The 72089-nt window shown below is 35.5% G+C and overlaps 2 protein-coding genes across 3 annotated transcripts in view; one reads left to right on the top strand and one right to left on the bottom strand.

Annotated features, from left to right (window-relative positions):
* The window catches only part of GALK2 (galactokinase 2), a 77788-nt gene extending 49919 nt beyond the window's left edge, over window positions 1-27869 (bottom strand). Inside the window, exons 1-5 of the mRNA XM_080809723.1 lie at window positions 27736-27869; window positions 18079-18167; window positions 15910-16033; window positions 7125-7215; window positions 3835-4023 (exon numbers count right to left, since the gene is read on the bottom strand). Coding sequence (XP_080665849.1) covers window positions 3835-4023; window positions 7125-7215; window positions 15910-16033; window positions 18079-18167; window positions 27736-27788 — 546 coding nt within the window. The 5' untranslated portion in view covers window positions 27789-27869. The remainder of the gene's footprint in view (window positions 1-3834; window positions 4024-7124; window positions 7216-15909; window positions 16034-18078; window positions 18168-27735) is intronic.
* A 7214-nt stretch (window positions 27870-35083) lies between these two features.
* Window positions 35084-66226, top strand: COPS2 (COP9 signalosome subunit 2). Of its 2 annotated transcripts, none has more exons than XM_080808523.1 (13): window positions 35084-35188; window positions 46922-47035; window positions 47724-47801; window positions 51650-51775; window positions 54292-54381; window positions 54509-54586; window positions 56043-56217; window positions 56954-57132; window positions 57243-57295; window positions 60077-60174; window positions 61505-61587; window positions 62093-62151; window positions 63020-66226. In XM_080808523.1, the coding sequence occupies exons 1-13, from the start codon at window positions 35135-35137 to the stop codon at window positions 63162-63164; spliced, it is 1332 nt and encodes a 443-aa protein (XP_080664649.1). In that variant the 5' UTR covers window positions 35084-35134; the 3' UTR covers window positions 63165-66226. The 2 variants fall into 2 exon arrangements, with proteins under 2 accessions (XP_080664649.1, XP_080664648.1); XM_080808522.1 differs by having other exon boundaries at window positions 35119-35188; window positions 54271-54381.
* The last annotated feature ends 5863 nt before the right edge of the window (window positions 66227-72089 follow it).

The following is a 72089-nucleotide window of genomic DNA, read 5'->3' as shown; positions in this document are numbered from 1 at the left end:
TATACAACATAATGATTTGATATATGTATATATTGTGAAATGACCATCACAATAAGTCTAATTAGCATCCATCACCATACATAGTTAAAGAATTTTATTTTCATGTGATGAGAACCTTTAAGATTTACTCTCTTAGCAACTTTTAAATATGCAATGCAGTATTGTTAACTATAGTTACCATTCTGTACATTACATCCCATGATTTATTTTATAACTGGGAGTTTGTACCTTTTGACTCCCTCTACCCATTTTGCCCATCCCCCAACAACCACCTCTGGCAACAACTAATTCGCTCTCTGTATCTATTAGCTCCAGTTTAAAAAAAAAAAAAAAAAAATTTGAGGAGTGCCTGTGTGGCTCAGCTGGTTAAGCATCCAACTCTTGATTTCAGTTCAGGTCATGATCTCAGGGTTATGAGATCTAACCTCACATTGGGCTCCACATTAGGTGTGGAGTCTGCTTGAGATTTGCTCTCTCCCTCTGCCCCTCCCCCCACCTCTCTCTCCCTATCTAAGAGAAAACAATAAAATAAAACATTAAAAAAAATTTTTAGATTGCACAAGTGAAATCATACATATTTGTCTTTTTCTGTATGACTTATTTCACTTAGCACAATGCTCTTAAGTTCCCTCCATGTTGTTGCAATTGGCAAGATTTCATTCTTTTTTATGGTTAACTAAAATGTCATTGTACATATATATATACCATATTTTCTTTATCCATTCATCCATCAACAGATACTTAGGTTGTGTCTGTACCTTTACTATTGCAATTTTAATGCTTCAGTGTACATAGGGGTGCATACATATTGTTTCAAGTTAATGTTTTCAATTTCTTCAAATAAATACCCAAAAATGCAATTGCTGGAGCATATGGTCTATTTTTAATTTTTTGAGGAATATCCATACTGTTTTCCATAATGGCTGCACCAATTTACATTCCCACCAACAGTGTACAAGCATTCCCTTTCTCCGCATCTTCACCAACAACTTGTTATTTTTTTATATTTTTGATACTAGCCATTTTGACAGGTGTGAGGTGATATCTCATTGTGGTTTAGATTTGCATTTCCCTGATAGTAAGTGATGCTGAACATCTTTTCATGTGTCTGTTGGCCATCTATATGTCTTCTCTGGAAAAATGTTGATTCAGATACTCTGCCCATTTTTAATCATATTGTTTGTTTTTATGCTATTGAGTTGTATGAGTTTGTTATATATTTTGTCATTAGTTAATTGACCATATATGCATGGGTTTATTTCTGGGCTCTTAATTCTGTTCCATTGATCCATGTGTCTCTTTTTATGTCAATACATTTGTTATTTTTTTACTTTGAAAACACAGAGGCAGCCAAAATTAATTCCTAAGTTTCAAGTGTTTTTTCTTCATCATTTTTTCTTCTTTTCCCTTAGATATTTATACCATTAAAAGCCAAAAAAAAAGTGAAAAAAAAAGTTTCACCAATCCTCTTATTAATAAATTAATTTCTTGACCTTACCCCCATGACAGACATCATTTTATCTCTTTCACCAGGCATAGCCAGATTTTTTGTATCCACTGAACTTTTCCACTTTCTCACTTCTCATAGACACTTTAACATATTCCTATTTTAAATTGTTCTTGCCAAGGTTTTCTTCAACTTCTCTGATGCCAAATCTAATGAAGGTTAGTCCTTGTCTCACTTGACATCCCAGTAGCATTTGACACCACTGTTTTCATGAAATAGTCTCTCTTTTGTCTTTGCTGTTGCCTTACCTTTTTTATTTTCCTTCTATCTATCTGATTATTTCTCAGTCTCTTCAGTGGACATCTCTTCTTAAGCCCATCCTTCGAATGTTCATGCTTGTCAGAACCTTGTCCTAGTCTTCCTTGTCCTTCTACCTACATTCTTCCACTGGTTGTTCTCCCCCACTCCTATAGCTTCAAAACCCAGTTATATACAAATAACTCTCAAATGGGCCATCTCGAGTTCAGATCCTCCTCATCTTCAAGGATATTGTTTGTGACTAAATACTATATAACTCTATCAGCATGCCCACAGAGATCCCTCCCTAACAATATTTCAGTTTCATCTATATTCCTTATTCCAACAAATCACACCAAGCCAGAGACCGGGGTAAAATCCTTGACTCTTCTCTGTGCCTCATCCCCATACCCAATCAATGAGCAAGTCTTATTGATTCTGTCTGAGATGTACTTTAAGTCTATGATCCAGGTCTCTCCATTCTCACTGCCATTTCCCTAGACCAAATCATTTCCCTACTACCAATATTGTTACTACCCTCATATCTAGATTTTATAATAGAGCCAGAGTGATCTTTCTAAAATATAGGCATGATAATGTTACCCTCTTTCTAAAAGCCTGAAATGGTTTTACACTGCTATCAAGATAAAGCCCAAATTCCTCAACATGGCTCACAAGACCCAACATCTGGTCTCCTACTCTGTTATCCAAATTACTCCAGCCAAATTAAGCCCTTTTTAGTTCTTCCAACAATCTATGATCACTCTTACTCTAGATATTCCCACGTAAGTTTCCCTCCACCTGATACATGCCTATTGATGTTACCAGTGTTTTCATGCTATCAGTATTTCTTGACAAACATCTAAAAATCCTTGTGTCTCAGTTTAGATATTCCATACTCTCTAAATCTGCATGTATCCACTCATCACAACCTATTATAGTTGTCTGTCACTTGTCTCTGTTCCCATTTCAGATCATAAGCACTATGAGGGTTAAAACTGGACCTATCATAGCTCCAATGCTTTGAACATTACCTGGTACAAAGTAGCCACTAAATAAACAATGGTTGAATGATGACCAAATGAATAAATAAATAAATAAATAAATCATCAGATTAAACATAGTACCACTGGAAACGCATTTCACATATGGATTTCTTTCCCTTGCTTTCTTTCCTCTCAATAAACAAAAAACAAGTGATTTGCTCTTCCCACCAAATAAGCCATGGCTCACAAAGGGCTAACTAATGTATACTTATACAAGACAGCCAAGAGACAGACAAGAGAACTCTATCTGAGCCTTTGCTTTCTCCTTTATTTTCTCTTTCCTCTTGTATATAAAATTTTCAAAATGAAAATTTAAACAGGCTGAAGACAGACCAAGCATGTGGCGGACTTTCTCTTGATCTGCCTGATGCCCTTCCCAAACCACCTATAAATGTGGTAGTATATGTGTATGGGATAAAAAAGAACCTATGATAACATTTTGTTTGAACCAGAACTCCAAAGCATTAATTAAAGCTGAGCACACCTGCTCTGAACTGCAAAGTCAGAGATTTATGTGAACTTGTAAAGTTGAGGCTTTCTGACCTTTCGTAGGATTTATGTTTCCTTTAAATAAGCATTTCCTCTTTGTAATGCAATATTTTTTTTAAAGTTTATTTCAGTGACTAACCTGCTGGTATAAACAGATATGCTGTTCAGTTCCTTTATTGCCTGGTCTTTACCCTTTTTACCCAGTGCCTGTCAAATATTTAATTTAAGGTTTTGGTTGAAAATAAGCAGGTCCAACAATGAGGCCTACAATTTCTTGGTCTAAACTGAACTTGTTAGTGAGGTGATCCAAAAAGATATCCATGCACTCAAACTCCACAATTAATGTAAGAGCACAAGAGCATTTTAATTCAGATATTCACAGATCTGCTCCCTATTTGCAAAGTATCAGATACTTTATAGTGGTTTATCACAAGCAGGACTTATGAATTTTTAGGTTATAGTACATTCCCATGTGTAGAGTCCTTTCAGGTAAGATAAAGTTTGTAATCAAAGAAAGATCTTATAATTTGGAGATTCAGATATTAATGGCTTTACAAAGAGAGAGTTCTGTGAGGCTAACATATTTAAGTTGGTTACCTTAGATAGGTTCATTCCCAGCACTGTGAGTGTCACCAAGCCAGCACAACAGACTAAAGCACTGGAGCTGGAAAGTCCAGAACTTGGTGGGATGTTTCCATCCACTAAGCAATTCATTCCAGTCAGGTTGCTAAGACCAAAGTGTTCCTAAGAATAGAAGGAAAAAACAGTGCTATAACTTTGGTGTTAGATTCAAGGAGTAGCAAACATTCTTTCATTCTCCAGAGAGCAAACATTTATCAATGGACTTATTATGCTATTTATAGAAACTACTTGTGCAATTCAATTTTGAGTCTATACATGATATTACATTTAATGGTTCTTGGCTATAGGGTTTGGTAATCTGTAGATTATTTTTTACTTTGTTCAACAAAAAGCTATTGATCCATTTCCTAAAATTGCCTTGAGTCATCTTTTTCTTGAACATTAACTGACTTAAACAAATGTAAAAATTAATTAAACAATTATAATTCCATTTCTCAAGTAGCAAGATAAATACACAATGTTAGTGAGGCAGATTAAAGCTCCATGTAACACAGCCCAACACAATATGACTGTGAAAGTCTAATATGAAGCAGCAGCTTGTTTCTATTGAGTATTTCTTCAGAAGTTTCTCTGAAGAAAAAGTGTTCTCAAGTTCAGTTCCATTTTACTAATGGAAAAACCTACATACCAAAAGATTAAAAATTTTTTCCAACATTGCATATAGGGAGCTGGGGGTAGGACCCAGGTCTCTGATTTCTGGTTGAGAACTTCTCCACTGCAGTCAGTAACACGGGCCAGCATACTGTCACTATGATTTAATGTAAGTGAGCTATATGAGGAAATCCAGATTTTTACTAGAGTTTATAGATACAGTTAAGCCATATGGTAGCTTTCAAGACAGCCAAATTAGAATTCAGAGAATACAGACTCTAAATGAAGTAGAGAAACTCTTATTTCTACAATTAGGAAAGAAAGAAATAATGAGAAATAATGAGACTCTGATCTAAAGATGGAAATCTCTAGGATACTTAGATGAATATCTAGGATGACACTTAAGATGATATTATATCATAACCTTTGTGGTTTAGGATTAAAAATAAATTCAAGGCCACCCCATTTTCAAGAAAAAATACCACATGTTTGCAAATTACTCAAAAAGCTCAAGACCAAAGTACAAAATACTATTATATTACATAATTATGCATTTCATCATACATATTATTCTAGGGAGAAATTTCAATAAACTAGTTAGAATAACCAAAGTAACAACAAAACTCTGCAAATTAAAGGCTGGTTTTTTTCCCTTAATTTCTTGTCCTTTTTTCCTATGTTGGCAAAACTCACACACCACAAAAAAAGAGATTCTGTTGGATGTACTTCTCTTCTTGATTTCAAGTCATCTAAAAATTTCCTTTCCAGAAATACAAACAAATTATAAACTGAAACACTGCTGCTGCCAATGCCCTTTCATACAGAACATCAGACAGCTTGTTTTAAGAAAAAAAAAAAAATCCTTGGAGAATGCTATATATTTAACCATAAACTGATCCTCCGTGTATCTTGAATGTGAATCATACTTACAAACTTATCACGCAATGTTTAAATTAAAATGTACAACAGATTCAAAAACGTAAATGGATTTTGCCAAATTCTGTAATAGCTCTATCCCAAAGGATAACATGTTCAATTTAATATAAACAAATTATCCTCTGAAATTTTCTAGTATTTGAATTTGAAGTTTTCTAAACAGGCTAACTTTTAAATTAATTCTCTGCCAAAAATTTGCTGTACAAACCTACTTTAGCACATTAAGTTGTCAAACCAAAAAAGAAGGCTTTAAGGCCTCAAATTTTCAAAAACAACAGAAAGCAACAAGCAGTATTTAGGTCACTTACCCACATGCTATAAAAAGCATGTTGCTATAAGGAAGATCAAATTGCATTTGTCAGGCAAATCCTTCCAAATACTGTAATTCCCACTAATGCATTTGATAAGCCAGATAACTTTGAAGATTTAAAAGCTGCCAATACCTGTTCCCATAAGTTATTACCATGTGTCTCAATAAAGAAGAAAGACAAATAAAAAAAGAGGAAGGAAGGAAGGAAAGAAAAGAAAGATAAAGAAAGAAAGAAGAATGAAGGAAAGGAAGAGAGGGAGGAGGGAGGGAGGGAGGAAGAAGGAAGGGAGAGAAGAAATGAATGCAGGAACTCTAAGACCAGAACCACCAAAATCTGAGTATAGGACTACACATCAGAAATAAATCTGATGCCTTCCTGGAATGAAATATGCCACTGAGTCCTAGGCTACTTGTGACAAAGCTTCAGATTAGGACCACCAGACAGCAAGGAACACAAGCTCTCTAAAACATGGATTTTAACAAATCTAATTGACTTACACTTTTTTATTTTGGAGAAAAAGTAGAAATATTTCATTTTCTTATTCTTGCCCATGACATTAGAGATGTTCCTGATAATTATTCAATGTTTCTAAGGAAAATACTTATTCTAATAAACTTTACTACCTCTTTTTTTTACCCTATCTGAAGTGGTAGTAACAATACTAGTTGTTTATTTATTGAATGCCTACTGTGTGTCAAGCACTGTGTAATCCTTGTAACAACTCTTTGCTGGATAGCAAGGACATCATTATACAGATAACAAACCTGACACTTAAAGAGGCTGAATTAATACAGCTGAGCAGAGCTCAGATTCAAACCTAGGGCTGTATGACTAAATCCTACTACAGTATATACCTACATATTTTTTTTTTAAGATCTTATTTTTTATTTGACAGAGAGAGAGATCACAAGTAGGCAGAGTGGCAGGCAGAGAGAGAGAGAGAGAGGAGGAAGCAGGCTCCCTGCTGAGCAGAGAGCCCGATGCAGGGCTCGATTCCAGGACCCTGGGATCATGACCTGAGCCGAAGGCAGAGGCTTTAACCCACTGAGCCACCCAGGCGCCTATACCTACATATTTTTAGAACAAATATATTACTAGATTGCATCCTTCAAAAGAAAATTTGAACAAAGATTTTTTTAAAAAGAGGATTTTCATCAAATGTAACTAATTTATGAACAGACATTACTGCTCCCTGTGAACCCCAGTGAACAATCATACCTACCTCATCCTCTAAAATAAAATAATAGAAACATACATTAGCTTTGAAAGATGACAAAAAATACATAGTAAATTTTTAAAAATCTTGATATATAATATACACACTTTAAGTTCAACAGCTAGTAGTTGCCTGATAAACCAATTTACCTGAATTCCTTTAAATCCACATAGGAAATAGTTGTGCCACAGAGGCTTGGTTTTGTCAATCTGAATATTATTAGAACTAGTACTGAAGTCCCTGCAAAAACAAAAGACACCATTAAGGCTAGAGGCTGCAAAATCCATGGCTGACTGCTGCCATCTTGTGCCACAAGAGTGATACTGAAATTTCATTCTCCATTTACTTTCATCTATGTACTTCACAGTCTACCCCAAAACAACAAACATCCCCACATGCTAAAAGGTAAGGGAAGCTGCAGTGACCTTAACAATTAAACTACTTCTTACTGACCCTTTTTATTTCCTGAAACATAGAGGAACCAATATATTTCAACATAATCTACACCACCTTTTATTTCATGATGGTCCTTGTTAAGCTGATAGAAACCACATAAATGCTTATCCATGGGGTTTGCTGTTTGGCATATCTCTAACTTTAACAGAACTCAAACACTTCTCTCTCCACACTCTTTGCCACCTATCCAATTTTACCATCTTCACAGTTTAAGAAGAAGATGGGGGAAAAAAACAAATAATGATTCTAATGGATCATAACTTGTTAAATAAGATTCCATGAATCTATACTGATATAAATTAACAAACGAAAAACTATCTAAATGAAGGAGAAGGAAAACCTCTTCCTTAGAGTAAAATGTCAAAGAATAGATGAAGTAGAAATGGTGGAAATCAAAAAATCACTATGTGGCAAACTCCATGATAATTGTTTCAGGAAAGAATCATCAATGCATGCTAAAGTTAGGGAGAAAAAGTTTGATAAGAAACAAAACATTTACATAGACTCAAAGTATTTGCCCCATCAGATACTTACTGTAAAGGGAAAAAAATAGTAATTTTATGGCAAAGAAATCTGGCAGACACTACCTCAACAAAATGATCAAAATTAACACCATCAATAAAGGGATGTCATATGTCTCCTTGATATCATGAACTGAGAACATATCAGTTGATGTGTGGGAATTCTTTGTATTATTTTTGAGTTCTTTGTAAGTCAAAAATTATCTCAAAATGAAAAATGGATAAAAAGATTTCTAAATCAGCCAAAGGACAAAAAAACATGAAATGGAGGAAGACGGGGTCAAATAAAAATTAAGGAAATAAGCAACATTCCCCATATTGACTGAATACTCTTCACATAGTTTACCAAATACCTACTATATGCCAGTCACTGTAGTAGGCGCCCTCCACGCATTATCTTAACTCAGTAACATAGACACACCCTGTCCTAAGAAAAATATTTAAGTATGCAAGGCATTCACAGGAATATAAAGGAAAACGGCACAGGGCTTATCTTTTCATAAACTAGCTGAGACAACATGAACACAAATTATGATCACACACTACTGTCACATGATGGTGTATAATATGGAATGGGATGTGAGACCAAAAGGGCATCATGTCTATGATCAGCATATTAGAGTGAAGAGGGGAGGCCTTCCTGGCGGCTTACAGAGGTTTAGTGACTCTCCAAGGAAACACACAGTATGACTCCAGCTCACAAGCATTTTAGTGTCACCTACAGAAGTTAAAATATATTGCTCACAGTCAACAAGAGGCCACAGAATTTGGAAAGTGGATAAAACTATGTTAGCAACACTGATCAGGTTCTATTCCTAGTTAAGCAAAGATCTTGAAAGTCACCACAAAGAAAAGAAAACCAGGAAGCAGTCAGGGGTAGAAGAAGAAATTTGTACAGATGCACAAAGCTACATGAGAAATACAAACGACAAAGCTGAAAAGTGTCAGTTCTACAGAATTAGAAATATAGCCTAAATACATCATTTTAAAAAAAACCTTGTGTTTTTTTTTTTTTAAAGGATTTTATTTCTTTATTTGACAGACAGAGATCACAAGTAGGCAGAGAGGCAGGCAGAGAGAGAGAAGGGGAGGCAGGCTCCCCGCTGAGCAGAGAGCTGGTTGCAGGGCTGGATCCAGGGACCCTAGGATCATGACCTGGGCCGAAGGCAGACGCTTTAACCCACTGAGCCACCCAGGTGCCCCAGAAATCTTTCTTTTGATTAGTTAGTTCATGCCTGTTTTTTTCTAGCATCCCTGTCTTGCCTCTCTGCCCTACCATTTTCTAAGATTTACACATTTTCCAATAAACCCAACAACCCCAATAAAAATCCCAGTGTACTCTTTCATGTTAGTTGAATAGCTGATTCTAAAATGAATAAGGAAATGCAAAAGATCTAGAACAGTGAAAATAAATTTGAAAAAGACAAACAATGTTAGAGGGTTTACACAACCTAATTCCAGGACTTCTTATAAAGCTACGGTTTTTAATTAGAAAATCACATTCACCAATGCATTAAAAGGATGTCCACGGGGCGCCTGGGTGGCTCAGTGGGTTAAAGCCTCTGCCTTCAGCTCAGGTCATGATCCCAGGGTCCTGGGATCGAGCCCCGCATCGGGCTCTCTGCTCAGCAGCGAGCCTGCTTCCCTTCCTCTCTCTCTCTCTGCCTGCCTCTCTGCCTACTTGTGATCTCTGTCTCTCAAATAAATAGTAAATAAAAAATCTTTAAAAAAAAAAAATAAATAAAAATAAAAGGATGTCCACAATAGCCAAACTAAGGAAAGAGCCGAGATGTCCATCAACAGATGGATGGATAAAGATGTGTTCTTTATACACATATATACAGACATACACACGCACACACACACACACACAATGGAATACTACTCAGCCATCAGAAAGGATGAATACTTACCATTTACATCAGTGTGGATGGAACTGGAGAGTATTATACTGAGCAGAGTAAGTCAGTCAGAGAAAGACAATTATCATATGGTTTCACTCATATGTGGAATATAAAAAACACTGCAGAGGATCATAGGGGAAGGGAGGGAAATCAGAATGGAAAGAAATCAGAGAGGGAAACAAACCACAAGAGACTCTTAACTATAGGAAACAAACTGAGGATTGCTGGAGGGGAGGTAGGGGGATATATGGTAATTGGATGATGGGCATTAAGGAGGGCATGTGATGTGATGAGCACTGGGTGTTATATGCAACTGATGAATAACTGAATTCTACATCTGAAACTAATGATGTACTATAGGTTGGCTAACTGAATTTAAATTTTAAAAAAAGGATCAATCGCTTCTCAGCCTTTTGGCTAAGATCAAGTGTAAAAAAGGATCATTCACCACAATCAAATAGGATTTATCCTGGGGATGCAGGATGTTCAGTATTTGCATGTCAATGTCATATACCACATCAACAAGTTGAAGGATAAAAATCATATGATCAACTCAATAGACACAGAAAAAGTATTTGACAAAATTCAACATCTGTTCCTGATAACAACTCTCAATCAAGTGGGTTTGAGAGAATATACCTCAACATCATAAAGGCTATAAATGAAAAACCCACAGCTAACACCATACTCAATGGTGAAAAACTGAGAGCTGTTTAAGATCAGGAACAAGACAAGGATGTCCACTGTCCCAACTTTTGTTCAACATACTGTTGGAAGTCCTAGACAAAGCAATCAGACAAGAAAGAGAAGTAAGAGGTATCCATGTTGGTAAGAAAGAAGTTAAACTGTCTCTATTTGCAGATGACTACATATATATATATATAGTATATATGATGCTATATAGTATATATAGATGCTATATAGTATATATAGATGCATATATAGTATATATGATGCTATATACAGAAAACCCTAAAGACTCCATCAAAAAACTATTAGAAGTAATAGATGAATTCAGTACAGTTGCAGGATACAAAGTTAATACCCAGAAATTGTTAACACTTCTATACACTAATAACAAAGTAGCAGAAAGAAAATAATTCCATTTATAATTGCACTGAAAAGAATAAAATCCCTAGGAATAAACTTAACCAGGGAGGTGAAAGACCTGTACTCTGAACTATAAACCATTGATGAAAGAAACTGAAGACAATACAAACATATGGAAAAATATCCTATGCTCATGCATTGGAGGAATTAATACTGATAAATGTCCACACTATCCAAAGGAATCTACAAACTCAATGCAAACCCTATCAAAACACCAAAAGCATTTTTCACAGAACTAGAACAAATAATCCTAAAATTTTTATGGAACCAAAAAAGACCCCAAATACCCAAAGCAATCTTGAGAAAGAAAAACAAAGCTGAAGGTATCACAATTCCAGATTTCAAGATATATTACAAATCTGCAATAATCAAAACAGTATGGTACTAGCCACAAAAACAGACACACAGATCAATGGAATGGAGTAGAGATCCCAGAATTAAACCCTCACATATTTTGTCATTTAATCTATGACAAGGGAGGCAATAATATACCATGGGGAAAACACAGTGTCTCAATGAATGGTGCTGGGAAAATTGGATAACTAAATGCAAAAGAATGAAACTGGACCACTTCTAACACCATGCACAAAAATAAACTGAAAATGGATTAAAAACCTAAATGTGGATCTGAAACCATAAAATCCATAAGAGAAGAGAGGCAGTAATTTTTCTGACATCAGCAGTAGCAACATTTTTCTAGATAGGTCTCCTTAGGCAAGGGAAATGAAAACAAAAATAAACTATTGGGACTACATAAAAATAAAAAGCTTTTGGATAGCAAAGGAAACCACCAACAAAACAAAAAGGCAACCCACTGAATGGGGGAAGATATTTGCAAATGATATATCTGATAAAGGGTTAATATTCAAAATATATAAAGAAAATATATGACTCAATACCAAAAAAACCCAAACAATGCAATTAAAAAATGGGGAGATGGTCCAAATAGACATACAGATGGCCAAAAGACACATGAAAAGATGATTGACATCACTAATCATCAGGGAAATGCAAATCAAAACCACAATGATATATCACCTCATACCTGTAAGAATGGCTAGAATCAAAAGGTGGGGATGTGGGAAAAAAGGAAACTTCATGCATTGCTGGTGGGAAAATAAATTGGTACAGCCACTGGGGAAAACAGTATGGAAGTTCCTCAAAAAATTAAACACAGAAACTTCATACAATGCAGTAATTCCACTAATAGGTGTTTACTCAAAGAAAATGAAAACACTAATTAAAAAGATATATGTACTCCTATACTTATTGCAGCACTGTTTACAATAGTCAAGATATGGAAGTGACCTAAGTGTCCAAAGATAGATTAATAGATAAGGAAAGTATAGTAAATATACAATAGAATATGACTCAGCCATAAAACGGACGAGATCTTGCCATTTGTCACAACATGGATGGACATAGAAAGTATTATGATAAGTGAAATAAGTCAGATGGAGAAAGACAAATACCATATGATTTCACTTATATGTGGGATCTAAAAAACAGAACAAATGAATAAACAAACAAACAAAAAGCAGAATCAGATATAAATACAGAGAATAAACTGATGGTTGCCAAAAGGAAGGGAGTGGGGGGATGGGCAAAATGGGTGAAGGAGAGTGGGAGATACAAGTTTCCAGTTATGGAATGAATAAGTCACTGGAATAAAAGGCACAGCATAGGGTATATAGTCAATGATATTGTAACAGCCTTGTATGGTGACAGATGGTAGCCACACTTGTGAGCATAACATAAGGTATAGGGAAGCTGAATCACTATGTTGTACACCTAAAACTAATGTGACATTGTATATCAACTATACTCAAATAAAAAGAGTACAAATTTTTTAAAAAGCTATGGTTTCCAGATAGTGTGATATTGCCATAAAGATAAATACATGGGGTGCCTGGGTGGTTCAGTTGATCAAGTGTCTCACTCTTGATTTCAGTTCAGGTCATGATCTCAAAGTCATGACATGGAGCCCTGAGTGGAGCTCCATGCTCAGTGTTAAGTCTGCTTGAGAGATTCTCCCTTTCCCACTCCCGCTGCCCCTCCCGCTGCTCATGCATGTGCTCTCACTCTCTAATAAAGAAATAAATCTTATTTTAAAAGATAGACAAATAGGGACGCCTGGGTGGCTCAGTTGGTTAAGCAGCTGCCTTCGGCTCAGGTCATGATCCCAGCGTCCTGGGATCGAGTCCCACATCGGGCTCCTTGCTCCGCGGGGAGCCTGCTTCTCCCTCTGCCTCTGCCTACCACTCTGTCTGCCTGTGCTCGCTCGCTCTCTAACAAAAAAAAAAAAAAAAAAAAAAAAGATAGACAAATAAAACACTCAATAAACAGAATAGAGTCCAGAAATAGACCCATATATTTATTGTTACCTGCTTTTCAACAAAGTTTGTCAAGATAATTCAATGGGAAAAGATCTTTCCAACAAATGGTAGGACACAATTGGATGGCTATGAGCAAAAAAATAAACCTCAACCTTCATCTCATGCCACATATAAAAATTAAATCAAACTGGATCATAGACCTAAATTTAAGTGTTAAAATTATAAAATTTCTAGAAGAAAACACTACAAAAACTTTCAGTGCCTTGGGTTTGGCAAAGGTTTCCTAAAAAGTCAAAAACTATAAACCATGAGGGGTACCTGGGTGGCTCAGTTTGTTAAGCATCTGCCTTCAGCTCTGGTGAAGCTCATGGGCTGAGCTGAGCAGGGAGCCTTCTCCCTCTCCCTAAGCCCCTCTCCTTCCACTAGTGCTCTCTCTCTTGAGCTCTCTATATCAAATAAATAAACTATATCTTTAAAAAAAAGAAAAATTATATACCATGAAAAAAATCAATACATTGCACTTGATCAAAATTAAAAATGATTCTTCAAAAGGCATGGTAAAAAATGAAAATCCAAGCACAGACTAGATGAAAATATATGCAAAAAATTGATCTGGGGGCACCTGGGTGGCTCAGTGGGTTGAAGCCTTTGCCTTTGGCTCAGGTCATGGTCCCAGGGTCTTGGGATGGAGCCCTGCATCGGGCTCTCTGCTCGGCGGGAACCTGCTTCCCCCCCTCTCTCTTTGTCTGCCTCTCTGCCTACTTGTGATCTCTCTCTGTCAAATAAATAAATAAAATCTTTAAAAGAAATTAATATGACAAAGGACTTGTATCTACAACATAAAAGATAATCTTATAAGTCAATAGTAGAAGGTGAAAATTCTGCTTAAAAATGAGAAAAAGATTTGAACAAGCCCTTCAACAAAGAAGATATCCATGTGACAAGTACATGAAAAGATGTTCAACATCATTAGTTAGAGAAATTAAAATAAAAAAACATAATTTGGTACTAGTACATATTTATGAGAGTGACTAAAATTTAAAAAGACATGTTAGCAAAAATGTAGAGCAAATGGGACTCTCATACACTGGTGATAGGAATGAAAAATGGTACAAACACTCTAGAAAACAGTCAGGCAAGTTCTTAAAAAGATAAACCAAATAGTTCTAGATATCGACAAGAAAAAAGAAATACAGGTCCACACACAGATTTGTCTATAAATTTCCACAACAGCATTATCCATAATAGCCAAAAGCTAGAAATGATCTAAATGCCCATCAATGGTGAGTAGATCATAGTATCTCCATGCAACAAATGCTACACAACATGTGGACAATTCTGGGAGGCATGCTGCATACCTCCTAGAAGTCCTAGTAGAATGAAGCCCCTTACCTATAGCAGGGACTACCTACCTTAGTAATTCCTCTCTGGTTCCCTGAATCATTCTCCATGTTGTTTCAATACCACACCCAGGATCATATCCTAAATACTCTACCTTCATTCAAGTCTGTCTCAGGCTCTGCGTTTGTGAAAAAATGAAACTGAAAGCATATATTCATGATGGTGGGAATGGTTAAGTGAATTTGAGTAAATCAATATGACAAATTGTTACATAGCCAGTTTTAAATGTTTACAAATAATGACACAAAATTGTGTTTGAGATAATGTAAAGTTTTCTTTAAAGGTTTCAATGTAGAAGCCAGACACAGCCTCATATTGTGCCTTATTAAAGGCACGCAAAAAATATTTACTGAATGAATAAATATTACTGCAGGCAAACTAGCCAATGAACAATAAGCCAAAAATAAAAGGTGCCAATCATATGCCCAAATCTTTTTTTTGTAATTAGCAAATCAAGTCCATCATACTATATTATAAGCAATTAGGACTCATTCCAGGAAGGCAAAAACAGCTCAACATTAGAAAATCCATCAGTGTAATTCATATTTTAAAAAACTGTTCTACCATATTGAATAGACATTTAATAAAATTCAATTAATAAATTAACAAATTTCTTTTAATCTTTTAATCTTAGCAAACTAAGAATTCAAAAACAACAGGAAACAAAAAAGTATGCCCTTAATTTGATAAAGCATATGTACTAGAAACTAGTATCCATTATGCACCAAACTTGAAGTTTGACACCGAGCCTCACAGCACTGGAGAGGCTACAGTACCTGAGTTTATGATCTACTGGGGGAATACAGGCAAGCAAGCAGGTAATTGTAATACAGCGTGGTAAGATGTTATGACGAGAGAATTAGAGGGTGCCCTAGTAACATAAGAAAAGCACCACCACTGACTTTGCTGAAGACAGCTACCTAAACAGGTGATAAATACCTTCTGGACAAGGACAGTTATTTTCATTTTTGTACAGCCCAGGATCTAAAATGGGAAATGCTTCTTAAATGAATGAGCAAAAAAAAAAAAAAAAGGAACAAATATTAAAGAGCAGCCTTAGACTATTTTGGAAGTCAGATACAGATTTTAAATAAAGTCAGTGATTTATTACAAATTTGATTGCTTCTAAAGAGTTCATTTGAATAAGAATACACACACACACAGACACACACCCCATTATACACAGTAGCAATCCTAAATACTCACGGGTATAAGGGATTTGTATTGGCTAGTTGAAGAGTTTGTGTTTTCACAGGTTCCACAGCTATTAACATATCTTGTTCTACAGCCATAGGAAGAACAGAATATCCACAATAATCTATATGTTCTCCTAGAGAAAAAGAGAGAGAATTTTTAATATTGCTAGCATATGACACAAGAGAATCTCAATCAGGTTGATATACAGGAAAAACTTGACCACGAGCCAGGTTTTAACAGAAAATAAAAATACTATGCACAGGAAATGATTCACTTTTCTTATTCTCCCCAACATCCGAGCCAGAAACTTCTGCTAGAATAAGTATATTAATTAGTTTCTGTTAATTTTTAGATTTCTTTAAACCTTCACAAGTTTTTTTCTACTTTCTAATTCATAGTGATCATCTTCAACTATTTTGTTTTGTGACTAGTTATATGAAGTATCCAAAAAGTAATATCTCCTTTCTCTGTTGCTCTTTCATATTACCTTGTTAAGTATGAACAATTGAAGCCTTTTACACATTGCCTTATATTAACATTGTGTGAATTTCACTCTCTTCCTTATTAAGCCAACACACCCATTAAGTTGAGGTCTTCACTTTATTTATATTTGTGGCCTAAATAAATGTCTAACAATTAGACTGGCATTGATAAGTTGTGCTGAGTGTGTTAGACATAGCTCTAATCATCAGCAGGAATTTTATTTCCTATTGTACCATAATATTTTCTCCAAGTTGCTATTTAAACTCAAGGTTGTTATGCATAAGATTTAATTACAAAATAACAATTCGAGAAATAAATAATAATAAGCAAGCTCATCTATATCTCTCCAGGACAGGTTTTTATGCCTGATTGTTCCTATGACAAACACTGCCCAGCTAAGAAACACAATATGAATGGAAGACAATTCAACTGCATAATTATAATTGTGTTTTTAAATAATTATTAATTTACATATTATTACAGGGAGCAAGTCTTTTCTTTATATATTGATGTGTCCTTTAAAAGGAATTGATAAAAGGGTTTTTTTTTATGGATTGACAATGACAGATGGAGAAGTGGTTTTCAAAGCTGTCTTTCTCACCTCCTTCAGAAAAGACAGTAATATAAAACAGTGGTTCCCAAGTAGAAAGTTACACATTTACCTACATGAACCTGCACCATTCTTTTTCCTTGCTGGCTGTTAAAAGAGTCAAAGTGGCCCTCTTCTGATGCCCTAGATACCACCTCTCTAGCCTTCTCGGGAAATCTGCTCCATCAGTTCCTCTCTTCTCAGTTACCTATAATCCCTCTCTCTCCACTGGCTTTACTCCATTCCCCCTCCCTTCCTCATTTAACCATGCTTAAACATCCCATTTTTTTTTTTTTTAGATCCTCCATTATTTGCTCCAAAATAAAATATGTCACCTAAGTTGAAAATAACTGAACCTAGATATTGGGTACATGGTAGTTCATTATATTATTCCAAAGACTTTTTTGTAAGTTTATATTTTCCATTATAGAAAGCTTTCTTTTTAATTCTCCTTGACTCCTAGTTTTTTCTCAGTTCCCCATGCCATTTTCTCTTAATACAACCTATTCATCTTAATACAACCTATTCATCCACACTTTTTTTTTTTTTTAGGTTTTATTTATTTATTTGACAGAGAGAGACATTGAGAGAGGGAACAGAGAGGGAGAAGCAGACTCCCCGCTGAGCAGGGAGCCTGCCATTGGGCTCAATCCCAGGACCCTGGGATCATGACCTGAGCCAAAGGCAGACACTTAACAACAGAGCCACCCAGGTGCCCCCTCTGGGTCACCACACCTTTAAAAGGGCTTCCCAGTATTCTTCTAATCCAATGAGTAAATGTAAAACCATCAGGATTATTTACCACAATCTAAAAATTTAACCTGCAGCACAAAAAATCTTCTCATCTCTCATGAAAACAATATTAACAATGAAGTTTCAATACATTTTTTAAAATAAATGGACAAAATTAACATTAATCATATGGATTGGGAATGATGAAAATATAGTGTGTTCTTTATGCAAAAGCTTAACTTGCTATAGGAGATACATGTGAAATACTCTGTTTTTTCAGTTCTCTTGAGAAAAGTTAAGAAAAAAAGTATACTAATAAAAATTTAGATCTTACCAAAGGAAGAAAAAAATAAGAGAAGGAACTTTAGCAATACCTATTATGTTGACTCTTCCTGGTGCTCGAACATAAAACTTGGGAATGGATCCAAACTTAGCGTTAAACATCTCCTTTAGCTTCAGCAATCTGAAAGCAAAAGTAGAATACTTCAGGATATCTGTATAACAGAAAAATCCATAAGATACACAAACATATTTCATATACCTACCACCATTAATTATCTCTAAAAAGAAAAGCAAAATTTTTTCACCTACATACTCCTTCGAAAATCCTAGGATATGACAATATGGTAACCTCCTAGGTGACACAATAGTATAGTGAAGCACACAGAAGAATAGGAAAAGATTAATGTGCTCAACAGGAAAAATTATTTCCTTCAATTATAAAGAATATAACTTTCTGAAAAATATTCAGAGAAGAATCTCTTTATACTAAAAGAAATTGTAGTATTTCAGTTTCCTAAGGCTATCATAATAAAATACTATAAAGTGGGTGGGGCTTAAAATAATAGAAATTCATTGTCTCATGGTTCTAGAGACTTGAAGTCCAAAATCAGAGTGTTAGTAGGGCCATGCGCCTCTGAAACTTGGAGGGGAGAATCCCTCCTTGCCTCTTTTTAGTTTCAGGTGGTAGCCATCGATTCTTGGCATTCCTTGGATTACAGCCTCATCAATCCAAATTTTGTCTCTGTCACCACACAGAATTCTCCCCGTGTGTCTCTGTGTCTCTGTTTTTCCTTCTTATAAGGACACCAGTCTTATCAGATTAGAGCCCACCTTCATTCATTATGACTCATCTTAACTTGATTACCTAAGTACACAGAGATGCTAGTCCAAATAAGGTTACATTCTGAGGTTCCAGGTGGACATGAATGGGGTGCAGGTGAGATGGCACTATTCAATCCAATACAAGTAACCAAATGAAAACAAGAGTGGGATGCCTGGGTGGCTCAGTCAGTTGGACTCTGCTTTCAGCCCAGGTCATGATCCCAGGGTCCTAGGATAGAGTCCCACATCAGGCTCCCTGTTCAGCAGGGAGTCTGCTTGTCCTTCTCCCTCTGCCCTGATTGTGCTCTCTCTGTCTCTCTCATTCTCTCTCTCTCTCAAATAAATAAATAAAAAATCTTTAAAAGAAAGAAAGAAAGAAAGAAAGAAAGAAAAAGAAAGAAAGAAAGAAAAGAAAACTAGAGTAGTTATCAGGAGACCACAGTTCTAATTTCAATGGAGCAAATCATTTTCCCTTAGCTTCTCTTCTGTGAAATTAAAGAATTTGACTAGATGTTCCTTATAGGCCCCTTATAGATCCAAAATTCTTAAAATAGATTTAATAATTTTATACTGTTCAATCACCTCAAGGCACTTCTATGAATACCCTCCCACTGTTAATAGTCCCACATCATAGTGTTATCTGCATAATAACACAAGGACAATAAATATCTTTTAAAGTCTACTATATTCAAGACACTCATTAATTAATTGATTGATCTTAAAGGTTAATTTGCTGTAAGAAACAGAAAATCATACCAAAAACAGCTCAAGGAAAAAGAAAAATTATTTATTATAATGATAGAAAGAAATGTTGAATATCTTTGGAAGTTATTCAAGATGGTGTCCTGGGCACCTGGGTGGCTCAGTGGGTTAAGCCGCTGCCTTCGGCTCAGGTCATGATCTCAGGGTCCTGGGATCGAGTCCCGCATCGGGCTCTCTGCTCAGCGGGGAGCCTGCTTCCCTCTCTCTGTCTGTCTGACTGCCTCTCTGCCTACTTGTGATCTCTCTCTGTCAAATAAATAAATAAAATCTTCAAAAAAAAAAAAAAAGATGGTGTCCTAAGAACTGGACAGTCATCAGAAACTGTTTATATTAATGTCTTTAGTCTTTTTTCATGTCTCATTCTGTCATCCCTCCAAAGACACCATCTCCATTTCTCTTTGTTCAGTGCTGTTCACATTTCAGTTGCCTCTCTGAGTATCTTGGTTTCTGTTCCTCCATACCTTCAGTTTTCTTGACACTGTGGCCTCAACTCTACAAGATTTAACAGCTCCCGTGTCCTATACTATCTAATTAATTCTCTGTGTCCATTAATTCAAATTCTCAAAAAACTTAATCTGGGTGGCAGAGTTTAGGAAATAAGAAAACAGAAATAGTAATCCTGATATCAGACATTATAGAATGTGTGCCGAAGAACATACAGGGAAAATTCTTAATGCTGAGGGCTGCAATTCAGAACAAAGGTAATAGTTTAAGAAATGCCCCCAAATGAAACTATAACCACTTTTATAAGGCAAATCTATATGTAAAGTAAGGAAATACAGATAGAAATTTATTAACAATAAAAGACTGTAAGATACCTTTCTCAGTATAAAAAAAGATCAGGTGGACAAAAGGAAAAAAAAAAGACTCAAACAACAAAATTCATAGATTATGGATATGTACATATATTTAACATTATACTCTGTTAATGGGAAATAGAACTTAAGAATGCATGGAATATTCACAAATATTGATCCTATATTAAATCATAAAGAATACATCTGTAAATTTTTTATATATATTTATATACATAAATGTGTGTGTGTGTGTGTGTGTGTGTGTGTGTGTGTATAAAACATAGAAAAGGTGATAAAGCAAATATGGTAAAATGTTACCTTTGGAGAATCTGGGATAAGAGTATACACTAATTTTTTTTTTTTTTGCTATATTTGACTTTTATGTTGTGTGAATTTATTTTAAAATAACCAAAAAATTTTAAGAGGTGCCTGGGTGGCTCAGTTGGTTAAGCATATGACTCTTGATCTCAGGTCATGTCTTGATCTCAGGGTCATTGAATTCAAGCTCCTCCTTGGTCTTCATGCCCAGCATGAAGCCTACTTTAAAAAAAAAAAAAAAGTGTGTTTGTTCGTTTGTTTAAAGAAGTATTTACTGGTGCTTTACTAAGTACTCTACTTAGAAAGGAAATTAATAGTAGCCCTTGGCCTCTAGGAAACATTTGGCAGGAAAAAAAGATAGTTAAGCTAAAAAGTACAATACAGAGAGACAATAGAGCAATAAGCCAGAAAAATACAGTCCTTCTGCAGCACAGAGAAAAGATATTTCATCCCTACTGTAGGAGAATGTGGGTGGTAAAATAAATCCAGAAGGGGGAGGTTAAGTTAGAGAAGCCTCCCCCAAAAGACAATAGTTAACATGAATTTTAAAGGATGATGTCAGACAAGTGGGATGGGGTGATGCATTCCAGGCAAATGGAATGAAAAGCCCCAGCATGCTGCATTCAGAAAATTATAATTAGGGTTTAAATACATCAGAGGAGGAGGCTGGCGGTAATCAAGCCTCAGATCTTGAAGGGCCTGGTATGCCATGTTGAGGAACCTGGCTTTTAAGCCACAGGCAATGGATGTGAAGACACATTTACAGATAGAGTGATATTAATCAATTTCACACAAGAAGCTCACGGAGAAGTGTATGAAAGACGGCTGGAGGAAGACAAGGTAAAAACAAAGAAATCCAATAGGTGGCCATTTACAGTAAACCTAGAGAGAAAGTTTAAGTGTACATTAGTGATGGGGATAGAAAAAGGTGAAAATTAAATTAAGGTGATATTTAAAAAGTCAAAACCATAGGAATTAGTGACCAATTAGAAGTGAGAAAAATTGAGAAAGAGGGAGAAGCATGGAACTCCTTGTTTTCTGGCTTCCATAATTCCACTAGCCTCCACAGAGGCTCATTTTTGTTCCTGCCGAAAATCATATGCAGACAAAATTCAAGGTCGGCTGAATTTGAATCCTTATTAATTTGCCTTTATGAGTGCTGCAAACACAAATAAGATGAAGTGCTAACAGCAGAGCTAGAATGAGCCTCCTAAAACGTGCTTTAATGAAATGATTTGGGGGTTCTCAAACATGCCCTTTTCCCAGACTACCTCAGGAAGGCAGTCGGTCCATGCTTTTTTTAAGTGTTCAGCACCAGAGGCTTACTTACCATTCAACATTCCTCCCTTTGAAATTCAAATGCATGGAAGCTATAAAAGGAAACAAGAAAAGTATTTCTCTCTAAGAATAGAAAGAACTGAAGTGTACAGTGTTTTTCTAAACTTAATACTTAATCCTCTAATAATGAAGCAGTATGGCTGTAATTGGGGTACTAGCTGTTCTTCACAGCTCTGGGTGTCACCAGCAAGACTCCATCTCTTAAAATGTAGTCATTTAAAGTATGTCCCTTCCCCAAGAGTACAATGAGCATTTTCAATATGAAAATAATAGTCCCTAATGACAGACCTGTACCCCTAAACAAATAATACATTATATGTTAATTTAAAAAAAAAAAGCAGGATACAAAACAACAGATCTAGTGAAATTAAGAAAATAATTCCATTTACAATAGCATTTAAAATAACAGAATAGAAAAGAGTTTGGTGTTTCCTCAAAAGGTTAAACACAGAAGTAGTATATGACCCAATATTTCTACTTCCATGTATATGTCCAAAGAACTGAAATCAGGGATTCAAACAGACACTTGTACAAGAATGTTCACAGCTGCATTAATCACAATAGTCCAAAGGTGCAAACAAGCCAAGCAACCAACAACAGATGAATGAACAAACAAAATGTGGTGTGTGTGTGTGTGTGTGTGTGTGTGTGTGTGTGTGTATGTATGAATTTTCTATTGACCCACAGAAAAGAATCAAGGTCTGATACATGTTTCTATATGGATGAACCTTGAAAAATTATGTTAACTGAAATAAACTAGATACAAAAGGACAAATACTGTATGATTTCACTTATATAAAATACCTAAAATAGGCAAATTCATAGAGACAAAAAGTAGATTAGAGGTTACCACGTGCTGAGGGGTAGAGAAAATAGGGAGTTATTGCTTAATGAGTAGAGAGCTTATTTGGGATGATGAAAATGTCAGAAATATGTAGCAGTGGTTATTGCACAACAGTGTGAATGTAACTAATGTCACTGAATTTTATACTTAAAATGGTTAAAATGTCAATTTTTATATTATATTTATTTTACCACAATAAAAAGAATAAGAAAAGAAAGAAAGAAAGAAAATAATAGCTCCTACAACGATTATACTGTTAAAGGCAGAATTGGCCAAAACATCACCACACAAATTGCTGAATCTGGTGCTCTGAATGCTTTTGACTTAAGATATATATAGATAGATAGATAGATCTATATATATATACACACACACACACACACATATATATGCATATATATATACACACACACACACATACATGTATACATATATATACATTATGTGTCTAAAAATTGACAGAAGAGAAACAGAAAAAGTAGTCAGAAATAATCTCCTTAACAAGGCTCAGAAAATGTTATGAGTTAGTTCTGCCAGACCTTAAATAAAGATGATGCTTTGTTTTCATAAATGGTTCTAACAGTACAAGCTACAGAAAGCCTTTCTGATGTGGTAAACAAAGGCAGAAGAAAAATGAAATTTCCTTACACCTTATAGTCCATTGACAAGTCCTTGAAACAGGCAGAGTGACATTCCTCTAGGAACTTCGCTAAGGGCAAAAGGCAATCTTTGCCTGAACCCCCAGCATCCTGTAAGCCACTTAAATATATAAAAATTCCCTTGGAAATTTCCTTATCTCTAACTCCCCCAAGGTATTTATTAGCAATCATCACCAACCTTATGACCCATTGATACAGATCTGAAGGGTCCCATGACTAAGGTTTTATTGGACAGTAATAAATGACCTCTTCCTAACAATAGCTAGCCCCCTCAAGATCCTGGAAGCCTTGCTTCCAAAATTCCTTAGAGACTAACACTAACCTCCCTTCTCAACTTGAAGGTGTATAATTGCCACCCCTCACAACTCCAATGCAGATCTTTCTGCCCAGGTCCTGTCTCTGTGCTTTAATAAAACCACCTTTTTATACCAAAGACATCTCAAGAATTTTTTGTTGGCCATCAGCTTTGAACCCTAACATCTTTCCTGTTTATTTTCTATCTCATTTTAGGAGGCCAGAATAACCCAGATGCTAAAACAACAATAGCCCACAAAAGCAAAATATAGGTTATTATCCCCTGTGAAAACAGAGAAAAAACAAATATTGGTAATTTTAATCCAACACACATTATTTAATATTTGCGAACAGAGTTTATTCCAGGAATATAAAGATAGTACCAGGAAATCTCTTCATTAAACACATACTATTCCAACCAAATAAAAGGGGGAAACTCTATAATTCCATGGTCCTCTCAAAATATGCACAAAAATTCAATAACCATGACTAATTTTTTAAATAAAATTTAAAATAATAATAATTTAAAAAGCATGGACAAGCTAGAAAAGAAAGAAATGTCCTAGATTTAATAAAAGCTACTTATCAGAAATAGTAAACAACTTATGTGATGACAAAATATTAGAAGCTTCCCCACTGAAACCAGAATAAGGACAGAGATGATATCATTCAACAATGTACTATAATGCATAAAGTACAAAATATCTACACAACAAAAGACATCATCAAATTAAAGGCAAAGTGCTAGACTGGGAACAATATATAATGTATACAAAACAACAAATGGTTTATATCTAAAACTACATCCCTTCATACAAAAAATAAATACATACATAAAGAGTTCCTAAAAACTAACAACAAATAGACAATCTAATATCATTTTTTTTTTGCAGGGCAGGAACTATCAAAATTTTAAATACTTATTAACTTTGACTCTGATTCCATTTCCATTAATGAGCTTAAAGAAATAGCATCAAAAATGCCCAAAGATATATGTACAAAGATGTTTACTAAAGCACTTAATGAGAGTGAAAAACTGGAAACTTAAATGTACAGTGCAGTTGAGTGGTTAAATAAATAGCGTTATTCATACTATGAAATACTCTCAGCCCTAAAAAACAATGATATAAATCTGTATGGACTGATATGCCGGGATCTCTGAGAAGTATTATTAAGTGAAAAAAGGTAAGTAACAGAAAAATAAATATGATTTCACTTTTATAAAAAATGGTAATAATGATAAAAAGATACAGTAAAAATATAAAAGATATAAATATATAAAATTTATATTCTGTAAATATATAACATATAAATATATTTTTATATAAAAATATAAAAGATACAGTAAAGTAAAGTAAAGATACCATAAAGATAAAACGATATTACAAGAATGTGAACCAAATGGATAACTTCTAAGAAGGGAGTAAGAACTGGCATAGGATAGCAATCAGAGACTATAGTGAGGAAAGGAACTGTGAAATTTTCAAGCTTTAATGAATATTTTTATATATTAACTTTTAATGAATATATTTTTAAATAATCCCAATCTTTCATATTAAGAATGCAATTCATGCAAAATCATTACTCACAAGCCAAAAGATGGAAACAACCCAAATGTCCATCAACCAGTGAATAGATAAACAAAATGTGATATTATCATACAATGGAATATTATTCAAGCATAAAAAGGAATGACATACTGATAACATTTTACAACACAGATGAACCTTGAAAGCATTACATTAAGTGAAAGAAGCCAGTCACGAAAAAAACACATATTATATGATGCCATTTATTTGAAATGTTCAGAATAAGCAAATCTATAGAGACAGAAAGTACATTAGCGGTTGCTTAGGGCAGAGTAGAGAAGGGTGGGGTGGGAGTGGTAGTGATAGTTTGAGGGATACAGAGTTCTTTGGGGGATGATGAAGATGTTCGAACTTTGATTATGGCAATGGCTGTGCAATCCTGTGAATATACTAAAAAAACACTTAATTGTAAACTTTAAACAGGTGAACTGTATAGTATGTGGATATCATATCAATAAAGCTGTTACGAAAAAAAAAAAACAATAATCCAACAGTTTAAAGGTTCATTCCAAAGAGAAGAAAAAGAGAAGAATGCATTAAGAAAGCTACTCCTAAGAATGCATTAAGAAAGCTAGAACACTGGAATTTGAAGTAGTCTTATAGTATAGGGAGTATGCGAGATTGAAATGCAGAAAAAAAAATTAGAGTTTCTATTTCTATTTGACATTTATATAAAAAGAAAAAAAAAAGAAATTACGTTTGCTGAAATGTTTAATGTGACTGACTAGTGCCTTTACTTAGAATATCAGGTGCCCTGTGAAGTTGAAGAGGCATTCTAAAGAAACAGTAGGAATTCCAAAGAAGACAGTCTGGCCATGGGGCCCTTATGCATTTTTTTTCCCTTCAGCATACTGCAACATACGACCAATTAGGTGGGCTTATAGATATACTATCTAGATTTCATTGAACTCATCCCTGCTAAAATGAGTAAGTGGCTGAAACATTGCTTGAAACTTATTACTGTATTTCATGCACAAGTGAAAAACAAGAAAATGGCAGAGCACAATTATCTAACCACTACTATGATCTCTTCTGCAGCTAGCACAGAATGATAAATGTTAACAATTAATGTATGTTGCATGAATGAATACTGTGAAATTCATAAAAGGCAAGAAACAACTCTAAGGAAACCTAGTAAATAATTCTTCAGTTTCTGTACATGTTACCACCATTCCCCTTCCCCCGCACAGTAATTATAGAAATATTAAGCATTATAATTAAGTCATAACTAATAGAAACAGAAGAAATGTGTACATGGATATGTTTCATGTAAAAAAAAAAAAAAACCACCTAAACTACAAGGGGCTAGATTATTTTCACATAACAAATTCCTGATGAATTTCATTTGAAGCATGTCTTTCACAATGTGTCCTAGTTCATTCAAGTATGTAAGGGCAACAATACATCCCAAGACCTTCAGAGAATATACCAAAGTCCAGGGACATACACGAGTAGTCTAAAGCCCTGCTGCTCTCCTTTCTTCCAGGTAATTAAACACCGTTTTATTTCTTAAGGGTGAAAAAAGCATTTGCAAGTTTTAGTAAGTTATAATATTATCAACTCCCACATGACTGTGAAAAACCAGGAAGCAGGGAAAGCTTGAAGACTTAATGTTATAGAAAAAAATTAACAGGGAAAAAGTAAAAATTAGAGCAAAGAAGAAGAGAATCCAACCTTAGAAAAGCTGCACAGCTAATATGCAGCAGGTTAGAGACTTCGTTCTATGAGATTTCCCTCCTATGTCAGAACTAAGTATTTCTACAAAGTATCTGCAAGATGCCCTCAAATGAAAAGAATCCTCCACTAGGTATCACTAAAGTTATTCTGTAGCTAGGTACCTGCAGCAGATTAATTCCCTAAGTGACAGTGCCTGGATTTTATGGTTTGTTTAAAGGGATGCGGAGACCAAGGGAGGTTTGTTTGGGTTTGGGTTTGGGTGTGTTTGTTTGCAATAAGTATTTTAGAAAGGGGATTTTAAAAAGCACTACCAACTGGCAGGCAAGACAAAGAAAGAAGGGGTTCTAAGTTAGTTGGGGCACTTCTGCTAAAGCCCAGCAGAAACAGTGTACCACCTTCAACACCAAAGGTTAAAGAAGGATCTGCACGGATGGAGAAAAACCCTCAACCCTTGGTAGGAATCAAGGTGTAAAGTGTTTTGAGATATGGTCTTTCTCGCAAGCCCAGTCATGCGGCCTCATAAAATCCCAAGGATTCTGTCCATTCCCAGGAGCAAAAGAAGCAGCCAGCGAAGAGCCAGAAATCTTGGACACTATCTGCACCTAGCCTACCCAGCCGATCCCGAAGCGCGGCATCTCCTCTCCCCCACCTGGGATGTTCTGCCACTTGCACTCGACGCATGGCAGGACCCTCCGTAGCCATATTTCGCTAGATCCTTCTTTCCTCCGCAGTTTCAACTGGCGAAACAGAGCTCCCAAGGTAATCACGAGACATCTGCTGCAGGAATCTTTTCTTCCGGGCGACAGCAGCCCTCACCCTGCGGAAATCCTGCCGCTTTGCTGAGGTGGCTGCTTCCAGTCGGTCCCGCCTACGGCTCCTCCTCCCCAGGCTGCGGGGCCTAGTGCCCTCCCAGCAGCTGTCAGGTACAGCCACCATGCTGCTCTGAGCTCCGGGCACTGGGACTCGCTGGGTGCGAGCGAAGAAGCTAAGGAAGTTTATTTTATGCGCCCTGGGGCATAAATCTGAGAACACGATTAAACCTTGCGCCTCAGGTTGCTTTTTTCCCTTTCTTTTTTTATCTTTCTTTCTTTCTTTTTTTTTTTTTTTAGTTAGGGTGTTTCTTTTTTTCTTTCGTGACCAGCAACTACACCCCCCAATACACCCTAAATTGTTTAGTTATTCTCTTAAGGCAGTATAAAATTGATGCATTTGATTTAAACATATTTGCTTATTTCCAGAAGGAAGGCATCAGTGGGCCTTTCCAGAACACAATTAATAGTGAAAAGAAGAAAATACACGTCTTTCAAACTACGAGAACCCTTCGCAACCAGTTCAACCTCTTCATTTTTCAGCTACCTAGAGAAATCCCAAATGCCCTGTGAAAAGAGCATACCATTCCCATACCATCATTCTACTATATTTGTTTTCTTTCCTTCACGGTTCTCATAATTTCTGCATATTTCTTTTCTTTTGTATTGACTCTCACTATCTCCACCATCACTACCACTACAAAGTAAGCAAGTTGAGGGTAGGAACTGTGTATCTAGACAGCATCTGGCAGATTCTTAATAGGTAAGATGAACTTAATGAACAAATGAAAGGTGAAGTGACTTCCTAAGGTCACACAGTCAATCGGTAATAAAACTTGCATTATCAACTGAGCACTTTCAGCGCTGCTTTAGTTCACAGGGGAATCATGGCAGGATTAATGCAACACATAAAGAATTTACAGATTTCAGTAAAGGAAACAAAGACAAATTTGGAATTACAATATAATTGGGTCTGCTCCCTGCTTTACCTCCATACCATACATCCTTCTGTAAACTAGGTGGTTCACACTTCATAAACCTTGGGATGTATGGTCACCATTTGGGGTGGGAATAAAAACAAATGAGAATTAGAGATACCAAAATGGCAAACAACAATAATATTGCTAAAAGTGTGCAACTGCATTTTTACAAAAGACATTTTTACAAGGTCAAGGACAGCATAAGGAATGAAAAGTCCCAGCAGGCCTAATCATCTTTTTTTTTTTTTTTTGCACATTCCTCCTATAGCAATTTTAGAGATAAAAAACTTAACTGCAGGGGCGCCTGGGTGGCTCAGTAGGTTAAAGCCTCTGCCTTCGGCTCAGGTCATGATCCCAGGGTCCTGGTATCGAGCCCCGCAAGGGGCTCTCTGCTCCGTGGAGAGCCTGCTTTCTCCTCTCTCTCTGCCTGCCTCTCTTCCTACTTGTGATCTCTGTCTGTCAAATAAATAAATAAAATCTTAAAAAAAAGAAAAAAAACCATACTTATAAAAAAAAAGTTTCAAAAAAAAAAATTTAACTGCAGTATAGAGTATTCTGAAGGGCTAATATGAACAGTCGATTGATTTAAAGATGATACGTTTATTAAGTATTTTGTAAGCACCATGCATTTACATATATCATTTTATTTAATCTGAAGAGACTGAGGCAGATTAAAAGGAGCCGTAAGTAGGCAAGGCCATTAGTCTATAAGGTGGGAATGTAATGCAATCATGCAAATTGTATTCATCAGAACTCCTCTTGGGAAGGATTGGGTATTAAATTGGTAGAAATAACATTTTGATAAGCCACTTAGGTTGGTTGGTAAGATCAAGGGATATGCTCCAACAACAGATAGTTGTCAATTTGCCTTTGAAGGAGAGAAAATTCCTTCCATGAGTGAAGTATATAATTTAGCCTACAGCCAAAGTTGAAGTATTTATCACCATTCCCCCACCCGACCTCCACACCATACCTTTGCTACAGTTGTGACAGTAGCTGCATTTCTCATTTCTCTGCAACCATGGCTGCTGTTGGGAAGTCCATCTCAACTTCTACTAAATCCAGCTGATTTTTTTTTAAAGTAAACTCTGAGCCTAATGTGAGGCTTGAACTCACAGCCCTGATAATTAAGAGTCTCATGCTCTACCAACAGAGCCAGCCAGGCTGGCTTGATTAAATTTTTAATTAACCCCTCTGAGTACACCCTGAGTTTCCTGTCCAGATCTTAACTATTATAAAAGGAGTCCTCCTTTTTTGTCTTCTAACTTATGGTATTCAGCCTCTCTAAATAAATGTAGTAAAAAAAAAAAATTTAAGATGATCAATGTGAAGAGATGTTAAATCATGAGCCTATTTGGGGTAACCATATGTCTCAACCCAGAGAAGTAAGGGGTCATGAATGCCAGAGTTTACTTAAAAATATCACATTTTCATTGAGCATTTTCTATAGGCAAAGCACAAGCTTAGTTTCAGGGGATTCAGAGATAAGTAAGATAATTGTGTCCTGAAGGAGCTTTCAGCTTAATAAAGAACACAAAATAATCATAATACACAGTAACAAAGCAAATAAAAATATACTTTTAAAGGGTCAAATTATGTTGGGAATTATATGTCAATTATTTTTGACACAGGTAGTAAGACAATTCAACACAGAATGGGTCATCTTTTCAACAGACAAAGCTAGAACAATTTAATATCCATACACAGAAAAAAATAAACCTCCACATTTACCTCATGCTACATACAAAAATTAAACCTGAAATTAAATTCTTAAATATAAGAGTTAAAACTATGTAAAACTTTTAGATGAAAACTTAAAAAAAATTTAGTGCCCTTGGTTTTGGCAAATATTCTTTAAATACAACAAAAAAGGCACAAAAAGCTCTCACAACTCAATGGTAATGAGACAAATAACCCAATTTTAAAATGAGCACAAGAATTGAAATGATACTTCACCAAAGAAGATAACATGGATGACAAATAAGCACATGAAAAGATGTTCAAAATTAGTCATTAAGGAAATGCCAACTGAAAACACAATGATCTACCACTATACTCCACTGTGTGCTGACAAGGATGTGGAGCAACTACAACTCTTATACATTGCTGGTAGATATGCAAAGTGGCGAAACCACTTAAAGAAACAATTTGAGAGTTTCTTTGAAAGTTAAGCATATAAAAAAAAAAAAAGAAAGAAAGTTAAGCATATACCTACCAACCATCCTATTGTAAGGTATTTATCTATATTCATATCTATTACTACATAACAATATTACCACAAACATAGCAGTATAAAACAATACACATTGATTACCTCACCGTTTCTATGGTTCAGGAGTCGGGGTATGGCTTAGCTGGGTCCTCTGTTTTAGGGTCTCGCAAAGTCTTATCTGAGGTTCAACTGGGGAAGGATTCATTCCTAAGATCACCTGACTGTTAGCAGTATTCAGTTCTTCATGGGTTGTCAGAGTGAAGGCCACGGTTTCTTGCTGGCTATTGGCCAGATGTGACCCTCAGCTCATTGCCCCATGATCCTTCATAACATGGCTACTTGCTTTCTCAAAGCAGCAAGGGAGATAGAGTCTCTCCCAGCAAAATGAGTTTCCAATCTTGTGCAACGTAATTATGTTCACATAATCACATATATCACCTCTGCTGTATCTTATTAGAAGCAAGTCACATCTATTTGTCAATCACACCTCACTAAAGCTGAAACAAACAAACAAAAAGAGAAGTAAGTCACAGATTCCACCCACATTCAAGGGGGGAAGGATTATCCAAGAGCATGGTTAGTAAGACCACCACCTCTGTCTGTCCACCACACTACTCAAGAGAAATGAAATATATGTCCACACAAAAACTTGTACACATATGTGCCCAATTGCTCTATTTGTATTAGCCAAATACTGGAAAAAACTCAAATATCCATCAATAGGTGAATAGATATCTTGTCAGATATCTATACAATGGGACAGTTAGCAATAAAAAGAAACAATCAATTGAAACTAATTGAAACAACACGGATGAATCTCAAAGTAATTATATGGCGTGAAAGAAGTCAGGCAAAAGAGAGTACATACTGTATGATTCATTTATATAAAATTCCAGAAAATGAAAAATAATCTATATGACAAAAAGTAGATTGGTAGTTGCCTCGGAAAAGTGAAAGGGTTGAAAAGGAAGGATTACCAAGAGGTAATGAGGAAGTTTCTACAATGATAAATATATTCATTACTTTGGTTGTGGTAATGGTTTCACAGGTATATACATATGTCAAAATTCATCAAATTGTACACTTTAAGTATGTGCAGCTTAATGTACCTCAGTAAAGCTGATAAACTATACTTCAATAAAGTTTTATATATTTTTTTAAGATTTTATTTATTTATTTGACAGACAGAGATCACAAGTAAGCAGAGAGGCAGGCAGAGAGAAAGAGGGAAGCAGGCTCCCTGCTGAGCAGAGAGCCCGATGTGGGGCTCAATCCCAGGACCCTGAGATCATGACCTGAGCTGAAGGCAGAGGCTTTACCCCACTGAGCCACCAAGGCACCCCTAAATATATGTATTTTTTAAACATAGGATCTACCTTCTACAAGGGCACCACATCACATTAATGTTCCCTGTTAAAGTAAAAAATTATAATTTACCATTGAATAAAATAGATGTCAAGAAAAAGAGAATATCATAATTGCACAAAGTGTTCAGGATAGGTCATGTGAGTAAAACGACATTTAAACGGATTTTTAAGGACAGAAAAGATTTTGACGCATAGTGATAGCTATAAGGGCATTCCTTGTACAGAAAAATTAACATGTTTATTCATTCAATAAACAAACTTGTGTACCCAAGCAGTGTGCTAAACACTGTGAAGACCTTTTTGTCTGTCTTAGCAAATTTCCAGACTGGATTGATTAAATTTGGAAATGATTAAGAATATTATGCTCAACATTTACCTACAGTTTTTCTAGGGCTCCTAGTCACTAACTCACTTGATTTCTTTCTCCTTTGTAGCAGTAAATAATTAAAAAGCAGAAAATTATATCAATAAATTCAATGTAAACCACCATGCAAAAGGTTAATAGAAAATCACAAAATTGCTATACTGATTAGAATGCAAAACTATGGGGGCGCCTGGGTGGCTCAGTGGGTTAGGGCCTCTGCCTTCGGCTCGGGTCGTGATCCCAGCGTCCTGGGATCGAGCCCCGCATCGGGCTCTCTGCTCAGCAGGGAGCCTGCTTCCTCCCTTCTCTCTCTGCCTGCCTCTCTGCCTACTTGTGATCTGTCTGTCAAATAAATAAATAAAAGCTTTAAAAAAAAAAAAAAAAAAAAAAAAAAAAAGAATGCAAAACTATGTAGTTCCAATTACTCTGAAAAAATAAACCTCTTAACCACCTTGGAATTCTATTTTCTCTTTTTGAAGAATTATGGATTTCAGGTAGAGTAACCATGTGATATACTGCCCAAACTCCTGAGAGAAATGGATGCTGATAATTATTATTCTGGGACAACAGTATTAAATCAGGGCTGTCCCAGGGAAACTGAGATGTATAGTCACTCCAGTTATAGGGAGATTCTGGTTTGTTTTAAGGTTTACAAGTATAGATTCCCGAGCTATACCCCAGACCTATTGAATCAGAATCTCTGGTGTGGGATTTGGGAAGTTTATAATCTAATGAACTGCCATGCTTGGAAAGCCTTGGACCCTAAAGTGATATCATTAAAGGCTCTTTCAATTCTAAAATCCTATGCTCTATAGGGGAATTTTGAATATGAACTTTATATTAGATGATATTAGGGAATTATTAATTTTCTTGATGTAATAATGATCTGATAATATAAGAAAATGTACTTGTTTTTAGGAAATACACATTGCTGCATCTAAGAGTGATGTGTCAAGCATTTTGTTTTCAATTGATTCAGGGAATACACACACAAACACAAAGTGGATAGTGGGTATACACATGTTCCCTGGACTATATCCATTTTTCTAATTTTTGAAATTCTCATAATAAAAAGTTATCAAGAAAAGACTATTAGGGAAAAACTGTTTATAGGTAGGCAGTCTTGTTGTTATAAATATAACTTTTAAGAACTATGACCAAAAAGATCACAATTCAATTGATTGCTAAGAAATGCAGCCTGTAATTCCTCCTCTTGGGTTTTTTTCCCAAGAAAAAATAAAGTGGAAAGATATTCGTTGCAAAATTGTTTAAAATAGTATTCTAAGTGTACAATATTAATGGCATGCTTAGGTGAATTATGGTGCATTGGTACATTCAATGGAGGTATTATTACACAACCATTAAATTCTCACTGTCAAAAACATATTGCACATATTGTCCTATGCTGTTACATAACTAGGTGCAAAAATAATCCGAAATTATATCTGTGCTATAACTCTATAAAATTTGCTTCAAGTGGACAGAACTGGAAGTTTATATGGAAAATGCTGTTTAAAACGCAGTCCCCCGCCCCCGTATTTCACTTTCATCTTTTCATTTTGAATTCTGCTAATAATTTTGTGCAACAATGGTGCGTATTTTAAAAACCAGTCGTTACCTGTTACCTTAATTTTGGTTAAGGGCAGTAAAGGTCAGTTTATAATTCGTTGGAAAAGCTAAGTAAGATTTTAGGCGCCTCGATTGATGCTTAACTGGTTTGGGAGAGCCACAGCATCATTTTGTCGAGTACAAACATAACAAACATCATGTATAAACTGTACTGCTGAAAGGTCTCCAAACATCACAGGAACACCCACTATAATACGTGGGCAAAATGCACATAATCAAGGCAGAAATACTACTACCTGTCAAAAAGGACGGGCATGTCAGCCTTTTCTCCGCGAAAGGCTTCTGATCCTACGGTGCCTCTTACTTTCACCAGAATGAGACGGTTCCAGAGTCCCAGGCAAGGGAAGAGACTGTTCCCTTGCCCAGGAGGCTGGAAACTGCTCAGTGTGAGCGCAAGGTTTCCGAGGCTCTTCAGCAGAGATCCTCAGCACTAGACGATTCCCCAGTTGCTAGGTTTAGTTGCTAAGGTACCAACCGTCTCGCAGGAAGACGGGGCAGTGCACTCCCTTTTGGCGTCGTAGCGAATCCTCTCGACACCGAGCGCATTTGTTCCGGGAGGAAACATTCAGCTCCTCTAAGAGCGACGGGAAGGCGAGGAGAAGCTGGGAGTGACGCCTCTGAGCCGTGGAGGATTGTGGGAGGAGGTTGTCTCCAATTTCTCCTCCCTCTCCCCCCCTCCCGGCCAAGATGTCTGACATGGAGGATGATTTCATGTGCGATGATGAGGAGGACTACGACTTGGTGAGGCGGTGGGGACGGAACTCTGGGGTTAAGGGTGGTGTCTGGCTTTAGGGACTGGGGCAGGATCGACCGCAGCCTCTCCCAGTAGAACATGTGCTTCTTCCAGTTTCTCCCGGTGCAGTGACAGGACGGGTTTACCTCCTCCCCCTTCCCTCACCGGGCCCGGGCCCTGCTTCTCCAGCATGGGGGAGGGGAGGGTAAAGGAGGCAGCGAAGGGGGTCCCGAGCCTTGCGCTTCAAGTCTGACCGTCTCCTGCGTTTACATAGACACCCCTGGCCTCCGGCGTCCGGTTTTCGGTGCCTCCTACCTCCTCCCCACCGCGCGAGCCGCCTCGGGGATCGTGCAGCGGTCTAGGCCCTGACTCTGCCCTTTCGGGCCCAGCTTTGCGGGCCCCTCTTCTTCACCCTGGAACTGAGCGAGTGAGAAATGCTGAGAGAAGGGTCTGAAAACTAGGGGACCTTACTGCTCCCAGGCCTGGCCGCGAAACGCCTCTTGTGGGTCTCCTGGAAACAGCTTAAGAATAATAGTCCAGGGTCCGTTTTGGTTTAAGGTAAAAAGGTGCAGCAGAGCGTTCAGGGCAAAGATAGCTGTTAAACAACAACAACAAACAAACAAAACAAAGTAGTTAAACTACTTGTTTCCATGAAAGCTGGGGAGGAGGTTTTGCTTTTTTGTTTGTTTTGGTGTGGGGGGGTGGGGCTAAGGGGATTGACCCAGTGGATTTCTTTTTTGACTTTGAGATTTCCCAGTATTCAAAGTTAAAAATATCAACAGTATAAAAATGAACGAATTTATGTAGCTGAACGGTGATCTGTAGAGATTCAAGGTTTAACTAAACGTATGCACAAGCTTTCAAAAAAATTCTCTACCATTTCGGGTTGCTATTCAGGAACAATAACTCTGCGGACTAAGAAAAATTATTCGGGCCAAGAATTAGCACCAACTTTGTTTTTTACTTTGGGGGCGTTTTTGTGCATGTTTCTTGTATATTATAGTGATTCTGCCTTATCGTCAAGTTATGAAGTAGATGCTTAGGGATATCTGGCTCATCTTATATTTTAAGTGCCAGATATTCTTGAGACGTTAATATATCATTTTGAATTCGTCTAAAACTTTTGTATAGCCATGTACAGTTAATCTTCCTATTTTAAATGAAGGCATATTTGCAAAAGGTAGAGGGAAGTGCTTGCTCCTACCTGAAAATCAAAGTAGAGGTTTTGATAATTCTTAAAGTTGAATGTAGAGTTTTGCTAATAGTAATGAGTTCTGCTTTACATTTTAGTTTGTGCAGATCAGACCAGTTGTAGGCAGTGCATTAAGAATGTATTACTTGTGACATCATGTGCGTTTTTATTTATTGCATATTTATTTATATTACAGGTATTTTCATAACTGTGGAAGTGTCTCTTAAAAATGTTTGTATTTTTTATTTTTGTTCTTAAATGTTTCTGCTTATCTTTCCTAAGCAGTATTGAGTACATGACTTATTAGCACTGTGGTAAACTTGAAGATCATCAATGAGAATGTAATGTAGGAATGGGAATGAGAATTTTGTTGTCCCATAAAGTATTCAGTTTTTGAAAGAACTTTAAACATGCATTCTTTAATTTGGCTAGGTTTTTCCAGCCTTTTAGAGCCTACACTACATGTACAATATAAAGTTTAATATATAGTTGTTTTAACTTATTTTCTTAACAAAAAAATGTAAGATTTTACACTATTACATAATTAAATGAAATATTCCCCCCCCCCAGCATTCTGTTAAATAGTCCTCCCTCTGCCCCACCCCCCCATATCTCTCCTATGAAGATACCATTCTGGATTCCCAATCAGATATCAAGTAGTGAAAACTTTTTTTTACTATGAGTTAAAGTCTTTTGATTGCATAGAATTTATTTAGCAGTTTATTTCTTGGTTTGTTAATTTCCTTAAACCACTATGTGTTTCTAAAACAAAGACTAAGGGATGGGGCCTCTGACTGGCTCAGTAGATAGAGCATGGGGACTCTTGATCTTGAGGTTCAGGCCCCACATTGGATATAGAGATTACGTAAAAATAAGAATCTTTAAAAAAAAAAAAGATTAGGAGGGCTGGTTGCCGTTTCGTGCTTACATGTTGTCAAGAGAGAAGTTGGGTGTTTTTTCATAGTTACTTGGCCTGAGACTTGTTTCTTGGGATTTAAAATGTCAAAAGAATTAACTTGCTGGTTTAGGGAAATTTCTTTTTTATTAAAAAAAATATTGTTTGTTGGAAAATTTGCAATTTCATTTTAGTCAAAATATTAACTAGGGGCGCCTGGGTGGCTCAGTGGGTTAAAGCCTCTGCCTTCGGCTCAGGTCATGATCTCGGAGTCCTGGGATCGAGCCCCGCTTCGGGTTCTCTGCTGTGGCGGGGAGCCTGCTTCCCCCTCTCTCTCTGCCTACTTGTGATCTCTCTCTCTCTGTCAAATAAATAAATAAAATGTTAAAAAAAAAATACTAACTAAAGCTGGCACGCGTGGGTTAAGCGTCCGCCTTTGGCTCAGGTCATGATCCCAGAGTCCTGTGATTGAGTCCTGAATCGGGCTTCTTGCTCGGCGGGGAGCCTGCTTCTCCCTCTGCCTTTGCCTACCACTCTGCCTGCTTGTGCTGTCTCTCTGACAAATAAATAAGTAAAGTCTTTAAAAAATATATTAATTAAAGCCCTGAGTATTTCTGACCGCAGATGTATTCAGCATATCTTTTCTGGGTTGTCTGTTGGCAAATTTTAATACCCTAAATCATTTTTTGTACTTGCCCAATCTGAAGTAGGTATTTAGGATACCACCAGGAAAAGTAAAACTGTTTCTAAAACTATACTGTTTTTGTATAAGAAAGTAATTAATGGTGTATACCCCAAGATCTAGAAGAAAAGAGAATCAACTTGGTTTAAAAAAGAAGAAACAAATGTGAAAGAAATCTAATTTGCTTGAGCTCTTATTTCTAAGACCTATTTTATTTTTTTATTAGAAGCAGAAGCAGGTGTTTTTTTTTTCCTTTTCTTTTAAGTAGGCTCCACGCCTAGCATGGAGCCCCACGTGGGACTTGAACTTAGAACTCTGAGATCCAGACCTGAGCCGAGATGAAGAGTCGGCTGCCCAACTGACTGAGTCACCCAGGTGCCCCAGAAGCAGGCATTTTCTAAGCATAGGAATTTATATAGCAGTAAATGGAGAAGTAGGAGATGGTACTGGTAAATGTCTTGATTATTTGCTGGTCTGATAATACTAAGTAATAACTATGCTACCATTCATTAAGTTAATAAGGCTATTGATATGTTAACTGTATTGTAATTCTACAGTCCAACCATTTTAGCATGAAATTCCTTAGTAGTTCTTTTTTTTTTTTTTTTTTTGCTTATTTTGTTTTGTTTTTTGTTTTGCTTTTGCTTAGGACTTCTAATAATCTTTTTAGAAAGGACTTAAGACAGACTGACTTCATTCCAATATTATTCTTTAGTAGATCCTGTGATAAGGTAGGGCAGTGTATATTTGAATTTAAATGTATTGCAAGGAAAAAATTTGTCAAAAAGATAGACTAATTCTGCTAGGGTAAATATATTAAAGCTGTGAGCCTCATATTCCCCTAGCCAGCCTCACAGTTGTGATTAGTGAATGAATATTTACTAGCATTGGGGTTTTTGGTCTTAATATGTTGCTGTTTTAATGCTCTAAACATTTACTTCTTTTTTATCTGCATTTTTGTGGGGAGAGAAATGAGTTGTAGCCGTAGGATATCTTATAGAATCTCATTTGTCACCATTTTAACAATTTAGCAAATAATGGCTTGAACTTACTTTCTGGTGTTATAAAGAATCTTAGAACATAGTTTAACAAATGAAAATATAACACTTCTGTTTTTTAAAAGATACTTTTGAATTACTACAAATAGAATATATAATCTCCTTTGAAAAGAAGTGGTGATATAGAACAAGGACAAAAAAAAATAGCTCTAGGACTTTGTATATTTAGTATGAGGGATGTCACTTGTCATTCATTGTGCATATAAGGAGTTTGGAAGTTATAGGTTATTCCCCTCTGAGACTGCTGTGCCAGTGACTTAACTATTTGACAGAATGTTGGGGACCTTTATAGATTTTCAAACTGTATACTGCTTATGGTCTGAGCCAGTGTTTTCTATGCTGCACAAACATTTGGAATTCTGCATGTACTCTTCATGAAGATGAAATTTGATTCTATAGCTGAGGCTTTTAAAAGAAACTTAACATGTTTAATCATAAATAATTGGAGGGGCACCTGGGTGGCTCAGTGGGTTAAAGCCTCTGCTTTCACCTCAGGTCATGATCCCAGGGTCCTGGGATTAAGCCCCACATTGGGCTCTCTGCTCAGCAGGGAGCCTGCTTCCCTTCCTCTCTCTCTGCCCACCTCTCTGCCTACTTGTGATCTCTGTCTGTCAAATAAATAAATAAAAATCTTCAAAAAATAAATAAATAATTGGAAACAACTCCAGATTATCCATAATAGGAAAATACTAATCCTTTTAGTACTAATAAGGTAATGACACATAAATTATGGTATATCCATGTGATGGAATGCTATATCAGCATTTCAAACTATGCTCTGAACAATATTCAGTGATAAGAAAAACTTTTGATAACTTGTATTGGTCAGGACTCTTGGGCATAAAAGACAAGAATATTGTTAAACTAGCTTAAACTAAGAAGAGCATGTGTTGTCAGACATCACCAGGAAGTATCAGTATGGCTGGATTCATGGCTCAGATGATGGTGGTGGCTATTTTTCTCTCTTTCTTCCTGGTCTGCTTTCCTCACTGTGTTGGCATAATTGCCTTCACATTACATCACAAGATGTAATGCAGCATCTTCCTAGTATTATAACCTCAAAGGCAAAAGGGTCTTCTTTGCTAGCTCTAACAGCAAAGCCCTAGGAAGGACTTTTATTGACCCAGCTAAGGTCTGTGTGGCTTTCTGTGAACAGCTGTAGAGAGGGAGATGGAATTGCTTGCCCCTCCTCTGTGGGTAGGGCACTGTAATTGAAAACCCTCACATGGGAGAGTAAGGGTTGATCACCAATGCTATGCACACAGTGAACACATATACACTATAAATATGTAATCTGTACTACAGTTTAATTGGGTAGAAATAAAAATTTTTTGTTAAGTGGGAAAATAGAGAAAAAATGTCTGGAAGACCTGAAAAATATCAGGAAAACTAAAATTTGTTTTTAGTGAACCTGTATTTTATTGCTAAGATGAGAAGGGGCAGGTTCTAGGGTATAAATGATGAACAGAAATCTTACTTTGATCATGAGAGGCCAAATAACGATTTTGTCATAGCTCAAAATTTTTAGAGTTCTTCAAAGAACCTGAAGCGTGTAGCTTTTTAAAATAGGTGATACATGCACATAGTTCAAACAAAATATAGAAAGTTTTCTTTCCATTCTCGTTCCCCATTTGTCCAGTTCTCATTCCTCCCATACATAATCAAATACATGATTTTATCCCCCCCCTTTGTTTTTAAACCAGGATATAGCCTATTGTATATATTGTTCTATGCTTTGTTTTTTAATGTGCCTTAGAGAATATTCCATGTTAAGTATGCAAAAAGCTCACTTCTTTCTTTTTACAGCGGCATTGATTGTATGGATGTGCCATACTTTATATAACCAGTTCTCTCTTAATAAGCGTTTGTCCTATTTCCTTTTGCTGTTATAAACAATGTGCAGCTTTCTTTTTTTTTTTTTTAATTAAAGTGATAGGTTTTATCTTTTTTTGTAGATGTGGAAAACCATATTCTGAGTCATGTTTGATAAACAGATTGGGCCATCCAACTGGGTGATACTCTTAGATTAGAAACATCTAGTTAAGTTTTTCTTCAGAATTTCAGAAACATTGCTTAATAATCTGTGTCAGTGGAATAACTTTACTACCTCTTGAAATTACTACTTCAAAGATAAGTGTTGGTTTGGAATATAAGTTTCGATGTATTTCCAAAAAGTCCTATTGCATTACCTCATAGGTGTACTCTGTATAATGAAATTGGAGAGGTTAAAACAAGTATAACTAAAATGATAAGTAACAGGAGACAGCTCTTAACGTGCTAAGAGTAAGATAAATTTAAGACTTTTTACCCATAACTGAAATCTGTAAACTGTGAATATCCAGCAGCATGAATTTGTATTTGTATGTTATATCTCAAGCACTTGAATTTCAGTGGGAATTAGAAAGTTCCTAAGGTCCAACCCCCCACACTTGATAAGAGAAAAACTAAAGCATTTTTTCACTTAAATTTATATGACAAATTTGTGGGAGAGTCAAAAGTATATCCCAGGTCTAATGACATTTATGATTTCTCTCTTTGGAAGATTTAATTTGAAGACTGAAAGTTTAGGACAAATAAAAGAATCTTCTGATTTACCCTGTAGATGAATGAGGACCCATTAACTTAAGTGAAATTTTAAAAACTTAGGACAACTTTATGAATGGCCAAACCACAAGTGACTACTTAGGAGTTGTATTATATCTAGTCCTTAAGGATAATGAGACCTTGCCCTTTGCCTCTCTGTGCCCAACATCTAGTACAGCTGTCAAGATGTGATCAAGGCTTGGCAAGCATTGTTAATGGTGGGTCTTTTGTTCTAGAGCACATTTCAAAGACCTCTTTTGACAAGGGACACAGGAATAAGTAGGAGCTATGAAACTGACCTTTAGCAGTAGGTGCATTCCAGCATAGAGTCACTATTGCCCCTGGCTGTTCTGTTCTTATATGTTATTTTGGAACATTCATCCACTTCTCATTTCAGGTAAGCAAACATTTATTGAGCAGTTTGTGTTATAACAGACTCTGGGGATGCCAAAATAAGGAAGAGAAACTTCCTGCTTTTTGAGAAGCTCATAGTAGTAAGGTGAGGGGAGGTGGGAACAAAACACTCAACAAGGCTCCATGTTAGAGAGATACATGTCCTGTAAAAGCATGACTAAGGAGAAAATTTCTTTTGCTAAGTAGAGTTGGAGGAAGAACCACAAGGTAAGCCTTGAGTACATCTTCCAGGACTGTTAGGGCTGGGAAGCATCATAGGAGAAAAGTGGGAAGTTTGTTAAGAGGGGAGGTAATTTAGAATTCCTAGCAGAGAGGACAGTTAATGCCAATACAGAGATTTTGAATTATGTGGTACGTGTGCGGAAGGAAGAATAGATTTGGGTGGGTGCGTGAATCACAGATTGCTTTGGGGAATATTAAGACATGAGTTATTATATAAATAGGTGGAACTTAAAAACTTAGGTAGGCTTTTAATCCTTTTAACAGTGTTCATGTGTCTTCATATATTGCTTAATTTTTTTGTTTTTTAAAACATTCTTAATATATTGAAATACCAGTTTCTCTTTTTAAAAGCATTTTCTTTAAACTTTTACAAATTATAATTCTATCCTTCTCATCTGACAGGAGGGAATTGAGTTCAACAATATTTAATACTTTTTATATAGTCTCTATTCTGATTAACAGCACTGTGTATATATCCAAGTCCTCAATAGTCATTAGAGATAACTTTAAGATTTTATTTATTTATTTGAGAGAGGGAAAGGGAGCATGAGCACGGGGAGGAGCAGAGGCAAAGGGACAGAAAGAATCTCAAGCAGATTCGGTGCTGAGTGCAGAGCCGATGCAAGGCTCATGACCTAAGTCGAAACCAAGAGCTGGTCGCTCAAAACAGCTGAGCCACCCAGGCACCCCAGTCGTTAGAGATAACTTTTATTTCCCTTTTTCCTGTGCCCATGTTGTGGGTCCTTTTTATTTTACATCCTAAACATCTCTTGACATATTCTGTACTTACTCTATATCCTTCCTTTTCTCCCTGTTCCACTACTTGGAATCAAACTTCCATCATCTTTTAGCCAGACAGTCGTAAGATTATCCAGTGGGCTACTTCATTGCTACCAGAGGACTCTTCCTAAAACACAATCTGATTATTTCCCTGTAAAATTATTTAGTGGCTCCACTTGATCTAAGCTCCCTGCTAGACTTCTGTTGTGGTGTTCCTCTGTCTGATAACTAGTTTCTCTCTCACTAGTTCTTTGTACACATACTGTGCTTCAGCCCAGTCTGACTATACATGCTTTTTTGAATTATGCGGTACCATTTCAAGCTTCCATGCCTTTGCACACCTTAACTGCTTTGTTTCAGATGCCTTTCCTAATCCCCAGGCAACTCCTATTCATATTTTTAGACCTGCTTCAGGTAACTTTTCCTTCTAATTCACTCCTTTTTTTTTTTAATTTCTTTTCAGTATTCCAGAATTCATTGTTTATGCACGACACCCAGTGCTCCATGCAATACGTGCCCTCCACAATACCCACCACCAGGCTCACCCAACCCCCACCTGCCTCCCCTCCAAAACCCTCAGTTTATTTCTGAGTCCACAGTCTCTCATGGTTTGTGTCCCCCTCTGATTTCCCCCAACTCACTTCTCCTCTCCTTCTCCCAGTGTCCTCTGTGTTATTCCTTGTGTTCCACAAGTAAGTGAAACCATATGATAATTGACTCTCTTTGCTTGACTTATTTCACTCAGCATAATCTCTTCTAGTCCCGTCCATGTTGATAGAAAAATTGGGTATTCATCCTTTCTGATAGAGGCATAATATTCCATTGCATATATGGACCATATGTTCTTTATCCATTCGTCCGTTGAAGGTCATCTTGGTTCTTTCCATAGGTTGGCAACTGTGGCCATTGCTGCTGTGAACATTGGGGTACGGGTGGCCCTTCTTTTCACTACATCTGTATCTTTGGGGTAAATACCCAGTAGTGCAATTGCAGGGTCATAGGGTAGCTCTATTTTTAATTTCTTAAGGAATCTCCACACTGTTTTCCAAAGTGGCTGCACCAACTTGCATTCCCACCAATAGTGTAAGAGGCTTCCCCTTTCTCCACATTCTCTCCAACACTTGTTATTTACTGTCTGGTTAATTTTTGCCATTCTAACTGGTGTAAGGTGGTGTCTCAATGTGTTTTTGATTTGAATCTCCCTGATGGCTAATGATGATGAACATTTTTTCATGTGTCTATTAGCCATTTGTATGTCTTCTTTGGAGAAGTGTTTGTTCACTTCTCTGCCCATTTTTTGACATAATTCACTCCTTTCTTTGAGCTGCTGGTGTACCTAATATGTGTCTTTATTGTGTTAGAGCAGTGCTGTTTCATTTGCATATCTGTCCCTGACCATGAATAGCTTGATGGAAAGATTTAATTTGCATATGCATTAGCAACACTTAATTGCTGGTATATGCTGAAGATCTTATCACTTAGTATCTAAATAGGTATCTAACAGTAGATATCTAAACAACAGAATTATTCTAAAGATTTCTCAAAATATCTAATAACGAAGAAGAGTTTTCTGTAGTACACAGCTTGTACTGATTCATTGAACTGCATATGACAGGATAGTCATGTCACAGAGGCTGGTTCAAACCCTCTGAGTATGCTGTTACAGATCATAACAAGGGACTGCCTGATTATAAGAATGGCAGTCAGGGGGCGCCTGGGTGGCTCAGTGGGTTAAAGCCTCTGCCTTCGGCTCAGGTCATGATCTCAGGGTCCTGGGATCCAGCCCCACATCAGGCTCTCTGCTCAGCAGGGAGCCTTCTTCCCCCCACCCCACTCTCTCTCTCTCTCTGCCTACTTGTGATCTCTGTCTGTCAAATAAATAAATAAAATCTTAAAAAAAAAAAAAAAAGAATGGCAGTCAGGAACACCAGTTCTTATGTACTTAGACATTTTGGCAATACTATTTAAGAATTGAATTGCGGTTATGCAAAAAATGTTACACATTCCACCTCTTCATCCCTATGCATATGATTTATTTCCTTTAAAACAGGGCGCCTGGGTGGCTCAGTGGGTTAAAGCCTCTGCCTTCAGCTCAGGTCATGATCTCAGGGTCTTAGGATAGAGCCCCACATCAGGCTCTCTGCTCAGCAGGGAGCCTGCTTCCCTCCTCTCTCTGCCTGCCTCTCTGCCTACTTGTGATCTCGTCTGTGAAATAAATAAATTAAATCTTTAAAAAAAATGATAACAGAAAGTCTGTGGAGAGATGAAAGTGGCTTGGTAGACTAGGGTGGTAGCAGGGAGGAAAGTGCATGAATTTGAGACTTACGTTGAAGTTAGAATCAGTAAGGACTTTTTTATGTTCCAAAAATGTGACTGCTTTAGTTCTTTAGTCACCTCCCATGATGCTGTTTTGTATCTACTGTTCTCTTTCCCCTCTCCTATTTCCTCTAGCAGGCAAAAAAAAAAAAACATTTATCTATCTTACAGAACCTAGCTCAGAAGCCTTCACTCTCACAGCATTATTTGATATATAGTTAGCTTGTTTATTAAGTCTTCATTAATTGCTTTTCTGGTTTGATCAGTTATAGTCAAACCTAGCTTACAGGGTCAAGAAGTGAATGATTGATTATCAGATTTATTCATTACCCAGAATTTGATCTCATCCCAAAGAGAAGTATTATAAAGGATTTTCATATTAAATAGAATTCCCAATCAAATCTAGAAGACTGCATCCATGCTTCATGTCCTTACACAAGGAAATAATTGTCCTCTAGAGGGTGCACATTACAAAGCCTCTGTGGTCAGATAAAACTGGTTTTATACTAACATCAAACATCCTCCTCCATCTGCTGTCACAGAAAAAACTCATCTTGTATTCATGTATTTTTGAGCTCTCCTGCACTGTACTCACTATGCTCTTTTTCATTCTTTGGCCTTTATGAAATATTATAGATTTTTCATGAATATCTCTAAAAAAATTACTAAGTGTTTGGATTTAGAAATAACTCTGTAATACTCTTCTTGTCTTTTTGTGTTTACTTCTAGATACCGTTCTTAATTTGACATTTTGCTTTTTGTAATGATTTGTAGCTGATGGAAATAATTTTGTGTCTTCCTAAAATAATGACTTTCATTCTACTAAGCTATTTATGTTTTATAATCCTCATCATTAAGTTGAATATCTTTTGAACTGTTTTAAACTGTTTTAAATTCTTATACTGCTTCACAAAATAGTTGCTTTATTCCAATTTTTCTTTCTATTTATTGTTTCCATACTAGGAACTGAATTTATGTGGTGAAAGTCAAAATTGTTTAAATTCGGTTGCTCTTAATTTGATTTGTTATGAAGCTAGTTAAAGTACATTAATATAATAATAGCTATTGGGTAATGTGGAGTGCACATAAAATAAGTATTCTTATTAACGTTGTCATTATATTTAGCAATAAACTGCTCTGCCACATATAGATTACCATCCTAGGTAGTCAGGCCATATTAGAACAATGAAATATAGACTTAAGGAGTAGAGAAATTTAAATTACAGAACTTAAGATGAATAATTAGCTTTTATGTAGTAATTAACATTTATGGTGATTTTTTTGGGGTTCTGTGACCACCAGAAAATTAACCACTGCAAAATTGGGGGTCACTAACCAGTATTTTGTACATTTTGCTTTTTGTTAATTCTATGGAAATTGTAGTTTTGATCTGAAAGAAAGAAATGATTTTATTCTCCCCACTTGATCTTGGCTCTTTCACTTGTTTTGTAAATAATGATTAAGTATCAGTGGCATTTTACCTATGTGTGTAAAGTTGTTTTGTGTAAATGTATGTTTTTTCTGTCTTAACAGTACTCACTTTTTATAGGGCAATGTGTTGAATTTTTTTTCATTTTAGTGTCTCTTTCTAACACACAGGAATACTCTGAAGATAGTAACTCCGAGCCAAATGTGGATTTGGAAAATCAGTACTATAATTCCAAAGCGCTAAAAGAAGATGACCCAAAAGCAGCATTAAGCAGTTTTCAAAAGGTTCATATTTTTTTCCGATTGATTCTGTTTCTTAAAGTTTATTTTTTCAAATGATGTCTCAGAATTTTATCTCAGAAATGTGTTTTGGGTACTAAGTGTTAATCCTATAAATAAGTTTGCATTTTGCAGTACAGGCAGATACTTTAAAAGGGGTATACTATTGTTTTTTCTAATCAAGCTATCTATAAAGCAGGGCCGTTGTCCTGGAAAGCTAGTATGGTTCTGGCAGAAGGAAACCACCATGATGATCAATGGGATAATACCCATTGGGATAATACCTGTAGGATAATACTACAATTTTGTTTCTTTTTTGGAGGACAGATCACACAGGTGTGGTTCCACTATTAAATAATGTGATTTCTCAATGACTGACAAACTTTCGAGTTTTTCTTAACCAATGGATTATTCAGAGGGAGAAAAAGGATTTCTGGGATTGTTAAATAATTGAACAGTAGTTCTTATTTAATCTTTTGATGAAGAAACTTCAAAATAAGCTCACTTATCCTTAAGCATTTTAAGACAGGTTTCTTTTTTAAAGCCTTTTAAAAATGGCATTGAGAAATGGTGGAATTTTGGGGAAAGTGTTCGTCATACATTTGATGTCAAATTAATTAAAAACAGACATTGGTGTCAACTAGAAAATAACATTAGCATTAAGTTAGATGGAAAATGTCTTCTGTTCTTTTAGGTTTTGGAACTTGAAGGTGAAAAAGGAGAATGGGGATTTAAAGCACTGAAGCAAATGATTAAGATTAACTTCAAGTTGGTAAGATTTGTTTTGAGGGGAATTAAACTAATAATAAAATAAATTCTGTGGGTAAAAACCTCATGGCAACAAAATGCCATTCTGTCTACTTCCTTAAGATAATTCTGGTGATAATATTTCTGTACTTAAGCCTACTTTTCATTTGTGACTACAGTAATACTAAGTAAAAAAAATTGTGCATGGGAGTCAAACTTTTCTGTTTTAAGAGAACTTTTCCTATAGATACATAGACAGTATCTGGCTGCACTGTTAACAAAATGATTTTTCCACAAGTTACTGTGTTTATTTTGGAGTTTAAAAATTCTACTTTGTATTACAGGGAGTTCCACTTCCAATGATAAGTACCCAAACTAGCATCATTCTTGACTCCTCTCTTTGTCTCTCCCCCCTCAAATAATCCATTGGTAAATTCAGGTGTCTTTAAATACCTTTAAATTCATCTAGTATATGAATGCTACTTAACCATTTTTATGTCTGTTATTCTGGTCCAGGCCAAAATTCATCTTTTAACTGGATTGTTTCAGTAGCTTCTTAACTGGTATCCTTCCTTCTATCCTGGCCTTATTAACAGTCTGTTCTCCACAAGCAGCAGAGTGATCCTTTTGCTTTTGTTTTTAGAGTGATCCTTTTAAAATATTAAGTCAGATTATATCATTCCTTTGCTCTGAATCTTCTAATGGTTCCTACTCTCCTTAATAAAATTCAAATCCTTACCATGGCCTAGGAGGCCCTATGTCTGCTTACCCTTTGCTACCTTTCTGATACTATTTTCTGTTCTTTCCTTCACTGGGCTCCTTGCTGTCCTCATGTCATCCTAAGCATGCTGCTACTTGTAAACACTTGTATTTGCTGTTTCCTCTGCCCCAAATTCTCCTCTCGATTAGCCATGTGGCTCTTTTCCTCGTTTGATCAGATCTCTGTTCAGGGTCACCATGTATCAAGATGGCCTTCCTCTGACTACCTTATATAAAATCACATCCTTCCCATCATCACTTACATTCATCTTACCCTGCTGGGTTTTTTTTTCTTTTGACTCTATCACCCCTTGATCCATTTACTTAACTTATTGCCTTTCTGCTACCCTCATCCTCATAGGTTGTAAGCTCCATGAGAGTTGGACTTTATTCCCTGTTCACATTCCTATCACCTGTAATAGTGGCTGGCATTCAGTAGGTGCACAAATATCTTGTTGGTATTGTCATGACATAGTACTCTCATAGAATTGCTAGTCTTCAAGAGTGCAGGGTAGAGATGGAGGGGAAAATAAATGGTAAGATGAGAGGAGTAGGGACAGACAGAACTTTAAAATCACTAAGGATAGGGGAATTTTTGAGAAAAAGATAAAGTAGAGCTTAGATAGCAGAGGTAAGCACCTGCTTCTATGGCAAATGGAAGGATAGGTGACAATCTATTACCACTTTTTTTTTCTCTTACCTATATATTTCTCATATGTTTCCTTCCTCTCCCTATTAACCTCTCTATCCCATATATTTGAATTTGAACTCCCTGAATTGACTTGACTGTTAACCTTTGTCTAGTTAACTTGCACTAATTTTCATCCTGTTCTTGACATACTCTTTGGCATCCTCACCTACCTTCAAAAGGAGGGGCCCTCCATGACATTTATAGAAACTATCCACAAAATATTTTAGCTCATTCTTCCCCCCAAAATAGCAAAACTATTCAAAAAATGTTGGACATTAATAAGTGTATTTCATATTGCATTTATATATAGTTAAAGGGAAAATGTCTGTCTTGAATTCACCCTTTCTAGTTCTGCGCTGGTATTCTCAAAAAGTATCTCTCCGTTGCACAAAGAAAGCCTTTGTGCTTTCTTTCCATTAATTATTTGTGAAAATATTAAACACCTACTGTATTTAAATTAATAGCTTAGAAGGATGTGGGAGAAGCATCAGGTATCTCAAGGGACAGGGACTTTGACTAAACAGTTTCAGTCTTGCCTTGAATATTGGGCTTCAAGTCTTAAGATTTTATGATTTGAAATAATACCAAGACTCTAGAAAACTGCTGTCTTAACATTACTAACAATGGTTTAGTTTTTGTGCCCATTTAAATATATGCTTACCCATAAGACTTGATTTTACCATTTTACCTTGAGCCAAGATGGGAAGTAAGTAAGGGAAAGGATTATTTGTAGTTAGCGTTACCTTGCCTACCTTCCTTCACTATGTTTTATTTGCTCAAACAGCTTCTGTAAATAGTAGTTTCAGCTTCTATCCCTCACTTTCTAGTTGGATTCAGAATAGGAACCATGTTGCTGTGTGAAGCTTTTGAGCAATAAAAAGTTGAAGGGGTTTGTTATCAACTGCTCTGTGTTTGCCACTGTAATTTACCTAATCTTCCCTTAATCTTAAATACAGTAACAGAATTATTGAAAAATGAGCTTTAAAATTACTAGAGCATAAGAAAATGAATTAAAAACTAACTTTTTGGGGCACCTGGGTGGCTCAGTGGGTTAAAAGCCTCTGCTTCAGCTCAGGTCATGATCCCAGGGTCCTGGGATCGAGCTCTGCATCGGGCTCTCTGCTCGGCGGTGAGCCTGCTTCCCTTCCTCTCTCTCTGCCTGCCTCTCTGCCTACTTGTGATCTCTGTCTGTCAAATAAATAAATAAAATCTTTAAAAAAAAAAAAAAAACAAACAAAAAAACTAACTTTTTGCTAAAATCCTGTTTTAGTATCCAGACACAATCTCAAAGTTAGGACAGTGCCATTTCTGATTTGCCTTTTGTCTTAAGAAATGTTCTGTAACTTGGGTTTTAACAGTTCATTGATAGGACATTACCTGTTATCTGCCCTTAAATGGTACTGGCATACTTGGAAATAAGGTAGTTTGATATATATTGCTCAGGCTTTTCCCATTGGTCTGTCCATTTTTCCACACCTATTCCAACTATTGTTTTCTTTTTTGTGACTCAGTTCTTGCTTAGATTTCAGGGAGTTTTCTCAGGTTCATAAACACGCATGCTCTATTAGTCAAGAAAAACACTGTATCTACCAGTGCTCCACCTCCCTGATTAAAAGTAGAGTAGAACCCAGTAAAAAGAAGGATTGGTAGCAGTTGGAGATTGTGGGGACTGTGTGTGGATACAGGTTATCAGGTTAGACTCATAAATTGACTTACGTGATATACTTTGAGGGAGGATAGACCATCCACCAAAATATTTAAGTTTTGAAAATTTGGTACTTCTTCATTTCTCAGATCTCTCATGTTTCCTGGAATAACCACAGTAGTACAAATAGTCCCGCAAGGAATAGCAGCATTAGCTACATCTACCATTGAGTAGAGCCTTGGGTGGAAGGACTTTTCTTGATAGTGGGATGAGTAGTTGGGCTTGAAAAGATTCCTTCAACTTCACATTTTGTCACTGAGCCAACCAATAATACAGGGAGAAAAGAAACATATCATCACTATTAGAGAGCTTTCTCATCAAGGGTTAAATCTTCAGGAGAGGATATAGCTGATATCTGCAAAGTTGGTACCCAAGGCATTGGAAAATTGGATTCATTTATATTTTCTAGTCTGTGAATATTTTAGTAGTTCTTAGGATTTCAATAAATGTTTGTTGTGCAATGAGAACAATATCTGAGATTTTGAAAATCTGTAAATTGTACTTTTTCATAGAGTAACTTCGTAAGTTTGGTTCATGTGCCAGTAATCTAGAAATTCCAAATTTAAGCTAAAATGTTTATGGTGTTTCTGTCATGCATACTTTCTCTATCATAAAACTTTGTTTTTCAGTTACGTAGTAGTATGTGCTATAGTCTTAATCATGTAGCTGTTTCAGCACCTAAATACATACCTAATAATGCATTTTTCTTCCCTGACAGACAAACTTTCCAGAAATGATGAATAGATATAAGCAACTATTGACCTATATTCGGAGTGCAGTCACAAGAAATTATTCTGAAAAATCCATTAATTCTATTCTTGATTATATCTCCACTTCTAAACAGGTTAGATTCTGGTTTTTCCTCTTGGTATTTACCATTGTGTTATTACTTACACTATTATAACAAACCCATCCAACTGTCTGTAGTTATTTATACTAAAGACTTTGTTCCCTTTTTTTTTCTTTTTTTTTCTTAATTAGGTCTAGAGATTTCTAGTTAAAACAGTTACACCGGGCATTAATGTGCTTTAAAAATAATAAATACTGTTTTCTTAATTATAGTACTAATCATATAATATTAAAAGGCAGTAACTAGCTAAGTCTCTTCAAAACTATCTTGAGGTACATAATCTGCACACAACTTTAACAGGTTTAAACTCCCATATAGTTACTATCATAGTTCGTTCCAATAAACTCCATCATCACTTCAGTTAGATTTGTGTAGATTTGATTAAAAGATCCTTGAGAGGGGGCACCTGGGTGGCTCGGTGGGTTGGGCCTCTGCCTTCGGCTCGGGTCGTGATCTCAGGGTCCTGGGATCAAGCCCCTCATCGGGCTCTCTGCTCGGCAGGGAGCCTGCTTCCTCCTCTCTCTCTCTCTGTCTACTTGTGATCTCTCTCTGCCAAATAAATAAATAAATTCTTTAAAAAAAAAAAAAAAGATCCTTGAGAGGAGACCCTGTACTCATATTAGTAATTGGCATTACTCAGTAGGTGTTTTAGTAAATGCTTTTACAAGGAATGGGTAGTTGTTGGATGGTAAAAGAAAGGGCTAATGATGAAGAAACTACAATGAAGCTTGGGAAGGATAGTGCTTTTGTTATTCTAGATTTTGGTTATTAAGAAAAACAATGATTTTACTGTATTGCTAAGATAATTTTTAATTGGATTGCTGTTCATATTCTTTTAAGCAACATAACTTTCTTAAACACCATGATATTTTAGCATAAGAAGTACTCTCTGTCATTTATTCTCCATGTCATTTAGGATTTCTTAAAATGTTTAATACTTTTCATGTTCATTATAAACAATGTTCATCTCAGAATCTCATTCTGTATTTTCTCCTAGATGTCATTTTTATTTCTTGAGGTAGTTTATTACTTTTACTCTTTCTATCTAAAATACATGTAAAGGAAATAGAGAAAAAAATAAACTTTCTTTCTAAAATACATGTAAAGGAAATAGAGAAAAAAATAAACTTAAAACTGACCCTTGAACAACATGGGGGTTAGTGGTAGCCCTTCTCCTTTGCCCCCCTGCTGTGCAGTTGAAAATCTGTGGTATAACTACTGACTCCTCAAAAACTTAACTACTGATAGCCTGCTGTTGACCAGAAGCTTTACCTATAACATAAACAATTGATTAACATATTTTGTATGTAATGTGTTTACTGTATTCTTATAATAAACTAGAGAAAAGAAAATGTTATGGAGAAAATACATTTATAGTACTGTACAGTACTTACCAGAAAAAATCCACATATAAGTGGACCCACACAGTTCAAACATGTTATTCAAGGGTCAACTGTATATGTTTTGTTGAAACATTAGTAAGTAATGGCACTATAGAGTTGTTACATATTGGGGGGCTTTTCTTATATGGGGAAATATATTCTGAGTTTTACAAACAAGTGTCATCAAAACATTTTTGGTACACTATTTATAACTGTCATGCCAGATGCTGGTGGGGGGGGGATTAATTTCAAACTTCAAGATTGTGTTTTGCTTTGTGCTCTTACATGTATGCTGTTTGTCTTTGAAAGTAAGAATAGATATCAGGTGGGCGGTACTCATTCAGTATGCCATCAGCAGTCATGAATAGATAGGCAGCCGTTTCTGAAAGTATTAAACTTTCCTGTTGTCATGGCCCTCTTAGCTCTTGATTCTGTTAAATAGAGACCGAGAGAATCAGGTATTCAAACAAAGGCAGAGCCCCGTGTGGGGGGAAGAAGGTAGGTAAGGGAACTTATCACAATGCAAAACAATGATTTCCATGAAAAAATGTCACACTTAGATTGGTGAATTGATGGTGTTTAGACACAGCTAAAATTGTGCTGGACTTTACCCTCTACATAACTCCGCAGTTTACCAGTAACTTAAGAGCTGTGTAGTTTGGTTACTTGATTAATTACATTTGTAGAAGAATTTTTGAGGGAAGCTTATTCTTTGTTTCTTTAGCTGCTTGCCTAGTGTTTGCCACATAGGTACCAAATGAGAGTTGAGTGAATAAGATACACGCTATTAATAACAGCACAACTAGTTCAAAGTGTATGTCATTCATTTCCATCAATATAAAAAGAGTTATTAGATTGGGAAGGACAAATCATAATATTAGAGCATTGGGTTCTTTCTGGGTTTTACTTTCTAAAAACTCACATAAAAACAGATCTTGGCACTTTTTGTAAACTTGGTCTCTGTTTTGCAAAGGTTTTATTAAATTATAGACTGACACATTCAGAAACAGATAGGGTATCTTATGTGTATTAAAGTTCAAAGATGCACTTTTAGTTTGTTCAAATTAACTTTATTAACAGGTACAAATTTGCTGTTTACAATTATAGAATTCTGATTTTTTATGTCAGATGGATTTACTGCAGGAATTCTATGAAACAACACTGGAAGCTTTGAAAGATGCTAAGAATGATAGACTGTGGTTTAAGACAAACACAAAGGTAACAATTACAATTACCTTTTTTTTTTTTTTTGAAGAATGGGAGGGCGTCCTTAATAAACTGTCCTAAAAATTCATGCCTTTTCCTGTTGAAATCTTTTAATTTTAATAAGTATGTTCTTTTACAGCTTGGGAAATTATATTTAGAACGAGAAGAATATGGAAAGCTTCAAAAAATTTTACGCCAGTTACATCAGTCTTGCCAGGTAGCATTCTCTTACTTTTTCTTAATATTTCTTCATAATAAAAAAAGTATAAGAAAAAAATTATATTTGAAACTTTTACTTAGGGATGTTTTTGTTCAGGATTCATCCCCAAAATAAAATTTGGCAAAAAAGACACCAAGAAGCTAATTTTTTCTGAGTATTACATTTCTTCTTATTTAATTATTATTTTTGTGGAGTGAGGCACAGGTATCCATAAACAAATAGGCTAGTCATTAATACTTATTAGGAATAAGCCTTTCATATTTAGTTGTAGACCATGTAAAATCGGAAAGAACATTAGAGGTGTGTAATAAAGATATTTCATATCTGGTTCATAGTATATGAATCTTCTGTAACAGTACTGTCCGTTAGGACTTCATATGATGCTAGAAACTGGAAATATTCTGTGTCTGCACTAATATGATAGCACCAGCTACATGTCATCAGGCAGTTGAAATGTGTTTGAGTTTTTAATTTTACTTAATTTAAATTTGAATGGCCACATGATGGGGATAGTGCACCTCTATAACTTTAACTGCGGTTATAATTTTGTGTTTCCTTTTTTGTCTTGATCAATAAGTTATTACATTTTAGTTTAAAATTTATGTGGAAATACTGTTTTAAATGTTTTTAAACCTATTCCTATGCTATATACTATTTTAATTGTATATGTCATTTCTTTGAATGGGAAAAAAGTTGATCAGGAAAGTGTTCTAATCACCTGCATGTATTTTCATTTAATGACTAAATAGAATTCTTTTGGAAGAACAAATAATAATAAATTTTGGCTTTGTATAAGGGCTTGATATTTATGATTATCTGCCTGTTACCTATATGCTATTTTTCATGGCATGTATTTTGTGGGCTTTTGGATTATTTTTCAAAGTTGAACTAAATGTTACCACCTTTGTTACTCCTTTGACATCCATCAGCAGAGTTAGTCACTTTCTCTTCCATTCTTCTGGGCACTTCAAATAGAATCATTATTGTAATTTATCTGTTTACAGATTAATCTTCCAGATTATGAACTTTTGGGGGCCAGGAACATTAGCTTATTTAACTGTGTATTTCTCCATGTTAGACCTAGTGCCTGGCATTAGGAAGGCACTTGGAAGTGCTTTTTGATCAAATCAGTGGATATAAAGTGGTTGTGAAGATTTGGGGAAGACCATAAAGAATCTCTTAGGTAGAAACAAACATTATAACATTTTATACATTAAAAAATACTTCTGGTCATTTTTTCCTTATTGAATGACTAGAAAGTACAAAGGATGTGCCCATTCCTTTTTGGTTGTTAAAGGTAGTGTTCCTAATGTTCTAGATCTTAATTAAAATTTGTAGTTTGTGTTCACACAGAATTAGTATTATAAACATAAGGATCTCAGGCTAACTCAAATAAAAATTACTAGGTTAACTGAGTTCTATTTTAACTAAAGTTCATTATTTGCTTCCTTAGACTGATGATGGAGAGGATGACCTGAAAAAAGGTACACAGTTATTAGAAATATACGCTTTGGAAATTCAAATGTACACAGCACAGAAGAATAACAAAAAACTTAAAGCTCTCTATGAGCAGTCACTTCACATCAAGTCCGCCATCCCTCATCCACTGATCATGGGAGTCATCAGAGGCAAGTTTCGTTTGGAGAAGGGTGGGCACTGTCACAGGAAGATACCAGGGTGTCACTGGATATGACTGAATGACTCCGAAGGCTTTTTCTGTTTTAGTGAAAATAAATGTCAAAGTAGTAAAATCAATGAAATGATGTAGTCTTGGAAAGAAATTAGAATTAGAAATTGAATTTTTTGTCTTGTAAAATGTTACATCAGTGAACTACTTCAGTAGAAAATTTACCATCAGATGTTCTATTCTCAAGACTTGGGGGTGGTTGGGAGAGGGGGGAAAAAGTTCCGTTCTTGAATTGTAGTGATATACATAAAATTATTTTCTACGTCAGCTAAGAATAAAGATTTGCAAATGCTTGTTTGATGTTTATAATGAAGGACTTGCTTTTTGGAATTAGAGTACTGGGGCACCTGTGTGACTTAGTTGATTAAGCATCTGACTCTTGATTTCGACTCAGGTCATGAACACATGATCACAAGGTTGTGAGATCAAGCCCTACATCCGGCTCCATGCTGAGAGTGGAGCCTGCTTGAGATTTTCTCTCTCTCCCTTTCTACCCCTACCCCCACCTACCAAAAAAAAAAAAAAAATTAAAGTGAGTAACTTGGGGCTAGTACAATTCAGTCTATGGAATTAAAAGACTGGAAAGCCACTATCATAGTTTTCATTTGATTTTTATAAAGTGCTCAATCATACTATAGAACTGCAAATGCCCTTTTATCCTGTTTTTATTCTTATAGAATGTGGTGGTAAAATGCACTTGAGAGAAGGTGAATTTGAAAAGGCACACACTGATTTTTTTGAAGCCTTCAAGAATTATGATGAATCGGGAAGTCCAAGACGAACCACTTGCTTAAAATATTTGGTGTTAGCAAATATGCTAATGAAATCGGGAATAAATCCATTTGACTCACAGGAGGTATGTGTGTGTTCTAATTGTTCATTTCTGTCACCTGTCTTTTCTGGAAATAAATGTTATTCTTTCTTTGTACATATAGCATAGTTAATTTTTCTTTTTTTTTCCCTTAGGCCAAACCATACAAAAATGACCCAGAAATCCTAGCAATGACGAATTTAGTAAGGTAAGATTTTATATTTCGGTTAAGGTAAATTTCCTTAAAGCAATGAATTAGAGGGGAAAGAGGGAGAGAAATTTTGAGAATTCAGTTAATACACCAAATTTACTCTTTTGTATTTTGGTTTGAAATATTCCACAGTTTGAAATTTTTATTTTTTTAAGTCATTTATTCTTTTTCTGTTAATTCCAAGATTTTATAGTATTGATTTATGTAGTATAGTATTGGCTGCTTTTTTTTATTATCTACATGTTTGTGTGTGCGCTGTTTTTCAGTAGAAGACTGATGGTAGATATCTTAAAACAATTTCACAGTGTTTGCTGTCTCTACCTCTCTTAATCCAAAATGAAATTATGAATTGGTCCATACAAATCAAAAATTTTCAATAAGACAGTGTCTTTACTCACATATTTTCTCAATTAACAAGATTTAAAAAATTATTTAAAAAAAGTTTACCTCAGATAATTTTCTGAGGTGAGGAGCAGAGGGGTCATACTGGTAAGAAACCCAAGGATTTATTGATGACTTCTGTGGTATGATGGTTAGCAACTGAAAAACCTGCTATGATCAATTAATACTAAATAAGGTACAGAAAATAAAGCGAAAAGCCTAGAAAAAAAGGCCTACTTTTGCAAAAGAAATCAGTGAGCCAGAAAAATTTTCCTCTGGGCTGGGAATAAATGGAGCATAGGTTTTTTCAAGTCTTTTGTTTTAAATTGTGCTGCCAAGTCTACCAAAGCAGGAAGAATATTAGGGACATAGAGTAGGGTGGGGTTTTTGCATATGTATATGGATACTGGAAGTGATAAAACATTCTTTTAGTAGTCTTTTATGATTTAAATGTACTGTTAGACTATAAATTATGAGTCACCCATATATAAATTTTATATACTTGGAGCAAATAGCTTATTACATGATATTGTTTGAGTTCCTATGTAAAATGTCTTCATTTATTTTGTTTTTATCTGGCTATAGATTTTACAAATTACTAGGTTGGTTTAAGGAAACTTTAATTTTAGCTGTAAAAAATAAGAATGATTTTATTTCAAGGGGAATAGGAATAGATAGGAGATAAGAACTCTGAACTGCAACATTAAAAAATCAATTTCTTTGGGGCGCCTAGGTGGTTCATTTGGTTAAAGGTCCAATTCTTGATTACGGCTCAGGTCTTGATCTCAGGGTTGAATTCAAGCCTCATGTTGGGTTCCATGCTGGGTATGGAGCCTACTTTTAAAAAAAATACCATATTCTTTTATTGTTTACTTCTTTATTCTCAATTTGTTGAATTAAATAGATTTTAGTTATGAAAGGAGATTTCTTATTCCTCAGCATTTGGCCACATTAACTAAAAGATTATTTGGTTAGAGATTCACTTCGTAAAACTTAAGAAAAATGTTTATGAAGTTAAATTGTTAAGCAACAACTAAACTTTTAAAACTCTTAAAAATTGAGGCAGAGTTTTGCACTAGACATTAATATTTCATCTAAATTAAATTGGTTAAATACATTAAAATGGACTAAAGGGCTGATTTATCAGAAATTTAAGTGGTAATATTTATACTTATATATTTGCTATATCATACAGTTTACTCTACTGAAACCTCTGTATTGGAACTCAATTTATTTTAATGGTAAATTTCGACCCAAGCAAGTAGCTTATGTTGTCCCACATTTTTGTATATATTTTTTTAAGTCACTTAAATAGTGGAAGAATGTCTCTTGGTTAAAATATACACATGTGCAAGTGTTTCACTACTTGAATATATCCTCCTATAGTATATTTTGCAATAATGTATTTGGGGTAGGTGAAAAAGTAATGCTTCCTAATTTTATCTTCCTAGTCAGTTGCCAGCAGACTAGAGGAAAATAATTCCTGTTGAAGCACTTGAATCACCTGCCCCTAACATGAAGTTACATTGCGACCCAACAGATGGAAGCACAGCAGAGGGCGTGCAGAATGGCTGATGATATGTCTTACATATAAAGCAGACAGTGGTGCCATATCCAGAAGGTTGGCTTCTTCCTTCTCAGCACCTTTAGCAATCCCCATAGTGTCCTACAGAGTTATTTTAAGAGCAGATACTAGACACCTGAGAGAATTATGAACATAAATCAGCCTTTGGCCTTCTGCAGCAGTGTCCATCACATTCTCCTTTGTGTGTGTGTGTCCCATTTGGCACTAACTACCTGCCACTGATATTTCTGCTATATAACTCAGTGGGATTTTTAAGGCTAGAGAAAATTTAGAATCAAATGTTCCCTTTGCAGAGTTCTGGCAATTGCTGGTAGCTTTCTAGAAGATAAAAATTAGGAAGCTGCATTTCTGGATAATCTTCAGAGAGAATGTAATATCTTATTTCAGAGACAAGGCCAAACTCCTCCATACAGTAGTATGTATGAAACCTGATTTCTTAGGGATTAAATGATAAATGCACAATTTAACTTGAAAGTATCAAGCATTAAACAGTTTTTAAATTTGTAAGTTTTTAGCAGTGTTAAGATTTTGAGATTTTAATGAATATATATAAATATAATATTTGACCCCCAAAAGAAGATTTATTTAATCTTTATAAAACGAAAAACATTTAAAAAGAAATTAATTTTATTTGCAGAAGGATGTGTGTATATAACTCCTGATTTCTATGACAAACTGTAATGTAATTTAGATTATTGCATATAAAAAACTATAACGTAATTTAGATTATTGCAAAAAAATTAGGCTTTTGGTATATCTGAGTTAATACATGACTTCTTAGTGTTTGACAAGTTTTGTACTTTTCCTTTTAGTGCCTATCAGAATAATGACATCACTGAATTTGAAAAGATTCTGAAAACAAATCACAGCAACATCATGGATGATCCTTTCATTAGGGAACACATTGAAGGTATATTCTTTCTGCTAACTGAATTCAATTACCTTCTTTGCCACTGTCAATCAGTGTTTCTTAAGGGAGCGGCATGGAATTAAACCAGTTTTCCTCTGTGTATTGCCGAGTATAGAAATGTTTCTAAATGCGGTCATGGAATAGGATATTATTTAAAGTTATAAAGCTGTTTTAAAGAAATCATCTACCAGTTTCTTGCTATTTAGCATAATCAAATTCTTACATGATGTGCAATTCATTTAAGGTGGCTGTCTGTCCTTTTTATTCTAATTTAGATATTGTTGCATGTTTATTACTAATACTTAGGTTCAAAGTTCATTTTTAGGATTTTGGACAAGTAACAAAAACTTTAAAAATAGTCTGCTATAGATGATGCAGAGATGCATTACTTTGAAGGGTGGCTAATGTACCAGTAAGTGTATGAGATTTTTTAATAAGTTCTGTTGGATTAACAGAGACAAAAATCATTCCTTGTTCTGGGGCCTCTTTTGTACCTCCAGTGTTCCCACCTGTTATGGAGCTATTTGAGGGTTTTTAAATGAACATTTGGAACAACTCATTCAAATACTTAAATTCCAGATGCATCAGGAAAATCCGAAGAATACTTTGGAAGTAATGTTCTTTTTTCCCCACCTTCCTTTCTCTTTCATTCAGCAGACATTTTAAAAGTTCTTGTATGAAGCTAGAGTGGTACTACACTTGGTGGACATAGAAATTTTTAGAAGCCTTGTGCATGAACTCCAGTCTAGTTTTTTGTTGTTTTTTTTTTAAGGCGCTTGTCTGTGAAGAAATGGGAGAAAATTGCACGATCATTGTATAAAATATAATACTGTAGATTTTGAGAGAACATAAAATAAGGGACTTGACTGGCATGAATCAGAGCTTCCTGAAAGATGTTAACTATAAAGGAGAGATGAGCAGTGTGGAGTCTTATTGAAAAGGCAAAGAGGATATTTTAGGTAGCATCACAACATAAGCAAAATCAGGGAGGTGGGAACAAGAAAAATTATGGGAAAGTCAGCCTCTAATCTTACTGTGCGTCTGTTGGACCCAAATATTTTTTAGCTCCAAATACCTTATGTCTGGGGCACATGATTGGCTCAGTCAGTAGAGCATGTTACTCTTGATCTTGAGGTGAGGACTTCAAGCCCCATGCTGGGCATAGAGCTTGCTTAAACCAAAAAAAACCCCAAATGCATTATGTCCTTGCCAGGCAGAAAGACTTTGAGAAAATAATTGATATAATTAATTAATGTGATTTGAAGTACATAATGTTTCGTGCAGATATACAAACTATTAAATTTATTTTCATTTTTGTCTTTTCTTTCAGAGCTTTTGCGAAACATCAGAACACAAGTGCTCATAAAATTAATTAAGCCTTACACAAGAATACATATTCCTTTTATTTCTAAGGTACTTATATTCATGGATCTTAATACTAAATTTGTAGTTATAAATGCAGTGTATTTAAAAATTATTTTTGATAACATTTGATACTGCATTTGCAAAATACAGCATAGCTTAGGGCCTTCCTTTTAACGTAAATTATTCTGTGTTTTCTTGGAGTAAATGAACAGTAAAGAGAAATAAGGAACCATTACATTTCTTTTTAAAGATTCCTTCAGCCTCAAAGAACATTGTAGAAGACAGATAGTGGGTAAAATATGTAATTGATGTAGTGTTAACCCAACCACAATAAAATTGTGGTAAGAATATACTTTAAAGATTACAAAGTTAAATTTGGTCAGACCTGTGTTCTCAGAAATATTTTGAGGTGATAATGAAATTTGTCTTAAATTTCTTTACACTAAATTTCCTTTAAGTTGTGGGAATGAATTTAAAATCAGAATAATTATTCCTTATCATAAAGTACTTAAAGAAATTAATTACTAGAATTATAATAAGTCTTTTGTCTTAGGAGTTAAACATAGATGTAGCTGATGTGGAGAGCTTGCTGGTGCAGTGCATATTGGATAAGTAAGTACTTAGCTGTTTCTTACCATAAAATGTTTAGGACCATAACATTTGAAATACTGGGAGCAGAGGTAGCAGTGGAATTCTTGATTGTTCACAAAAAGCACCCTTTGGCTATAATTTTTTATTAAAAGAGATATATATGTATGCGTGGTGGCTTTTTGTGGATGAGAGAGCGTATTAAGCCCTTGATCTCTGAAAAAGTTGTAAATGGTTTTCAGAAAGATTTCTCATTTTTTATGTGTCCCATATCTAGCTAGAGAATTATTTAATGAATAGTGGGTTGGTTTTTTTTTTCTGTTCTTAAAGTATAAGGTATGGTATGTAATAGTTCTGAAATTACATGTTTCTTTTTTTTTTTTTTAAGATTTTTATTTATTTATTTGACAGACAGAAATCACAAGTAGGCAGGCAGGCAGAGAGAGAGGGAGAAGCAGGCTCCCTGCTGAGCAGAGAGCCTGATGTGGGGCTTGATCCCAGGACCCTGGGATCATGACCTGAGCCGAAGGCAAAGGCTTTAACCCACTGAGCCACCCAGGTGCCCCATGAAATTACATGTTTCTTAAAAGCAGTATGGTATTCAAAGCTTCACAAGCTTACATTTGCTCTTGATTAATCAGGTAAGTCTCTGCCTAGTAATTCTTTTAGTGAAATTGATAAAAGGTGGCTTTTTTCTACACAGAAATCCAGTTTCTGTGTAGAGTTTTAGTAAGGCAGTGAATGAAATAAGTAATCCTGAATTAGGTCATTTAGTAGAGGTAGCAGTTCCTTCTTTTGCATTTGTTGACATTGTACATATTTTATGAAACATTAGTCTAAAAATTACAGTCAGTGAAAATGGTTTGTAGACATGTCTTTTATTTATTTCCAGCACTATTCATGGCAGAATTGATCAAGTCAACCAACTCCTTGAATTGGATCATCAGAAGAGGGGTGGTGCCCGATATACTGCACTAGATAAATGGACCAACCAACTAAATTCTCTCAACCAGGCTGTAGTCAGTAAACTGGCTTAACAGAGAACAAGCTTTCACAGACGTACTTAATGCAACAGTGCAGAGATGTAATCCTTAAAAGAACTGGGAATGGCAAAACTACTGTCGGTTGATGTGTCCTGAAAATTATTGGAGTTATGGCAGAAGTGCTTTTTTTGATCAACTGGTTTGTGTTTTGCTGCTGCATTTATCCCAAGAAAAACAGCTTTAATCTCCAGAAGAAAACCAAAATGCCATGGGATTTATGCTGTATTGACATCTTGCCCTAAACATACAACATCATAGTAATTTGTCATGGGCAACATGACCAGAGAGAAGATTTTTGTCATGATTTTAAATACACTGACATGTTACTGTTGGTTAAATTTAAACATGTTTTACCTGCAGAAATTCTCTCACAAATAACCTGCAATAACTTGAAATGCATACCCTTTTGAACACTTCCTTTTCTCATGTATAAATTAAAATGTTTGCTGCATTTTGCAAAATGTCAATTCTCCAAAAATGTGTCCGTATATTTCTGTACCTGCAGTGTAGTAAAGGTTTAGATGAAACCCCATAATTATAGTGGCATACTGTCACTTAGGTTTCAAGCAGCAAAATAAACAGTGCAGCTCAGAAATTGTAGTTTGGTTCTTGATGTGTTTTTATTACATTTGGGGTTTTTGTTTTGTTTTTTAGTACCTTAGAAATTTCAAATTATTTTTTCTTCAGTTAATGATTTTAAAAAGCCTGGGAGCAAGTAAGTTGGTTATTTGCTTTCAGGTTTTTTAAAGTAGTCTTTATTGATAAAGTAAGGAGAACTAGTTTCTAACAAAACACTTGCATAGTACTTACTTTGACAGTGATGCTTTAAAGGAATAAAATTCTTTTTTTTTTTTCTAAGAATGATATTCCTTTTTAAAAATAAATTCTAACTCTCAGAATGTTCACTTTAAACAAATATGCCAGAACATAGACAGCTAAATGAATGTTACCCTGTATAGTGATCATGCTGGAAAATTATTTCCTAATTCCAGCAGTCTACCATTGCTCAAAACCTCTTGGGTTTTACTCTTTTAGAATTGCATTCAGAGCTAATTTAAGTCATACATACTATTAAGTTTATGACTCACATTAAGAAAACAAAAAGTATTATCAGGCTTGATTTTTTTTTTTTATGGTTACCATCACTTGGCACCAAATGACTTTGGACAGTTTCCAAAAATTAATCTATCTTTGAGGTAATAGTAGAAAGGATGCAGCTAGCTTTGAAGGCAATCCCAAAAGAGTTTGAAAGGTATTTTGAGCAGTGGTAGCATAGTTAGGATAATGAACTATGGCCTTCCAAGGTGACCACCTAAAAGGAGGCATAGCTCATTTGAATGTATTGAGTTTGGGATGTATTTGTTTCATTTAAAAAAAAAAAATCACATTATTTTATAGTGTCAAAAGGAAGAACTAAGATTAAGATAATTTTTGGTTTTTCTATTGCTTGTCATTATGTAAAAAGAAGTGAGTGGCAGTTCAGAAGGAAGACTGTTGTAACTGAAGAATGACAACCAAGAATTTTTGATCATTAAATCAGATTTTATAAACAGTGGAAGGAGCATGGACTTAAAACAAGGCATGCTTATTCGGTTTTGTCAAAATTTTACGAAAATATGTGATATATATTTATACTAAAACTATATAATCCTTAGATTTAGGAAAGCAATCAGTTAATGTCTTTAGCAGATTAAAGCAGTATTAAATACAGGTGCAACTTGGAAATTGTAGAAAACTGAAAGAAAACGGAAGACAAAATGTCTCTGGTAGGGAATAAAAAAGTTTAAGATATTATAAAATTATGTGTATTTTCTTCTCTTTTTACATAAATCATTTGTGAAAAATGTGCTAAATTTTTTTTTACAGGAGTGATAATAATTAGGACTTATTTTTCAATATAATTTGGAGACCCTTTGTTACCCAAATAAAAATGACAAGTTTCTGTGCCTGTATTCAAATATGTATGCATGTCATAACTGTGGGGAAAGGCCCTGCTTAACTCAGAGTTGATGGAATTAGAATTTAAAGGATTTGAAGGATGTGATTTAACCTTTACATCCCACCCTTTACAATGTCCAGTTCCCCTGTGATTTCTTTGCCCCATGGCAATAGTGCATCTTCCAGTTTCTAGAGGGAAAGCATGCACTTACTCTTTGGGAAACTGGGCTAAGCATATAACAATATCCAAAGTTATACCATAATCTTTAATGTAATTGTATGTATCGTATAGGTTTTGTTTAAATATTTCCTAAATATAAGTTCTTTTTTTATAGTTATTTGCCACATTTATTTTAGGACATAGGTTTTTGATACATCTTAACAGTCTGATTAACTTAAAGCTATTTTTACTTTTTCCCATTAAACATGTTCTGTGTTCCTGTGCATCTTATAGAGTTGAAATGTTTTTTTGAGATTGCATTTCGAAATATAACTAAATTTAAGGGAAGTAAAAAGTTAATTGGCAAATTCTTAGCATTTTGAATTACTGATTAAATCTTTCCTTCTGTGAAAACTACAGTAACAAATACTTTACATCATATTGTGATGTGTTTATCTCCGTTCTCTTCTACCCCAAACCTGGAAACACTCACTCCACAGCAAATTCGACTGCTGTTCGGTTGAGGGTAATAGATAAATATCTGCTGTAAGCTGGATTTCCACTACTCATTCCAGCTCTTAAGTTGTTTTTGTTTGTTTGTATGTTTTAAGTAATCTCTGTGCCCGGTGTGGAGCTAGAAATCATGACTTGAGATCAAGATTTGCATGCTCTGCCAATTGATTCAGCCAGGCGCCTCTAACATAACTTTATTTTTTTTAAGATGAGATGTTTATGTAGGTACTAAGAATTGTTTTCATTACATGAATCCCTTTAACTAAAGATTGATAATGTGTCCTTCAAGACTACGGAGGATCTGATGTCACATTGGGGTATAGTTTTAGTGAAGCTTGTTTTAAATGGGCTACACTGGGGGGCCTCTAGTACTTTTTCATTACCTTGTGAGATAATGGTTTGTCAGAGACTGGAAAACAGCTCTTGATAATTAAAATATCTATGATGGTAGAATTTTTTTTTAATTTTCTTTTTTAATCAGTAGTCTTTATAATTATTCAGTAAACAATGGTAAGTAAACGTTCCTTTCGGGTGGAGTGTGGTGGGGTGAGGTTATCTAATAAGTATATGAAGCAGATTATGTTGGTAAGGAACAATGGTCAGCTTAGTCCATAGGATAAAAATGTACTTGCCTAGTAGATTCCCTCTTAACTTTTTTAAGGGACTCAGAGATAACTACTTTTATTTATTTACTAAGGCTCCTTTTAAACAACATCCTGTTTTTAAAATATTTTAATTATTATTTATATTTAAATAAACCTGAAAAATTTTCATTCGATGCAGGTCTTTAAATTGAAACTTGTGCTTTAAAAAACTAGTGAAGCTAGGAGTTTCATTCTTTATATGGGATTTATAAAATATCCTTTTGAACTGAGATACTTCAACAAAATACAGAAGGAATTGACTTTTAGCTATTTTGTTTGAAAGTGTTAGTGAATATTATCCAAGTACTTAGAATAAGACACTGGGTGTTGGGTCTCAGAACTTGAAACTCAAGGACTTTGGTCTTCATTTGCGTGACCAAAATCAAAACTTTCATTTTTTTGGAGATTTTACTTGTGTTTGTATTAGATTTCTCCCTACACATACAACAAGAGCATCTTATATTTTGATACAATTACAAGTAGGAATCATTTATAAGAACTTCCTTAATGTAGACATCAGAGATTCTTAACTTTTTGAATGCAAGTATATCAGGATCTATTAATTTAAGATTATTAGATTTTTCTGTATCTTTTAGCTAGCATGTGCCCTTAATAGAATGGATTAACCAATGATGTTTATTTCTCTTTTAATCATTCAATGAGATTTGAAAAGTTTTCACTTTTGGAATTTCAAGGTAAGTTATAGAATGGTAATGTCCTTTGGAGTATTTAAGTTTTATGAAGCTAAGCACCACAAAACATCTAATCTAAATCACTGATTCTGAATATTTCTCAAAAAGTTAAAATTCAGTATCACTTAACTTGCTTTTGATCCTTGAGAAGACTTACTTAACTTAGGTAATGTCCCAAAAGAAACCAATGTGTGGTTCTCTAAATTTTTGCTTCTTTAGAGTTATGTTATTTTATAAACCTGCTGGAATAATTAAGAATGCTGTCAAATCATATGGCATCCAAAGGTAGATGCCAACTATACCTTAAAACCCTGTGAGAGGCAAGAAAAGAAACATTTCTTAGATACTTACTTTTCTACTGGGGTCATCTTTATTTCCTCTTGGCCAAGTTTTTTAAATTTAAACCTTGGTCATGATTTTCACATTAATGGCTGGCCAGCATTAGTGTGTGTGTGTGTGTCTGTGTGTGTGTGTGTACACTTACACATGTGAGTGTATATGTAAGTAGGAATACAGAATTTTTTTTTTTAAGATTTTATTTATTTGACAGATCACAAGTAGGCAGAGAGGCAGGCAGAGAGGAGGAAGCAGGTGTAAGAAAACAGGTTACTAGAAGTGTGGCAGAGGATGTCTACCTGTAATTAGAAGTCCCACAAGTTAATACTGAGACTATGTGCAGGATGAGTCACAAGATGCTTTAAGACTTACGTACTCAAAAGATTTTTGACTGGAAGTACACCTTCATTGGTAATAAAAGTTACATATTCTGCCTCTTTAAGTATTTACTGTGTAAATACTAGTCTCAGCACAAAACACAGTGGCTTCAAACATTACACTGTGTGTATTTGATTGAGTAATTAAATAATGTGTACTTCTCTGAAATTGCTTTTAAATGTCTTAAGAATATTTCTCTGAAAATCATGCTCACTTTGTTTGAAATTCAGGGTTTAAATACTTTCCACTTTTAAGATTACCTTCTTGTTCTTTGAAGCATTCATAGAGGAGTTGACCTCTCCTGAACCCTGTTTAATGATCTATCCTTAAACAATTCATGTTGCAAACAAGTGTTTTGGGAATTACTCCTTCAGTGTAAAATTAAACATTTCTAAGCAGGAAATTAGGCCAAGGAAGGAAGTGGAGGAAAAATGTACTCTCCCAAATCCTTGCCATGGTGCTTTAAAATGAACCCTTTAGGGCTGCAGCATCTAAGAGAACATTTGTGAATTTATAATGTATCCAAAAAATAATGGTCTCAGGTGTAACTTTTAACCTAGTGGAATGGACAAACCCTAATCTCAAAACACTGTAACAAAATCAGTTTTTGAAAGTCAAAAGAACTTCCAGGCTAAGCCTTATGGCCGAGGTTCCAATGTAAATCTATAAAACCAATGTCCTTTGGCCTTCTAAGTTATGGGAGTAGGACGAAAGGAGGCAGATCGAGTACTTCTATTTTGGCTCCTTTTTTTTTTTTTTTTTTTAAGATTTATTTATTTGACACAGCAAGAGAGAGTACAAGCAGGGAGAAAGGCAGAGAGAGGGAGAAGCAAGCTCTTCACTAAGCAGGGAGCCGGAAGCGGTGCTCAATCCCAGGCCCCTGGGATCATGACCTGAGCAGAAGGCAAATGCTTAACCAACTGAGCCATTCAGGCGCCCCTTGGCTACATTTCAAACAGTAGTGGCAGTTGGTATGTTGATAGAATTAGCCCAGGAAGGAACTACCTAAGCAATATATACATCAAATATCCTGAGTTGTATTTTTATTTACTTAATAGTTTTATGGTCCCAGGGTGCTTCAGTGGCTCAGTTGGTTAGGAGGCTGACACTTGATCTCAGCTCAGGTCTTGATCTCAAGGTCTTGAGTTCAAATCCCCGCCCAGAGTGCAGCCTACTTTAAAAAAAAATGTTTATGGTAATTTTTAGAGTAATGAATGGAGGTTTATAGTTTTCTTTCCAAAAGCTTATTTTTTTAAGATTTTGTTTATTTATTAGAGAGAGAGAGCATGAGAAAGGGAAGGAGCAGAGGGAGAAGCAGACTGCCTGCTAAATGGAGACCATTATGCGGTGCTCCATCCTGGGACTCTGGATCATGACCTGAGCTGAAGATAGATGTTTAACCAACTAAGCCACCCAGGTGTGCCTGTAGAAACCTATTTTAAATTTTGTTGTATTGTAATTAATTCACTGTAGGTTACTGCACTTGAACTAAAGAAGGGTTACCTACCTTGGACCTGCCAAAAGTGACTTGTTGTGAACAAACATAGACTACAGACTGATGTGCTTTATAGGGTAGGATTGAATTGATTTGGCAGGGTAAGATTAATATTTAAAACTTGGTCTTTCCCCCTTCTCATTATTGTTGTCTTCATCACCAAGAGGCAATTAGGAAAGAAATCTAAAAGTGCTAGAATACTAAAAGAAACAGATTTTCTCTAACCCCTTTATTTTTATTTAACAGGTATTTACTGTATGCCTGCTAAGTCCTAGGGACTGTCTGCTATGTCCTAAAGCTAAAGAATACCATAAGACACAAATTATCCCTGTGCTAAAAGAGCTTAGTGCCACAGGAAGAGGCAGATAAACAAGATAATTTTTCATAGAGAAAAATTCTACACAATAAATGAAGGTGGGAGAGGCACCTCTGAGTATGTGAAAGTTGACGTCACACATGAATGACGAAAAGGAGATAAGGAAAGAGTAGTCCAGTCAGATGTTAAGTCCATCTGAGGTGGAATGGGTATATCCAATTCAGGCAAGATAGAGTATGATGTTCAGATGGCAGAGGTGGTCAGGGACTAGATTATGGATAGCCTTATGTTTTTCAATAATGAACTGAGATTTTATTCTAAAGATGATGGGAAACCATTGGAAATTTAAATTCTGATAAAATATTTTAAAAAATAATTCTCGCTATTGTGTGGAGAAATGATTATATGAGATAATCGTGAGATCAGACAGAAATAAGAGCCCATTGCAGAAGTCTACGATAGGTAATAGAGGCTTTTAGATTAGGATTTGGAAAGAAGTGCACAGGATCAGGATAGGCCAACAATACTTGCTTATGCACTGGGCTTGAGGATTTGTAAGAAAGAGAACACGGTTCCTAGGTTTCTTACTGAGCAACTGGTAGACAGGTCTATCATTAAATAAAATGGGAAAACTAGGAAAGCCTAATTTTGGCAGAAGAGGCAGAGCGAGCCAAAGACACCAGAGTGGACTACAAACTTGAAAATAGTAGTATCACAGAAGCTAGGTATTTTAAAACAATGATCAACAGGGAATGTTGCTGAGAGGTTAAATATGATAAGGGGTGAGAAGGCCTTAGGATTTATCAAAATGGTCTTTGGAGTGGCTAATGTGTGACAGGTAGGTTCCAGCTCTTCTGGAGGAACTGTGAGGAACTTCTTTAAACAGTCACTGTCCTTTACTTCTTGTAAATTGAAGGTTTTTAAAAAGTCTGTGTTTTATATCTCCTGAATGTGAAGCAGGAGAACTTGGGAAATTTTTAAAAGAACAAGTAGACTTCTTACAAAATGTCTCTTATAAGAGGTTTAAAACCCATTTCCCCTTTCCAACACTACATAAGCATTTAATTTTAAATTTTGTCTTTGACACATATTAACTATGAAATTGTCTCAAGTCCATGGCTTCACTTAACATTTTTATGTCCCTACAAAAATTGTCAAACCTTTCTAGTGTTTATGATGAATGGATTCATAATACATGTAAGCAAAGCCCTTTCAGTTTATCAACTTTCATTATATTTTGGTATATCAGTATAGCTGGATGTTAATGTCACCAAAATCATGAATTCTTGAAATGTTTGGATTTGTCTCCAAAGAACTTGTTCAAATGTAAACAACACTGTGACAATTAAGGGTTTGGTATTTGAGTAATCTCAAATAGTCAGTGGAACAACAATATCCCTTACCTAGAAATTATTTTATCTGAAAGTACACATTTGCTTATATACTTGAATGCTCATAAAGCAAGTAGAATAATTTAATTTACAGATTATCATATCTCAGAATTATGGTAGTCATTTTCCACAATTAAAAATCAGTGGGGTACCTGCCTGACTCAGCTGGTATAGCATGCAACTCTTGATCTCAGGATGATGAGTTCAAGACCCACACTGGGCACTGAGCCTATTTTTTTTTTATTTTAATAAATAAAAATCAGGAAACAATTGACAAGTAGGATTCTACTTCTGAGGATAAAATACCTGAACTCTAGGACAGAGGCTGACATCTTAAAGATGTCTTTTGCTGCTGCTTAGCAGAGAGGAGTATGGTAAAGTTGACAGATCTGAGGAACAGGGGATCTGCATTCTTCAGTTGGCCTTGAATTGAGACCCTCTCACTTATCATCTCTGAACTCCCACTTTATTTAGTTCAATACGCCTTCTTAACCTCAAGTATTCAGAATTGAGAAAATCCTAATCCTTGGCATATGGTACACTATCATGTCTTTTCAGTCTACTTTCCATGTATTTATATATGCATATATCTTAAAAATAATTTGCATTTCTATTTTTAATTTCCATAAGTGATATAAATTTCATTCTCTTTTATCTATGTTATTTTCAAATCTAGTTCATCACTCCTGTTTTGTCTCTTCTATCTCATGCATATGTCACAATTTACCTACTCATTTCTCCAGTGATAGACATCTGTATTCCTTCCAAATCCTTACTACGTAGATAATTCTATGATGAATATTTTATACCTATCTCATTACGGACTTGTGCAAAAATTACTCTGAGGTGTATTTCTGGAAATGCAGGGTCTTTGGACTTAATGCTTAATTTTGCCAGGTATTGCTGGATTATTCATCAAAATGGCTGCACTGTTTATGTTCTAACCAGTAATGCATAAGAGTTCTGGTTATCTTCTCTCCTTGACAGCCCTTGATAATATCTGACTTTCTAAAATGACATTTTAAAAATTTCTTGATTTTAGGGGCACCTGGGTGG

The sequence above is a fragment of the Martes martes genome (assembly GCF_963455335.1).
Source record: "Martes martes genome assembly, chromosome: 7".
Lineage (NCBI taxonomy): Eukaryota > Metazoa > Chordata > Mammalia > Carnivora > Mustelidae > Martes > Martes martes.
The sequence above is the reverse complement of the archived record's forward strand: the minus strand, read 5'-3'. Positions and strand labels throughout refer to the sequence as shown.

Excerpts from the sequence above, each read along its gene's own strand:
- COPS2 (XM_080808522.1), top strand. The coding sequence starts at position 35,135 with ATGTCTGACATGGAGGATGATTTCATGTGCGATGATGAGGAGGACTAC. Across the intron at positions 35,189-46,921 it reads ATGAGGAGGACTACGACTTG|GAATACTCTGAAGATAGTAA; the intron begins GTGAGGCGGTGG and ends TCTAACACACAG. Across the intron at positions 57,133-57,242 it reads ATCCATTTGACTCACAGGAG|GCCAAACCATACAAAAATGA; the intron begins GTATGTGTGTGT and ends TTTTTCCCTTAG.